The sequence below is a fragment of the Filobasidium floriforme genome (genome assembly GCF_021052385.1).
Source record: "Filobasidium floriforme strain CBS 6241 chromosome Unknown HD553scaffold_10, whole genome shotgun sequence".
NCBI classification, from domain to species: domain Eukaryota; kingdom Fungi; phylum Basidiomycota; class Tremellomycetes; order Filobasidiales; family Filobasidiaceae; genus Filobasidium; species Filobasidium floriforme.
In genome coordinates, this window is record NW_025763631.1 from 902 (window position 1) to 61849 (window position 60948).

A 60948-nucleotide genomic window follows, 5' to 3' on the forward strand; every position below is an offset into this window, starting at 1 on the left:
ATGAAGGTCTCGCGCCGGAAAACTGGCAGGAGCTCCATGCGGCGAACGAGGCGGGGGAGGCGACAGCGGGAGGGGCCGAAGGGGATGGGGACGCTGGGAGTGAGCAGTCCGGGGAAGCGCAGGGATTTGGAGCGTGAGTGGAACCGAATGAGAAATAGCGTTGAACGGAGCGAGTGCTGATCGTGGTGTGTGCGGAGGCAGGCTGGGTCGGGGATGGCAGATGGTGTGGAAGGACGCGAGGGGAAGGGTTTGCAGGGAGCCCGAGAATTACGAAGACCTCGAAGAGAGGTTCAAGCCGGGTTACATGGAAGAGGCGATCCTGAAGTGGGTTCAGCCCGGCGAGACGGTAGAGGAAGCGGCAGCGAGGTGGGGAGTTGAGTGGCGGGTGTTGTGGGCGTGGATCAAAGAGGATCATAGTAAGAACGTCGCGAGGGATGCGGGAATGACGCAGAACTGGGAGTGGCAGACTTAGCCAGTAATAAGAGAGAAGTGCGATAAGAGACGGATACGATGATTATGTGTATACTGTCGTGGGGCCGACTTGCTTGTAAAGGTGAAATAGACATGGGCGAATGTAAAATATGACGGGTTTCGAATCGATAGATACTGGGTAGACATGAGAGTGAAATCGAGAGTTGCAAGTTTGTAAGTGGAAAGTGGTATCCCCGAGTGAGTCTGGACGGCGACTTGGGAAATTACCCCCCTAGTCATAGGGTTACCCGCCAAGTCGGGGGGGAAAGTTACCCGCCAGATCGAGGGGGGTAATTACCCGCAAGTCCAAGGGGGTAAAATTACCCGCCGCGCACGGTCGGATCCTGACGGTTGGATCCCTAGGGCCTCGCGCGCGGGAACGGACCGTCGATTTACTAGCGAAACACGGTCCGTTCCAGATATTATATAGTTAGACTGGCTGGTCCGCTTTTGAGGAGCACCTCCGTACGCTTGGTAAGGACCAGGCTACCGACGCGATCAAGAGCCTCTTCGACTCCCTCCCCACTCCTAACGATACCGTCTTCGACACGGTTGTCCTGGCCTGGCGTTACGTGACCGACCACTCGTCTGGGCTCGAACCTCTTAGGGCTCAGATCGACTACAACGGTAAAGTCCAGCCGTGGCTCAAGTCCAACCCTCTCCGTACCCGTCACATCGAGATCATCCAAACGAACTGGAAGGTAAACCCGTACGAGCTCCTTCCCTCCGACATGACCCCTAAGACCTTCGGCATCACCTTGCTCCAATACCTTGCGACCATGAGTAAACACATCGGTAAAGACGAGGCTCATCTCAAGTTGAAGCAGCAAGTCATTGGGCGACGCACGAGTCCTACCGCTAAGAACAAAGAGAAGACCCTGCAGTTCTGCGACGTCGATATCATTAAGAAGCGAGTCGTCCCTAAGAAATCTCCCGGCTCCCAATCTTCATCGACTGGCACCAAACGTCCCCGCTCCAAGTCCATTGTCGACTCCACCTTGGGCGACAGCGACCATGAAGATGAACGCCCCTCTAAGAGATTGCGTAGCACCACCCCTTCTGAAGCGGCCGGCTCTCAGCACCCTCGTGAAGGATCCCCTATCGACTCCGAAATCGATCCCACCCTGAACAAGGACGATGACGCCACTCAGCCCGGGTCGACTATGAGTAAGTGCATCGCAATGGTTTCCCAAAGATGTCGCTGACTGATCGTCATCTCAACAGCCGACCCCGTCCGTAAGCATGACTGCCCGTGTTGTACTTGCCCCTTGTAAATGTCTCTAAGTGTAACTATGTCTCGTATCTGATAAGGCTCCCAGCCTCAAGCTGGAGCTGCAGGTGAGCTGCGTTATGTACATCTCGTTGGATAGACTTATCGCTAACTACACTGACTTGCAGGACACATCACTCCCAACGTGGAAACACGTAAGTGTGACTCTGCTCGTACGTTCCCGTCACACAATAGCTGACACTCTGTCTTATTATAATAAGTGCTGCAGCCTGGTGATCATTCGAGAGGTGAGCTACTATTGGTCTAGACAATACGTCAGAGCTGGGCTGACTCCTTCTCGATCCTGGCTCCAGTCGCAAGGATCATCGATCACAGAACAGCTGCTGCAGTTGGTACGTGAGACCCTGTCCGTTCCGTGAGATAACTCGCTGATCAATCCTCATTATAATAACCTGGTACGATTTCTGGAGTAGGAGGTGAGCAACGAGAGTAATTAACACTTCGTTTCAACCACACTCATCTACCCTGCTTATTATAATAGGCTCTGGTCAACAACAAGAACAAACAGCCCCGGAACTGGGTGTCGGCCTTGCCCCTGCTGCAGGTGAGTCGTTCAGATGATGAGATCCTCAATACTGTACTCAGCTGACTTGGGCTTCGTCTCAATCCCTTTATTATAATAAGAAATCAATCAACCCGTCAGCAGTAAGCATCTACAATGAAGGTGGTTGCTAATGGCACAAACTGACGTGACGTTCACACACAGAACGTGATCATACCTATAAGAACATCGGGCTTGATGCTGCGCTCCAAGAGATTCACAGGATCTTAAATGGGCCTGAGGGTCCCGATGGTAGCCTGCCTCTGAATCACTCACAGTGCAAGCATCTGGGAAGCAACCTTGATCTGCTCACCTCAATCAACGGACAAGTACTCTGGGAAAGACTCGTCAGCATTGCAGACATGGGTATCCACCATGCTCGTCAGCAATACCCAACTTGGTTCAGAGGTCAAGAGTACAACGTCTTCAAGTACACACCCAGAGAGCAGAAACCTTTTGACTTCAATCACTCGAAGATCATCAGGTGGTACGCTGGTCCCAATGCAGAGGAAACGTGGAGACGTGACGGAACCATTGGGATCAACTCCCTCTTGCCTCACCTGAACCAGGGTGACTGTGGTTACTTTGCAGAGTGCGAGTTTGATCTCTACAAGCATCACTTCAGTCCCCCTGCCGGCAAACCCAAGAAGGGTTGGGCACGTAATCAGCTTCATTCACTGATTCAACAGGTTGTCAGGATGGACCCTGTGCTCTACATGCTCAGTGCAGCATTACGGCCGGATCACTGCCATCGTCTGATGCCGTGTGGCTACATTGCAAAGAATGCATGGGAGTTGGGACAGGACAACTCGTTCCTCCATGTTGACTACGACATCAAGGGGTTTGTGGCTGGACAGAAGCCTGCCAACCTACTCACCCTTGGTGTCTCCATGACGGACGAGGATGAACAGAACTGCACGATGGTAATCAAGGGAACACACAAGAGGACGAAGGAACTCTTTGAGTACATGAAGTCAAGAGAGGTGGCCAACACAGCTAATACCTTCACCACCGACTTCAAATGGTACGATGCTGAAGCCAAGGCCAAATTTGGTACCCCTGTTCCCCAACCTGTCAACAAGTTTGGCGCGAGGTTCAGCAGGCTAGAGACGGTACATGGATCCTCGGGCAAGGCTACCAAGGTTCGACAAACCATCTTGCCATGGTATGTGGCCTATGGGTCAGACTATAATCGCTGCCTTGACGCCCCGACAGGCCATACCTGGACTGAACAACATGGGTTCTTGCGGGACTGCATTGCTCCTGTCATTGAGCCCACTGGCAAGCGCCCTCCCGTAGTTGCTCCACCCACCCGGTTTGCTGCAGCAATTTCCATGATGCCACCTTACCCGGTCGGACAGGCCTTGTTTGGTTACCGGAAATGGGAGGACCCAGAGGTCAGGATCCAACTCGATCAACTGTTCAACAAAGGTAGTGAAATGTCCCACAAAGTTGTCAAAGAGATCCGAGGCAAGATCGTCAAACTCTACCGACAGAAGTATTACGAGATGGTCAAGTTGGAGATCAAGATGTTTGGGAAGGACAGCTTCTATGGGACGGAAGATGGAGCCTTCATTCCTCGGAACACGTCCTGAGATAGCTTCTGATATGTAACATGTTATACGAGAATGGATTGTATTATATCTACATCGGAATATAAAACCCATTAAACTACATGTAGAGATCGACAACGACTTGCATTACATTGAGTAACTTGGGCTGGTCGCTCTTTGTGTCATAGAGCCATTCGGCAAGTTCTTCTTGACTCGTCCACCGTCTTGCTGGTTTGTATCGTTGAAACCAATCTTCACGTTGTTCCATTGCTCCAGGTCGGGTGAATGAAGACAGACGGAAGACGACTCCTTGCATGAAGAACCTGATCGGGCATGGCGACTTGAACGGACTAGCAAAGCAACTGTTCCAAAGGATCAAATCAGCCATAGTCGAGCTGTATCGATTGGAGTGCAGACTTACAGGTAACAGCATACCACTCCCTTGACGCTCCGTGATATCTTGATCTGCTGCATAGGACACTCGCCTGCAAGATGTCCATCTTCTCCACATTTCCGGCACCCGTCTCGAGCGACCAGGACCGGGCAGTCCGCATCTTTTGCTCCATGGAAACAGTCCGCAAAGCCAAAGTCTACGTAGCAATAGCCACATGCTGTGACTGGCCGGAGACGTACTGCTTGCGCGACTTGCCCAATCCATTCCTGGTACATCGATGGGACGGCACGGACATGGTTCTCGGCCATCACCCTTGCTTGCTGAGCGTGGACGATGTGCCGGATGATAGGAGCTGGCGAGTCGCGGTTGGGGTAAGCTGTCTCCCTAAGTCGTACCGGCTGAGGTGGTCGGACTGGTGCTGGCTTCCACGGGGATCCGAGCGAGAAAGTCTGTTCCGGAGTGACGGTCTGGAGGTTGACGACTTTGCCTCCAGTAGACTCGATGCCTGTTGATGTACCGCACGGCTTCGCATCCACATACCGATGTGTCGTTGGTGTTTTGGCAGACACCACCACTCGGTCATGCGGTACGGCAACCGGGACGACGGTGTTCTCCTTCGGCACAAGCACTGTCTGAGTCTCCAACCTATTGATTTGCACGGAGATGTTGACCTGGTTGCCTGCCCCCGCCTGTCTTGTTACGCTCCGGTTCAAACCTGCGCGCGCACCCAAAAAGAGCTTTGGCCGCATACCCTCTGCCTGACTTGCAGCCATGCACACCGAGCAGAGTAGTGTGGCGGCTGTCCCTTCGAGACAGGACGGCACATTGACCTCTTCAAGGTACCGATTGATCTGTTGGCGAAGGCATTTCCCCCGCGTACCAAAGAGCTCTTGTACCCGCTCGTTGGCCTGAGGATCCAAGACGTTAGCCCGAGGATGGTTGGTATCCCTGTTCGGCATCATGTATCCGTACGAGGGAATGAGAAAGACCTTTGCGGGTTGCCCATCCCGACCAGCCCGACCGGCTTGTTGAGCTACGTCGAGCATATTCCACGGTTCTCCAATGAGAATGACCGTCCGTACATGTGCATGATCGATCCCTTGGCCAAATGCTGAAGTAGCAACGACGATAGGAGTGGTGCCGTCAATAAATGAAGCGACGACCTCTTGCTTCTCTGCGTGAGTCATATCAGCAAGAAACATCGCCGTCTTGTAAGACGTGGTGTACCTCTGATCGCTGTTCCTCCTATCCAATGCCTGTGCAAAGGTCTCGATCCAGGCCTTGACCGGGCAGTAGATGATTACTCGGGATTCGGAACCACTGGACTGGATGGAAGTTTCGCAGATCTGACTTGCCTTGTCACAGACGTATTGTTTCCAGCCGCCTTGATGATTCGGATAGCCTTCAATAGGATCACCACGTCGAGGTGGCAGCTCTTGGCAGTACTGCAAGTTGGGTCGATCTGCCGATGTCCTGACTCGGAGTGTACATCCTGCATCCGATCCAACTTCATGTAGCAGAGGGGCTTCCCATGTCGGAGGTAACGTTGCCGTCAACAAAACCCAAGGAATCACCAGGTTTGCCGATGATCGGAACCGCATGACTCCATCAAACTGAGTGCGGAAGTTGCCTTGGGATCGTAGTACGTGTGCTTCATCCAGCACAAACCTTGATAGCCGATCGACCTTGTAGAGTCCGTCAATCAGAGCCCTGAACTTGTTCGAATGGATCGCTTCGACCGGTACCACAAGCACCTGAGGTGCACTGCTCAGTGCCGTCTCTGTCGTCCACCACTCACACCGGAGACCAAGTTTGGTGCCTTTTGTGACAATGTCCGTGCCGAGCTGAGAGAACAGTGATATGTAGACCATTGTCATGCCACCCTCAAGTGCTGCCGGTATCCACATCAGCATCGACTTGCCCGATCCTGTTGGGTAGATGGCAAGAACATCACACTGGCGAGTGAGGATAGAGTCGATGGTGCGCATCATGCTTGGATGACGGAACGAGGCATCCTTCTTGTCGAGCAGAACCTGCAATGCGTATCGGATCTGACAGCGGCTTCTTTCCAAATAGACTTGATGCAGGGCACCCTGAGCGTCGACATCAAGTTGCCCCTGCTGATCGACAAAGATCTGACTTGACGTCAACCCATCCATGATCCGGTCGAGTCGATCCTGCATAGCATTGACAGTTGCTTCGAACCGTTGTCCCACCGCAGCATTGAGAGCTCCCTCATCTGCTGCTGGCGCTCCAATCGTGTCCACTGCCCTTCGCTTGCCCTTGATCAGAGCAAAGTCGCGCATGCCGATCCATTCGTGCCAGGCTGAACATACTGACGACGCACTAAGCAGATCGTCACCAAGGCCATTCACCGGCTCAAGGTTGTTACCGCCGTAATGCTTCTTGTCAATGCTGAGTGAGTGATGTGCTGCCTTGGCAAAGAACTCCTTGACGGCAGGATCCATACTGAGCTTCGCTCCGATGAACTTGTTATGGATCTGGATGCAGAGATGACGATAGTCAGAGATCCCGATGGGCAGCTTGCCGTGTTGGTGCATCGCCGTGCCAAAGGCAGACCGTAACTCTTGAGGAGTGAACAGCCCGGTATAGCTCGCAAACAGATGGGTTCGCATGAGCTTTGCCTTGCTTGCAGCTTCCGTGCCGGTCAGCATCTTGGCAAGCGCAATCATCATCGGCCGAACCTTGACAAGGTACACCAAGAGGAGATCGGCAACTCGTTTAGCCGGGAACCGGGGATGAGGTGATCCTTGACCTTTCGTTGCAGTTGTCTTGGTGTAGCGGAACAACAAGAACAGCTGATACGGGTCGTGATAGATGCTGCGTGGGGTGTCACCCAAGTTGACTAGACGAAGAGTATTGTACTCAGCCGCTCTTGCCGGAAGACCACTCGTCAGGTGAAGACAGGTGAACAACAGCCCCAAGAACTGATGATCGGCTTTGAGAACCTTCCGTATCTCGCTCTGATTCCACGTTGTAGAGTTGATGAGCAAGCGTGCTTGAAGATGAGCATTCTTGCTTATCGCTTCAGGCAACGCCCTTCCTTGCGAGGCGATACCGTTTGCAGGGTCATTGATGAATGAATACCCTGTCACCGTGCTTCTCATGTCGTCTTTGACAAGTTTTGGCATCTCAACACTGAGTCGCATCCCCCAACATAGATGCTCCGCCAACTCGTGCTCTGCCCGGGTGACGATATGATGGAACGCCTCGGACAAGATCTCTCGGTTGACAACGGTATTGTTCACCGAGAGGAACGGAGTGCCAGCGTGTATACCCCAAGTGACACGAGGTGGCAGGTCCATGATCGCCCGGAGTGCATGTCCCAAAGCCAGCCGGATCCGACGATAAGAGAATCCCTCGACTGTCTCGGTGCAGCATGGCTTGAGATCATCAACAGTGGCCTCGCCAGGAATCTTCTCCTCGTCACTCCGCTGCATGATGTGAACCGCCATGTTCCACAAGGTCAGCCGGCAAGCGTATTGCACTTGGGCATATAGACCAGAGAACATGTGAGCTGGCAAGATCATTCGGCCAGAGTGCGCTCGCAAGATATCGAGACGATCCTCATCATCGATCCCGGTCTGATCGTCACCTGGCAAGCCAGTCTCTTCATCGTCATCGCGACCCTCTGCTTCAGCTCGGCACGTGTCTTGCAACATGACTTCCTCGTCAGCCAGATCGGCAACATCCCTGATGTTCTGGAGTTGTTTGACGTCAAGAGGCTGAGTCGTGACTGCCATGAGGAACCAGAAGACGGGATCCTGTTGCTCATCGTTGATGCGGTACTCTGTCGTGAAGAGCGCTTCTAGCCATCCTTGCAGATGGTCTTCCAGAGTTGTGTCCTCATCCTCCATGCCACCGTCAAGTTGCCAGTTGGCAAACTCGACCAGCCGTTGATGAGTTCGGGCAATGGTAGGGTAGGGTGCATCATCGACCATGCCAACATTGCTGAACCGTTCATTTGCCCATCGCAAAGTAACAATGAGAAGACGTTGCATCCCACGAGCATATTTGGGAACAGACTCTTGAAGAGGTCGGAACCGGTCTCGTGCCGTGTTGGTTGCAGTGTCACTGATTCAGGTATTGGAGAGACATAAGAGACTTTGCTCGTACATAATCCTGAAATGATGCAAGACTCACCGTTGCAAGTCGGAGCGGAAAGGGTGATACTTGTACTTGTCCAGCGAGCGGTACATTTGCTCAAATACCTTGGGAGCAATCTTGTGGACGACTTGCATCCAGACGGGATCGGTCGGCAGTACATCTCGCCTCCCAAGATTGGCAAGGTATGGTAGTCCCACCGTCTCCATGACATCTGCCCAATCCACGCTCCGATGGAATTCAGAGAGATGTCGTGCACCTTGTCCGGTGATGACCAGATCTGGCTCGATATTGTTCATCAGGTTGTAGACCTGGTCGAGAGCACCCGATATATCCCCTCCAGCATGTCCGTCTTGGTTGGTTGCAACCCTTGGCTTGATAGGATCGCGTACCGGGACAAGACGGTGAAGACCTTCATTGCTCTTGCGGAGGGATCCGATGGTTTGAACCGTGACTTGCACCGGCTTTGCATTCCTGTCGCCATGGTCGTGCACATGCGTAACCATCCTCCTGTAATTTGTCCGGATCTTTCCACATGCTCCGCACGCCCAAGCTGGCAGGCAAGGCAGAAGCTCAACTGCTGACATTGGAGCGTCCCAAGTTGCTGCCATATAACTATTACGGGCCATCCAGTCGATTGTCGGATGAAGGTTGACCAGCTCGTCGAATATCTCATCCCGCAACTGAGTATCAACCGACAATTGATGCGAGTTGCGGAAGTGGTTCCCGATGAGCTTCTTGCTCTCTTCTAGCTCAGCCGAGATGGGAATGGCAAGGTCGTGTGATCGGCAGTATAGGATGCCAAGCTCCGAGTTGTATGCAAGGCTGGCCTGGTCGAAGGGGTGACGAGCTACACAGTACCCATCATTCAGTATGGTATCCATATATCAACCGCAAAAGCATCTCGTCTTACTGTGCCAGTCCCCAGTCAGCTCCAAGTACGGCAAGTCAGGCTCGCCAGCATTCTTATCGTCCTTAAATGTTGCCAACCTAACAAGCTCAGCCTGCTCTTTGGCATCGATGCCAATCTTGTTCCGTATAGACGCTTGACGAATCGGACTACTTGACACAGAAGGGTCAAGGATCAACTCCTCGATTGCAGCAGGCTTGGGTGCTGAGCCATCCCGAATGAAGGATTGTATGACCTCCTCGTTCGTCTCATTCTCAAACTCGTTGCTTGACTCATCCTCCAAATCCTCTTCGTCACTCCGGCTGTCATTGATAAAGGAGTCGTTCTCATCATAGCGGTCCTCTTCTGGGTGACCAGCTTCCCCATTGTCATCGGACCCTTCTCCACTGAGCACAGCTTCGTTGTCGATGAATTGGTCGACAAGTCGGCGTGGCTGAACTGGAGGTGAGGAGGACCACTCTGGTGTTGGTGATGCAGACGAGACCACCGTCCGTCGGGGTTGAGGCCGAGTCCGTCTCTGCTGAAGACGCTCTCGCTGAGCACGAAGCTTGGCCAAGCCAGTTGTCTTGGCCGAGACCTTGACCGGTGACGACTGCAATTTGTGAACACGCGAACATCAACCACTGTGAATGTGCAAGTTGTACACTCAGAACTCACTGTCTGGGTCATTGACAAGTCATCGTCATCGTTGTTGTTGCCATCATCATCATCATCGTCATCATCCTCGTCAGATGCATCGTCGTCACCTTGCCTGGCAGCATGTCCCTCATCTCTGGTCTCTTCCACCTCGTAATCACCAGCGTCTTCATCCGAATCGTCCTGACCAGATGCCCTCTGACCGTTTGGTGCACTATCGTCTCGCTGAGAGCCACCATCCTGGTCTCGTTCAGAATTGTCATCCTGGTCCCGTTTAAAGCCGTCATCCTTGTCCCGTGTTCCGGACGATTGTGGAGATGGGAGTCTCTGTCGCTTGGGCGTGGGAGATAGAGTAGAGAGGGGAGACGAGAAACTGATCCTCTGAATATCTTCACGGGCACGTTTCTGCCGAGCCGCAACGGTGGGCTCAACCTGTCTTTGTCGAGCATCTGGTGTCTCTGTTGAAGCCGGGACTGCATAGTAGACAATCAGTGACGTGCTCACCGACTTCAATTCCATGATCACTTACACGCTCGCAAGCTATCTGCACTGAGAGGACCTGGGAGATGAAGAGACGACGCGTCAGAATCAAGTCGCAATAAGACGGAGACTCTATTCTCTATCTCGACTCACTTGCAATCAAGCCCGACGAGCCATTCTGAGCCTTGACTTTGGCACGGATGACGTCACAGAACCGCAAGTGGTTACGGAAGGCTTTGGTCAATATAGTACCATCAAAGCCGCATCCGCAATAGTAAGGACTGGTCGCATCTCCTGGAACCTCCCGGTCGAACGTAAGCTCTGCAAGGATGACCAATGCCGGGTCAGTGACAAACGAGGTGATCATTCAGGCTGGCAACATACTATTGTACGTGACCGGACTAGTCTGATGCTGCACACGAAGATGCTTGACAGCATTGGCACTGTCCTTGAACGCGATGGCCCGGCAGAGCGAGCACTTGGCCTGACCGTAGGTGGTGATGATATGGGGGGCAGTAGACATGGTGCGATAGAGTGCGTGGTTACAAGAGGGTGTAAGCGAGTAAGGTAAAGGTTGACTGGTTCGTATGTGGACTTACCGACTACATCCTGATGTCCTGGCCGGGTGCGATATGTGCAGGGGCTATACTATATAGATCGTAACAAAGCAAAGAAAGGATATGCTCTTCTTGGCCTGACCAGGCAATACGAGACTGCCGTCCACGTCATAGGTGGCAGGATGCTTGACGCGACTGGTCAAGACGTGTTTAATGAATCACGTGCAGTGTACAAGCATCACGTGAGAGGTAGAACTGTATGACGAATGTGTTGTCTCTGTTTACTTTGTCTGTCTCGCTTCGTGTCTCTGTTTATTTTGTGTGTCTCGCTTCATGTCTCTGTTTACTTTGTTTGTCTCGCGGTCTCGTTGTCTCGTTGTCTCTGTTTACTTTGTGTGTCGCGCGTACCCTTGCGCAGACCCCCTGCGCAAAGCTTGTCTCGCTGTGTCTCGCGAGACAACTGTCCCTAACAAATTACGTGCGCTGCTATAGCGGGGCATGAGGGCATACTATTAGGCCCGCAAGTTCAAGTGAGAAGGCGAGGAGAAGCACGAGTACAAGGGTGAACTTCAAGCGGTTTTGGCGGTATCAGCCGATGCCAAGCGGAAGAAGTACGAGGGGAAGACAAAGACCCCGTTCCGGGCGCTGGTGTTCAGCATCGGCGGTGCTCAAGAAAAAGAGACGCTCAAGGTATTCCAAGAATGGCAAAAGGTCATGTCCGAAACGGCCTTTGGATTCATGGGACGCAGGATCTCCCTCATCCTACTGCGAGCAAGGACCCGGCACTTTGCCACATGAGTAGATACTTGACAGACGGTGTCACTACTGCGTATAGACTAGTTCGGATCGTGGAAATGACTGCTTTTGACTGTGAATGACCGAATTCTCGACTTCTTAGATATTTTCTTTATTATCAAACACTTTCTCTTGTAAATTGAACCTTGAATGCATCCTAGATCTATCATTAAAACCCCTAACCCTGAACGCAAGGTCTAAGTTGGGTCCTATGGCTTTGTTGGTCGTGTCATGATCTTGGACATGAGCTGGATACTTTGCTGTCTGCTTGCAACCTCCTCGTTCTCTCGCAATCATCACTTACCCCTTTGCAAGTCGAGACTCGACATTACCGCAATTTCACTTGAACACAAGTGCTTTGCCTGTCGCAACAAGCTTGGGAAGCACTCTGAACACTGTCCTGACTTGGTACATCATTGTGCGACACTGAGATCGCCATCCTACTATCAGGTCGTGGCCAAATCACGTCAAGTTCGCTTGAATTTGTTGGAAAACACGCCAAGTCAGCAGCTCTTAGGCCCTGGGCAAAAAAACTATATATCACTGTTAACATTGTTACATACCAATTCCACTCTGATCGGTTTCTTACTGGATCTCGAGCCAAACTCTACTCGCCGGGCCGCCCGAAGTCACACAACTTCGATCCGCCTGCACCCTTGCTCAATCATGGATCGACTCCTCGATAACTATTATAATTACAAACGATACTTCGAGTCATGCGAGTCGGGATACGCAGCAAACTTCAATACGTTAGAGCTACTCATGGGGACCTTGCACCTTCATCATCTCGCTAGCATCACCCGCTCGCTCGGCGACTGACATCATGACCAATCGCACATCTCGCTACATCGACGTCGACACGTACCGCATCTACTCGGTCGAAACGATTCCCAACACCACGTCTACATTACCTACCGTCGTCTTGATCGCAGGCATCGGGGCAACGACCGTCACCTGGTCCGCTGTACAACGGCTGATCTCGCCAAATCTCCGCACGTTCAGCTATGATCGACTTGGACTAGGCAAAAGCGATGGGACTGACCTAGCTCGTCCAGCCGCACTGCTCGCCAAAGAGTTGAAAGACACGCTCGTCGCCGGCAACATACCTTCCCCATACCTCTTGGTGGCCCACTCCTATGGCGGTATTATCGCCCGAGAATTTCTTCAGGCCTACGACCACGATGTTGCCGGACTCGTCTACATCGATGCCAACCAGGAGAACACGCACGTACGCCGAGATTGGCCTATTGATGCAACCATGCGATGCATCAAGACCATGTTCACTACGGACGATGCGACGGGTCTAGCCGAGGATCATCGCTTGACGGTGGACGAATGGGGAATGGTCAAGGAGGACGAACGTGTTGCAAGAGAACGTCGAGCATCTGCCAATCCTCCTCGCTCTTCGGAAGGTCTCGCCTACGTGTCTTCACTCGAAGCACTCGGCCTGCATCGTCAACTCTACCGACAAGCTCTCGGTAACCGACCTATCCATATCATCGTTGCCAATCTCGCTCGTGATTTCAAAAGGCTTGCGGACGCTGGCAAGGCTGAAGGTCTCGGTTCAGAAGAAGACCACGAGAGGTTGCGAAAATACTGTGAACGCCTTCCGGCAATCGAGTTGGAACTGGCACGAGAGGTCACCCGGCTATCGTCGACGTATACGCTGGTAGTTGCTGATCATTCGGGCCACCTAGTACCTTATTGGGATCCCGACTTGTGCGTGCGGGAGATCGAGAGATGCATCGAGAACTGGCAATCGTTGGACATGAGCGAGCGGGACTCGTCGATGACCTGGTAAGTCCGTAGCGGAAGTGCCAACCGGATTGTTCACTGAAAAGCCCACCATTATTGCGACGCCATGACAGACGAAGTACATGAATGCGACCGCACCTAGCCGACAGTCCAGATCCCGATCTAACCTACGTGGGAACCTACGTGGGAACCCTCGAGCGAAGAGTCGTACTGCATACCTGCAACATGAGAATTGTAATCACCCGATAGACCGACCATACACCATTGAATCCAGCAAAGACTCCCGGCGCGATCTAGTCACACCAGAATACCCTACGGACAAGCACAGTCGAAAGATTGTGGTTGTTCGCGAGGATCGCTAGACGGACCCGTTAGAGTGCATGTTCGAGACATGCATGCCGAGACCGTTTGATCTTCGGAAGATCGGGAGACCAACAAGCTGTCCCGCATCGAGTCTCGAGAGCTTGCGATCGTAACATCAAGGCGTCCAACGATGCTACGCCGGATCCAGATCATCCACCAGATACTTTCACAAGGTGACGATCCTAGTCCGTAAAATCTGGTTCCGACGGCATGGTCAACTCCCAAGTACTTGAAAAGAGCTGAGAGCAACGGTCATCCATGTCGATGCCAATTGCGTCAGCGCACTTCGGCGTGGTATGCCAATCTACTTTAAAGAGAGATCCATATCTTCCCTACAACTTAGGCGCGTAGTAGGCCGTTTTTGTACAAGCCATACGATGCAACTTGACAGTGGGATTTCGTGTCATCACCCCTTCTAGCGGTGTATCTGCTTCTCGACGTACTCGTTGACTCCAAGATTGACGTGATGCAAGCGCCCATCACCGTTGCTCAGCCCCGGGCCGGGGTAAGCGACGCCAAGAACCACCTCTTGCTCTTTCGGCACCGCATGCGATTCTCATCGAGCTTCGATTCGGCGTTCCGTCGGACAATCGAACTCGCTGGGCTCGCTGTATCGTATCGCTCACTCTGTGGAATCACAGTCCATGGTTCACGAGATCACCTGATCATCAGGCCTCACGCCCTTCGCCCTCTTTGGTACACGCTCTTTGCCATAACTCGCCGAACAACGGGACGTCGTCGGCATCTCGACACAAGCCTCGTCTAGTACACCTTGGCATCGACATGTTCGGCAAGCTGGTAGGACGAGTACGTATATGGCAGGCTACGCTGGTTTCCACAGAGCCGGTGTCCCATCCATTTTCGCTTCGACCGAATCAACACACCACCAAGTCTGTCGACCTCGATCACCATGGCTGATATCGTCACCGGCCCCGTCTCCATCCGTTACAACTTTACATCCTCCAACGTCCCTGGGGCCTACTATGGAGCCCTACCTGAACTCCCCACGGTGACGCTCAGCGTGCCGAATGGGACGGTCAACCTCGAGTTCAACGCTACGGAGGAGGACCTGGAAGGAAGCACTTGGGACCAGATGCAGACGGTCTACTTTAATCATCCGGACCATGAGAGCGTGTTCCCTTTCGAGACGGGCTATCAGTATCAAGAGGTGAGTCGACGGTCGTAGCTACATTTAACTACGGCACGCACGCTAATCCAGTCTTGATCTCGATACCCGACCCCGATGCAGTCTTTCTTCCTAGGCAACTATGCTCTCTACAACATCTCGCTCGGCTCTCAAGCCGAGTTCTCCGCCTCGGCCGGTCCGATCTACATCAACGAGTCCGTCTACATCTTCGCACCTGGCGACAGCATCGTCCTCCAATACATCGAGTTGAGCGCGGACGGGTCGACTCCAACAGGTCGACGGGCGTTCAGCCAGAACATCACCTTGGTCAAGAACGAGACCGAGCCGATCACGACGACCTTGGGTTTGAGTGAACAACGGCCGGGAGGGGCAGAGACGATGAGTGAGACGAGGAGCGTGTTGACGACCACTCGCCTGCCGCCGAGTTCGACGTTCCCTTGGACCGCCCAAGTCTTGCCCATCACAACCACGACGAGCGCGGGGACGAGCGAGAGCTCTTCTGCCGGGGCTAGTGGTGCCGCTGCAACAACGCCAGCGAATACAGGAGACAAGTCGAGGACGGTGTCAAAGTTCTGGCAGTGAGTGTGCCGTCTTGCGTAACTCGACGATGTTGTTACTGATCTATTGATCGCGTCGACGACTTGATAGGGTCAGCGCGGCAGCGATGGTGCTTCTCGGCGTGATGACTTTGTCGTAGATCTCAGTCTTGATCAGTAGTGCGTGTAGGTCTCGATTATCTGTTGTGTTTTCTTTGATACACCCTCTTGCGGTAAACGCTGTACTACATGTCCTCTCAATGTCACGCATAAATCGATCATTGCCAGCACCTGACGAGCAGTTGTTCATCGAGGCGGCTGCAGAGTCGTCCGACTTGAAACACCAAGGAACTGGTCAAATGTCGATTGAGGGAAGCCTGGCAATTACAAAACCTTTTGGTTTCAGATCTACTGTTGTGCTGGAGTCGATCGTCTATGTGCACGTGAACACTCAACGAGGCCACATAAGGATTCTCGAGGTTGCGACGCTGTTATTCGCAACGCGACGTGCTCCGCGAGACTCGACCGTCGAGGCGAATCGTAACGCTTTCAAGTTGCAAGTTGATTGCCGATCACAGGTCGAGACGAGCCGAGGTCAGATGTCCGGATGACTACATTACATGCCAACTTCATAGGGGGGAGCGAGGAAGGGCAATGCCCGGGGATCAAAGCTGGCACTCGCACAACGCAAAGATTGAGCAATCTCGCCATGCCTTCATCCGCCGCGAGCACCCGATACCCAGTGCCCAATCTAGACGAGATCGCAGGTGCAACGGAGCGACAGGACTACCAAGCGACACTCAACACGGTGACCGGGATCTTGGGCAGTCACAACAGCCATGTGAGTTGGTTGGCGATCAACATTGACGGCTCCCGAGCAAAGTTTGATGCGCTATCGATTGTTTTGCAGATCTACCTCGACGATGAGCAGCGTTTGCGAGGTCACTTTGGGGCTGTGACACATACTCCCGCCGTGGCTGCATCGTTCTTGCAGCTCATCGGCGAACTCTACAAGCTGCCACTCGATCCCAGGCTTCGAGAAATCGTGATCTTGGCAACTGGGAGTCATCACAAGGCGGCGTATCCAGCCTATGTACACGCCGAGGCGGCTGCGGACCTGTCCGACTTGGACCCCGACTTCATCGCCCAAATTTCGCGGGGAGAGAAGCCTGAGGACCTGTCGGAAGCCGGTTCGGCAGTGTACGACCTCGCTCTGGCATTGGTGCGAGGAGGCGGACCGCTGTCCGACGAGCTGTTCGAGCGGGTCAAAGAGGTCGTGGGCCAGGAACAGACCTTGTCGGTGATCCATTTCGTGGGCATGTACTCGTATATCAACGTCGTCTGTAATGGTGTCGGGTCCGAGTCCGGGTCCGGATCGTAGGCGGGATTCTCGATCGCAGCGCTTAATCGCATCTATGTGATATCCCAGTCCTCCTAGTCTGTCGGTACAAATCGCGACATCTGCCTGATCTTTTCGCCCTTGTAGTAGAATATAAACGAAAACGGGATCATGGCGATGGCGACGCATCCTAGCAGAGTGCCTACGGCGTCGAGAACAGGCCATCAGCTCGACCGTCGTAGCGATCTCGTGAGGAACAAGACTCACAAGCCCATTGAGGCCGCATGTTGATGAACATTGGTCGAGCCGCCATTACCGCCCCTGTTTAAGACGATCATATCAGCCTCTATCATCGGATCGCCATTTGTTCGACAACCATCGGGCTCACCTCCGGCAAAGCAATACCGGACCATGACGTTGGCGGCGATCGCGCTACTCGCGTGGGCGTGATACGTATCGATTAGCATCTGGTAAGTCGAGATGAAGATGACTGAAGGCGTGGTTGTCAGCTATTGTCGCAGGAGAGACCGCGTTAATGACATCGCTTTGGAACTCACAGACCGTGCTGAACCCAACCCCGAGTCCGCTAGGTAGCGACGCCCAGATGCTGACTATGCGCGGCAAGACACTGTCTTTGATCAGTAGGGTGATCGACGTCTCGTTGCTATACGATGAAACGGCTCACCCCCTGCATATCCCCCGGCCCAACCTTGCCAGAACAACGAGATGGGCAGGACGAACCCTCCGATGATGAGCGGTATCAACCGACGCTCGGGAGGAGGCATCGTCGATCCCCGTTTAGTTTCTCGTGCATAGGCACGAGCTAACGGCATCGACCCTAGAGTGGCGAGTCCGGCGCCGATGAGGATCGGGACGAAACAGAGTCCGACTTGGTAGAGTTCCAACCCGTGAATATCGCCGTAGATGACGGGGAGGGCTTCCAGGTATCCGAAAAAGACAAAGTAGGCGAGCGAAAGGAGCGAGGTGAGGTAGATGATGACGGGTTCGTGAACGAGCATCGTCAGGGCTTTGAGCAAGACGATCCTGTATCGCGAGGCCGACTGAATCAGCCAGCCGAAGTGATAAAAAGCAACGCCGACGACAGACGACTCACTGCAAGAACTTGCCAAACGGCGTCTTTTTCCGCAGAGGTCTCCGAATAGCAGGTCCGGCGGACGTCTCACCCTCTCGCTGCGACCGTTTCCACAACACCCTGCCCTTTTCGAACAATATCACCTCGCCCAACGTCTCTGGACAAAACGCCGACAAGAACAGGGCCAAAACGCATCCGACAATCCCGCACAGGTAGTAGTTCCAGCGCCAATCCCAGAACTGGGAGATGGCAGTTCCTATGACAGGGGCGGCCATAGGACCCATAAAACCTGCACCGGCATAGATGGGAAAGGCGTACCCACGCTCGACGGGATTATAGATGTCGTTCAGGGATCCTCCGGCTACAGCCAAAACGGCGGCTGCGAGTCGAGAACAAGAAGCCGGCATCATCTTGTCAGTCCTCAAATCAAGAACAAGCGAATGAGGTTCGTAGGCTCGGACATGGCTGCTCACCTCCTGATGCCCCGGCAAAGAACCTCGTGACCAAGACCTGCGCAAACGTCCTCGACGCTCCCGTGCCGATGGTGAATACGGACGAGACGAGCAAGGTGACCAGGTAGATGGGCTGTCGACCAAACTTCTCCGAGAGCGGAGCTACGGGAAGTGCACCGAATGCGAACTGCCAGCACGAAAATCGACACGGACAGCAATCAGCTTGTGGATCCAAGATTGAGGTGAGATGTTGGAAACGCAGGTGTAGGTGTATAAATGAAGATACGGAGTCCAAAGTAGCTGGCCGACCCGACTCACCCCGAAGAGAAAGATCGCCGTACTCAACTGAGCCAACTCCAAGCTCACTCCAAACTCGGTCGACAGCGCCTCGGTAGTAGCGGCCGAGATGGACGAGACATAGGTGATGAGGACAGCGATCATGGTGACGTTGGCGAGGACGAAAGCTTTGTAGGCTGGGGACCATCGTTTCGGGTCGGCTTTATCATGATGATATCGAGGTCGAGGAGAAGTTACGAGGTTCGGGTGAAGGTTGGTTGTTATAGATGGCGACAGGGATGAAAGATACGATGAAGAAGGTCGATGTCAGTCATGTTCGGAGCTTGGAGGTACAAGCTGAGAAGAAACAAGGCAAAATCCAACGACGGAATGCAAAAAAACGTTACAGATCGCTAGACTCACCTCCCGGCGTCCCGTCCAGCGAGACGACGACCACCTCCCCTTCCTCAAACCCAAGTCCCAACTCATCCAGCCTGCCCTTGTTCGCCTTTTCCAACTCAGCCGAGCTAGATTCTGGGCTCGATGCGATGCTATCTACCACGAGATCTTGTGGCGAGATGGTATCCAAGCCTCGCCATTGTCGAAGAGGAGCGTAGACCAGGCCCAATAGCCGACGGAAGGTCTTCGACATCCAGAGCCAGACAGGAAATTATAAGTCGCTATTGACGGGTATGGTAGTCTCGATTATGATCTCATTCATGGTTTTGAAGCTGAGAAATTCGATCGATATACATGTATATGCTTTTGCATACCCAAAGTTGCGAGCTCGGCCGAACTTGTAGCGACGGCCGAGGCCAGCCAGGTCTAATCCGATGCATGGTGGCCGTAAAGGGGCGATTAACATCGTCGCCAGTTCCGCATCTGAACAATCGTTCTCAGCTTTTACATGTATACCGGGCCGTTTGTAGCAACTCGATTTTGAACACATACACAACTTTGCGCGAAAAACACATACATCACAAACAAGACCTCGTCTTTGAACTTACACAGACACATCAATATTGATGAGACAACTTTCATTTCAAGTCACACTGTGTCTCTGCTCTCCCACTATCATTTCTGTGTAGTTTGGTGTTGTTAGCAGCTAGATTAGATGATCCTCATGGCATGAGAAGCAAGGTCAATTTGACTGAATTTCACACTCTTTGCACGCGTAAAGATGACATCACGTAACTAAGCCAGTCTCAAATACATCACATATCAATCTTGCATCAGATTGATACCCAATATGGTTGCATTCATTGCTAAATTACATGGAACTGTGAGATATGATCATGGAGGTTTATATCTGTTCAGTTTGAGCAGCTTGCACCAGTGCTGGTGGAGTATTGAGGGCAGGAAGTTGGAAGACTCTTGTTCAAATGAATGATTTCGCAGTGTTCCGCGTGATATATCTGTTTTTCGCGAGTTGCAACAACCGGCGCAGTATATACATGTGTCTCGGATCTTGAATCATGCAAGTGCTTTGTCGTACGAAAATCAAACAAGCACAGCGCAGATCGATTGTTACATCACTCGGCTGCTTCCAATTCGATATGGTATTCATAACCTCCTGAATCCCTCCATGGCCACCTTGCCCAGCCTGCTCCCCTTCACCACTTCCTTCAGCCGTCTCCAATCCCCATCATCACTCAAGCTGAGCTTGATCAGCTTGCCATCCTCCAAGCCAAGAACAAAGAGAAGGAAGAGAACGAACAGCACATTGACTCGACCCCCGATCTCTTGAGCCAACTTGCTCCACCTGCGCAAACTTGCGCTGCTCTTCCCTAACATCGCCCAATCTTGAGTTTCAGCCCGTGGAGAGATTCTTCGCGCTGACAGACCAGTTCGTCCGTCAATCTCTCGTGCTGACAAATGAGGTCCTGAGTAGAAGTCTCGTGCTGACACTTGAGATCCTCCGTACAAGTCTTGTGCTCAAGCGACGAGAATTTAACACGCAGTTCGAATCTCCAGACGCTCGATTACTTGATGTCCTTCATTTGCGAAATCAGCGCATCCTTCTCCAGCAACAACTGCAAGTTCTGCAAGTCATTGTCCCGTAATTGCCCAACCAGCACCATCTCCTTGTTCTGGACCTCCAAGAGATGTGATTGTCTGAGTCTCTCAAGCTGTAGATCCTTTGCAGCCAAATCTGCGGGATGTTCCATATCATGAGCCTGTTCTTCGATGTCCCAAGCCTCTCGTAGGTTGAGTTAGTGCTCTGCTTGTGTTTCGAGAGCCTGGTGATGTGCCTTCCCGAGGCCATCGATAGCCTGGTTGTGGCTCGCTTGCAGCTCAGTGATCTCATTCAGATGGACCCATTTGAGCTCGGTGATCTCCTCGGTACTGTCCTGGATCAGTGTGTACAGCCATAGGTTTCCAACACGAACTGCCAGCGATAGGGAACGCAGCATGAACACGGCACGGTATCGCCTTCAACAACATGGAGAAATTCGCGATAAAAGGAGGTTCCTCTTGTTCCGCCGTAGACCAGCAGTCTGAACAGCTTCGACCTCGCCCCAGGCCGATCAAGCTGTCATTCATGTCAAAGCTATCCAGGATATCTAGGATATAGCGCTATAGCTGAACTCTTCGGACTCAATGCGACCGTTAGTTACCTCTTCCGGAACGAAAATGTCATCGATTGCGTCATCGCCAAGGATCGAGGAGAAGCTAATGTTCGATCTGTTCGATCGATCTCAAACGCCGGGTGAAAGGACCACTCGAACTATATAATCACCTTGCAATAGTCCAGATATCGCCAGATCACCAGTGTCCTATTCGACCTTGTCCAGTTAACGATTCGATATCGAGCACCAAACTCTAGCTTGTCCGAAGATGAAGAACATCCTGCCCTCGATCGCCTTGGCCTTGATCGCCGGTCTGACCGGTTCTCAGGCGGCTGACAACGTCACCACCAGCAACATCACTTCCACCTCTCCCACCTCGTCTTCCGGTCTTGGGTACGGTAACATCACCTCGACCATCCCCTCAAACTCTACCTTCTCGTTCGGCTCCCGTTATGCCATCCTAAACCTGGATCTCATCAACGGGATCGTCGGGTCGTTTAATACCACCCCCGCAGGACAAGGGTTCATCAACAGTACTTCCGAATGGATCGACGCCGTCCAGTCCAAATCCAACACCTCATCCGGATCATACGATCCTCTGACGATCTACACCCGGATCTACTTCTCTACCCCCCAGACGCCCGAACTAGGTTTGGGTGTGCCGTTCTCGAACATCGCTCAGGGGTTCGGGAACATCACCGAGTCGAGCGAGACGGGCGAGTTGTACCCGGCCTTTGCGGAGAAGGTGTTGGACACGGATTTGATCCTGCAGAAGACCAGGTTTTACGCTGGTGAGTCGCCCTGTTCATTCTTTTGCTTCTGTTCATGGGACTCCATATCTCCGACACCTCCGGGGCGCCAGGTTTGAGACGTAAACCGGTCGAAAACGAGCTGACCATCCCTGTTGCTGTGATCTGGGCGATCGATTCGAACAGGCGCTGGGAACGGACTAGAAGAGATCCTCAGGGCGAACAAGATCGATACCGTCGTACTGGTCAGTCTTCATACACTTCCCGCCCGCCGTTCTGCTCCTCGTTTGCGAGCTCGCAGAGAGACGTTGACCTGGATGGTGGTTTTGTCCTATGGCTCGCTGACTCGATTGTTCTTTCTCGTTTTCGTCTTACGTCTTCATGCTCGATACTCATCGTCAACGATATCAACCTCAATTCTGGATGATCGACCTCGAAACCTCGACGTGCTGGGCTCCATCCCGTCGTCTTTCTTTCTATTCCGCATCTCCTCTACATGGGACACACTCACACGCAGAGCGGAGTCCGGACCTCGGGCGTCATCTTGACCACCGCCACCCGCTTGTACGATCTCGACTACAACGTCTACATCATTTCGGACAACGTCATCGAGACCCCGCCTGACAACGGGATCAACCAGTCGATTCTGGAAGAAATCTTCCCCAAATTCGTTGGGATGCAGGTTATATCGCTCGAACAGGCCAAGGGGGCTTTGGAGAGGAGTTAGGTTGCAGGCAATGGTCTAAGGCGATGGCGATGGAGGGCAAGAGAATTCGGCGTGTGTCAATCAGAAGGTTGTACGTCGTTCGTGAGCGAACACACGGTAGCTCTCTTGATATCGAATTTTACATAGATTCCCGCTAGGTCGGACAAGCATTACTGTTGCAAAGACCGGCGCTGCATAGACGGATGAGCTGATCGTTCGGCACCTGTCGACCTCTCCGTCCCAGGGCACTTTGAAGACTGCGATGGCGACGAGCGCTCGCTCTGCTCCCTAATGTTTCTTGGTGAACAGCCGACTCTCCTGTGCTCGGGAACTCTCGCACCTCTACTCGAAACGTCGGACGATGGAATAATAATCATGCGAACACTAACAAAGGGGGCCCATCCCGACGGCGAAACACATACACAAGATAACCAGATGCAGGGGCCGGGACAGGACATCGCCTCTCGCTACTACTGCTTGGGGGCCTGCCTAGCGGCCCACATTCCCTTCATCATCTTGCCAAGAGCGTCGACGACGTCATCTGCAGGTTAATAGATCCCGATCAGCGACACCCGGCAACCGAACGTCCATCGCCCTGGAACTCACCCTCATTGACAGTATTCTTCAAGTCGGCCCACTCGCCAAGACGTTTGGCGTACTGGCGGAGATCGGCAAATTCCTCTCCCTGCAGAGCCTGGGTGATCTTGTCGCCCGTGCCCTCCGGCCAGACCCCTACGTCGTGCTCGGAGAACAAGAACAGTCGGGTCTGTCAAGACGAGATCGGTCGGTTTGGCTACTTAACCGACGACCCAACTTTGACCGAGACTCACGACGAAAGGTCCGAGTTTGATATCGCCCACGCCGAATTCCTCGCCCGAGACCATGAATTCGGGCAGGTATGTGGCGGTCCACTCGCCTAGTCCCTTCAAGACGGCCTCGAGAGCTTCGGGGCTACCACCACCCCATTGCAACTTGCCCCAGTGCGGTGCGACAAGGGTCTCGTATTGCACAGCCGCCAAGTTCGCCTGGGCGCGTTTGACCACGTCGGTATCTGAAGTAAGAACAGAGTTCGGGGAGTCAATCAGGTGAGTTCGAGCTGAGACTCAGAGGTGATGGAACTTGGCTTGCTTACAATCGATGGTAGGAAAGAGGCTGGCGACAAAGTCGACGATGACCCCGGATTCGGGCAGGACGACGACGCCCTTGGGAGGATCCTCGACCGACGAATCTGCGGGGGCTCCATAGCTCAGGGCGGGGACCTGTGCATCATCATAAGGGCTATTTAATCGGCGCGAACGGGCCTGCTTGTCCTTCTTCCGTGAGTACCAAGACGAACCTTGCCGGCAGTGTTGACGTTCTCAGTGTACCACCTGGGTTTCGATCGGAGGTCGATCTCGGAGAGCTCATACGAGGCATCTGCAACCTTGAGAGCGATCCTGGTGCGGTGTGCAAAGGGGCACCTAGACAGCCGGGCAGGGGGGGAGTGTTCAGTTAAGCGCGCGCTCGATTGAGGTCGGTCGCGAGCGCAAAAAAGCCTTACTTGGCGGAGGAGTAGAGGACGATCCTGGCGGAAGACATGGCAAGCGGATTGCAAAGAAACTGACGAAACTGGGTTGACGAACAACGATCCTTGTCATACAGCCTGTATCCTTAGCGAGCGTTATATACAGGATTCGAGCTTGACTATATTTACACACAGAGACCGAGGACGGTTGCTTTGGGTTCGGGGCAGGGCATATGATGACCCTGTGTGGGAAGGATTGTAAACCTGTGAGAAGGATTGATCATGCTTCGTGATCAGACGTGACGAATGCCCGCGATCCGGCGCGCCCCCGCCGACAGACCCGCGCCACAGCCTGTGACTCAGGTCAATGTCGCTTTGCTTTTGCATTCGTCTTGTAAGAACGAACATCCCGACCATGTTTGTAGAATCAGAGAGCTATAAAGCTGCTAGGTTCTGTGAGGACTGGGTGTTCGTTCGATGTACACGATGAGGTCCTTCCGGACCATCTCACACAAGCTATTCCTTCACCTCGTACGCACGTCCGCGCTCATCATAACCGCATACATCCTCTTTCGTCGCCTTTCCACGATGGCGACTGTTTCCAAGAGCACGGTGTCAAGTGTGAGTGCTCATTCTCCACTCTCTGAATAAATGCCATCATCCGATCGGCCCGCTGATCCTCACGCTCGTCTCTCACCATCAAACTCAGATCTCTCCGCAAGACTTTCAGACGTACAACCGTCTCGCCGAGCAAATGTCCTTTTTCCACTCCATCCTCCGTCGAAACTGGCACCTCGTCCTCTCCGGCTGCGCCCCGAGCTCCAAAATGCGCCCTGCCGAACTCGTCCGCCACGCCAGCCAATTCTGCCAACACCTCTCCGCTCACCACGATATCGAAGAATCCCGTTGGTTCCCCGTACTCGGCCGTCGTATGCCGGGGTTCCGTCCGGACGGGTTCGCCAAAGCTCAACACGCCGAGATGCATAAAGGGCTGGACGTGATGCAGGCCTACGTACAAGGGGTGCATCGAGGGGAGCATCCCTTGCGGAGGGAAGAACTGCGCCGGATCATGGACTCGTTCGGGGACCTGTTATGGAATCATATGGACGAGGAGGTTGTCGAGCTAGGAGCGGAGAATATGAGCAAGTTTTGGAGCAAGGACGAGATGGCGAGGTTGCCGTTTTAGTTTTGACCTGGGCAGTTGCTGTATCGATTTCTTGTTGTATTGTGCGAGACTAAGGAGATCTTGCGAGCACAATCTGGGCGTCGTTCGCTTGGCCTAAACCCTTGATTCGACCATGTCGCCGCTGAGGAATACTGAGCGCCTGAGTCAGAAACGGACGATTCGAAACTCACACCTTGCCATAGAATTTCATTATGTGTTCTTGAAAATGCCAACGCATAATACGAGCTACCGATGATGAGGTCGCAAAGCCCCCGCCATTGCAAAACCGAATGTGACGTGTTCGCCTTGTTTCCCTTCTCGCCTATCTTTCCGGCAACCTTCCGTCCAAACATTTCCCCCGACCGCATTCCTAATCAGAATCCGACCCTGCTATGAGATCCTGTTGCTTCCTTCGCATGAGGTCCGTCCAGTTGTGTCCTCACCTGCTCACGAGTACATGTCGTAGGGGACCTTGCCCCAAAGTCCAGACTTCCCCCAGACGTACAGCGTGTTCGACCATAGCCTCCAATCGTGATGAGATTCGAAGACCCAGTTGGTCAAGGTGAACAAGTTGTTTAGAGCCAGTCGCTACGTAAACAGACGAAGATGACCATTTAGTCAATGATCGCCCCCGCGAAGATTCCATGGGGACACGCCACTCACGGTCTGGAAGTTCCTAACGTTCTCAAAGGCGATATCGTAGAACCCTCCAGCGCTCAAGATCCCCACCTCTCGCAAGGCCGTCTTGTTCCAGATGGGGTCGGTAGGCAAGGGCGAGGGGATGTTGGACATGACGGCGAAATGGCTAAAGTCTTCGGTCGCGTTGAACAGCATGTTCAGCGTCAACCCTCCCCCTAGTGAAAGTCCTCCGAACGCTCTCCTATCCGGCGTGGTTTCCGCTTGCCGATTGGTTTCGACGTACGGGACGAGGTAGTCCAAGTAAGACCGCCTAACCAGATCGTAGAACCGGTTCAAGCCGACCGTATCGAATCCAAGCTCTCCCGTCTCGTTACTAGCCGTTCCAGGGATCGTAAAGTTGAACCCATAAAACGTAGGCGTGACGACGATCGTCGGCTCAAGGTCCCCAGCAGCGATGAGGTTATCCAGGATATCATGCGCTCGACCTTGACTAAACCAGTCCCCCGCGCCTCCTCCTCCTCCGTGAGAGAGATAGAGAACGGGATACTTTTGAGACGAGTTCTGCCCGTACCCGCTAGGCAAGTAGATGCCAGCGGTATGGATGTCCGCCGAGGGCACGGTCGATCCGGGGCTCGGGTAGTTGAAGAACGAGATGTTTCCACGTCTCGAACCGTCGCTCAAGGGTAGTACGTAATCATAATCCCTGATCTGGAATCGTCCATCGAATGGGACGACGACCGTGCTCGTCAGCTGATCCCCATACGCCGGACTGATCGGTGGGTTGTGTCGATCCAGCACCCCCGGCGCCGTACAGTTGTTAACCGGTCTGAACGTCAGAGGGTCGACAGACGGATCACAGTCGACGTAAAAGTTGTAATTCCACGCGCCCGACTGCATGGGGACACTCTTGATCCACGTCTTGGTGACAGCGTCGTAATCCATCTCGTACGTGATGGGCGGAAAGACCATAAACTTGTCCGCGGTGAACTGGTCGGGAGTAAAGTTGTCGTACTGCGATTGACTCGAGTGGAGATGGTCCGAGATCTGCAACAAACCATTGAGGTAGACTTTGGTGGCAACTGGATCAGTCGGCAGGGGGTCGTAGCGAAAGTCGACGACATAGCCGGTAGGACCTTGGTCGGTCTTGCGAACCGTGGTCCACGCGGATACCGCGACGGCGCTGCCCAAAGAGGCGATGATCGGTAACAGCAGCATGATGGAAGAGTATAGGAGTCGCTGTCTGATCGCTGGTCGAGACTTGGTTGCTCGTCTTGAAATGAATCTCAACCGACCCACTTCTTGCCCTAGTTTTATATGTGAAACTCGTCGAAATGCGGGACCGGGTCTGCCGTGTTTCGGCAGGCGCGCGTAGGGTAGAGCGGGGCTCCCGTCCACCTTGGCCACCTTTCTGCCAAAGGCTGTCATTCCCCGAAGAATATGGCGATGAGCCTTGGGCTATCGGCCTTGGGGCATGTGAATACGATCCTCGATACTGAATGCGTCCCGCCGTACTTTCTTTGCGTCTACATCACCAGACCGACGTTCTTGGCAATCCCATCTCACCCTGCCATCCAAGCTCTCGGGAAAGCGCTATGACGAAACGATGTGAGGTGAAAGGTTTTGGTCGATCGAAGTTTCACGACGAACGACCACTGAAATGCAGCCCAGCAGCTCTGAATGTACAACTCGGTCGTCTCCTCGCGTCGCGACATGTCAACAGCGGGGTCATGCATCTAACAAGACACGATGCAATACATACAACCACGACTTTACATGACACTCGTTTATATCTCCCTTCTCCTGCATCCCGTCCTCCGTAGACCACGATTGACCGGGTGAGATACCGCTAGTGGTGCTTGGCGCCGAAAGATCAGACGTGGAACGACTCTCCACAACCATATCTCGAAATGTTCGGTCCCCAAGTGTGGATTTCGCGATGTCCGGCGAGCGGACAAGATGTATCCGTCACACCGATTGTTCACGTGGACTGGGTCAGCCGAGAATGAGCCTTGCCCAGGGATTCTTAGATCGTCAGCAAGGGACGACAAAGGGCGTCAAGAACCGAGGTTGTCCGAGCCCCGGTCCCGAGCTAGGCAGCGAGCGGTCAATCTGCTCAAGCCAGGTTCCTCGGATACGTCGGAAAGATCGGCTCGGGAAGGGAAAGCGTAGCCATGATCATCAACCTGCCGGGTTCATGTGTCGATCAGTCGAGTTCACGTCGCAGTCATTGCCCGGTCGTCGCGACTGACCAGAATGCAACGTCGTCCATGGCCGGGTTCTGTGATCGCGCAGGAGATTTGGGTTGATCAGCTCGCCCAAAATGCCCCTCGACCGGCGGCGCACGCCACACTTACCGCTGGTCCACTTCCGATCACAGTAGCACAAGCCGAGGATCCCATTGTTGATTTCTTGGACAAGGTCTCGAACGCCCCGGCGACACACGCACAAGGCGTATCCAAGTCGGTTCCAACGAGTTGCGACACGCGCTGAAAGACCTGTTGGGACAAAGCATCCAGTCGCGATCGTTCGTATTCGCGGCACTTCGGATAGATCTGCAAAGCGACGCCGAACGGTCCAGTGTCAGTCACTACAGGTCCCCAATGCCCACGCATCCCTCGTCGCACACACACGCACCTCTTGCAACATAATGGCACCCTGACAAATCAACAAAGCCCTCGAGTCGCACCAATACCGCAAGGAGCCCGACTCTATCATGGCATCCAGGTAGCCGTACGCCGATTCGACCTGGACGATGACCTTTTGAATAGACCCGTCGTCTTCGCCCAGAGTCATCTTGTACCGATACCAAACGATGTGAACGTGCAGAAAAGCCAGGACGACGCTATTGAGTTGAAACTCGACCGGGTCGAGGTGTCGAGTGGGGTCGTCCTGTGCCAAACTGCACCATTTAGATCGAATCCTGGCCAACGTTGATTCCGCCATGCCGAGAATAGACAGGCCAAAGGACCACATCAGAGGATCCGCCGAATGAGCTCGAGCCGTAGAGAGCATACGGGCAAGAGGAATCCAACTGGGAGGTGGCGCGGGCGATGTGTTGGCCAAAGACCGGGCGCGACATCATGACTCTATCGACTCACTCGTACTGAAGTCCCAACTGATAATCGCCGGCGATCAACTGATGACGATGCCGCCTCAACCAAAGATCGATGTTGAAGACGGCATCTTCCTGAATCATGCTCGGCATATTATCCTTGAACAAGCTGTGGGTCGTAAATGCAATCAGGCCTCGGACTCCTCACGCAGAATCATTGTCGCCGACTCACCCGGTCCTACAGATGGAATCTTGGTTAGAATCAACATGTGCTCGACCGATTATCGATATCCACTACGGTACTCACGCTGCCTCCATGCCTGTGATACGGCAACGCGTACGTATACGGTTTAGAGTGGTGCCCAGGGGAACTCGATCATGTCTACCTCGTCCGACTCACAAGTCAGTACTGGGAAGACGCAACATCAAAGAGGTGGATACGATCAGCGGCTGAGAAGCGAAAGAGACAAGGTCACTGTCGAACGCCATGGAAGGACCCGGCGAGACTCACACAACCACGTCCGTTCAGCGTCCTGTATGGATATTGAGCAGGGGGGAAGCGAATATCTAATCAGTGGGCGATCCGACGACATTGATATCGGACTCTATACCCTCGACGACGAGCGACACCGACCAAGGAAGCCCCCGAATCGTCCATGACCCAGTTCTTCGTATCATGTAGGCGTAACTGCTGAGCCATACGGACGGCGTTGCCCAGGTCCAGCCATTCGGTAGTGTCTGAAGTATACTTCCAGTGGACCAACACGCACAGCGCCTGGACCGTTTCCAGTGTAGCATGGCCCCGGGCGACGTGTCGATAGACCAACGTTCGAGCGTGAGATTGCAGAGATCTTGCCAGACTGGGAAGGAAGAACCGGGACGATGCGAAGATGATGGCGGCAAAGAGACCGGTCGAGCGGGTCCTGACAGAGGTCATGGTATGGTCTGTCCGACAAGACGCTCGACGAGACCCATACGTACGTCAGACATGACGATGACGACGGAGGCCATGATAGAGCGCTCACAAGTCGCATCGAACAATGCGATGATCGGGTTTAAATTGTGCATGAACCTATCGCCCGCGTTTCAAGAGGAGCGGACCGATTCGTCCCGGTCAGCCATCGAATTCTCTCTGTGTTCCTCTCTCCTGCCTCCAAGCCGACCACAATGCACCGCACTGCATCGCACCGCACTGCATCGCACCGCACTGCATCGCACCGCACTGTACTGACGATGAATAGAGCGCCAACGCCTCGGCCTCTGACAGGAATCCCATCTCGACCAAATCTTCAGCAGGAAACCCATGCCCACTTCCCAGTCCCGATCCTGGTCCCTTTCCCATAGCCCGGCCTCCTTCCATGTCGGCCGCAGCCGATCGATCACCTCCCTTAGAAGAAAGCTCGTCTGGGTGCTCGACCCGTGGTGCGTCCCAATCGATCGCGCCGTGAGAGTCTGTCGTCTCGTCCCGCTGCGACCTCGGTCCTGGATCCGACCCCGATCTCGATCCCGATCCCGAACTTGGCGGTGGGAACCCGTTCGGTGGATCATCAAGATCCCGATCGATAGGTGAGACGTCGACGTGATTCCAGCTCGTCGAGGGGGGGCCCGTCGAGTAGTTTTTGCTCGTGAGATCGACTCGCCGAGGATGTCCTTCCAGTGCTTGTGACTGTGACGGTGACTGTGATTGCGATTGCGGTTGCGCCTGGGGAGACAGGGGCACCTCGACCGTAGGAGGGAATGGGAATATCGGCACCTGCGCCGAGTTCGAGTGCAAAGGACTGCCTACGACCCTCATCCGGGCGGTAAGGTCTAAATCCCGATCGACGGACGGTGACGAGCGGGTTAAGGACGACCCCCGAAAAGAGACGATGGACGCCAAAGGCATGTGTAAAAGAGAGAGAGAGAGAGAGAGAGAGAGAGAGAGAGAGTCGTTGGTCGTCAGACTATCAAGACCGTGTTGTCTGGGTCCGTGCCACCACCACCGTCATCCTAGTTTAGGCTCTGGTTTTCCGTATTCTTTCGACTTACCAGCGTTCCCGTTCACCTCGCCCTGATCTCTAGCTCTAGCGTCCGTATCGCTGGCCACGTCCATCTCGGACCGATCGACCGGGACTTGATCGTCCAGCCGTCTGTGTTGGGGGGGGGGGGAAAGAAGACCTTCGTCCCATCGAATCGAAGCTCGACCGGGAAAAAAGATTCCTTACAGACCACCACAAACTCACCTAGTAGACCCAGAGGCCCTCGACCTGGAGCTCACACCGCCCGTGCTCGTTATCCCTATCGCGGCCCCTGGGATGGTGTCCCTCCGACCGGATCTGGAGTCGGATTTGGACTTTGTCCTTGTCCTCGCCTTCCGGTCCAAGTAGACGCACTTTAGGTCTTGTCTGATGCATCGGGCACAATCTTGAGAGCCAGGTCGGTCTGCGGGGAAGCATTTGGACTTGTGGACGTTTCGCACCACCGATTGCAAGAGAGAAGAGAAGAGGTGGTGGGGGACGGGAGCCAGAGCGGTCGAGAGTGAGTGGGCGTGTGGCCTTTCCGAGGATCGTTGCCCGAGCGACTCGATCGGAGTGGATCGCTCAATGCTCACCTTGATGGTCCTACAGTTGGCACAGCTACGAAACAGTAGTAGTAGTTGCAGTCGAGTGACGAGATGATCAAGTCTGAGATCAGAACAGTCGATCTTGAGAGAGAGAGAGAGAGAGAGAGATAAAGAGAGAGCGAGATGACTTGCGCCTTGCTAGCTCGAGATCCGGGCATGTTACCGTGAGCCATGGGCCGATCCGTCTGTCCTCGTTCTTCACTCGGAAAAGCTTCGGTCCCCCGAGGGTGGGTGGTCAAGGTCGAGTGTAATCGGTTACGAGCTGGATGTGACCCCTAACGACGTCGAGTCTAACGACCGCGGTCCGATCATACAGTGGACGTGCTTCATCAGCCGGGGATGGCAGACAGGATGACCCCCATCTTTCTGGACACACACACACACGCTGTCTGTGCTTACAAACCGAATCGGTACCTGCAGCCAACCAGCCGGTGACGACGTCAGCCATGAGTGCAGTAAAAGAAGGATAACAGACTAGCCACAAGCTGAAGGAGGTCACGGGATGAATCAAAGTACTCTCTGGATCAAACGAGCCAAAAATGCCGCGGCAATTCGGTGTCAATTCGTGTGTGGGGACATCCCTTATCGATCGATTTGTTCATAGTATTAGGTCATTTTATTATTATTATCGCATGACAAGCGACAAGCCGTCAAAGTAGCTGGCTGACTAGCAGCTCAGCAGATGGAATGTATCGCCGCGGCTCGTTCTCTCGTCGACATCGGCGCTGCTCTCGACGTCGTGTGGTTTGTATATATATATATATATATATATATATATATATATAAGCCGTGTGTCGCTCTTTGGTCATCCTGTGAAACCAGAGCATCCTCCGCACACTTGCACTCGCACTCACACCCACCCACCCCCCTTCCCCCCCCACACACACACACTGACACACATCCGCTCACACATCAATGTCGTCCCCCTCGCCTTGCATCCTCGTCGTCGGAGCTACCGGAAACACCGGGGTCGGCGTCGTCCACACCCTGGTCGACTCGATCCGATCGTCCTCTCGATTCGCCAACCACCGGATCGTCGGTCTCACCCGGGACGCCCAGTCCCAGGGCGCGCTCTCGCTCTCCGCCCTGCCCGGGGTGACGATGATGGAAAAGGATTGGAAGCTGATCGACTCGAAATGGCTCGCCGACGAAAAGGTCGAACGCCTGTTCATCGCTTCTCACAGAGGCGTCAGTCATTTCACCGACGAGTCCCTCTTCCTCAACCAGGCTCTCGAGGCCCGGGTGGAGTACGTCGTCAGGATCAGTACGACCAGGCGAAATATCGGACCTACCACGCCGGTGTTCTACGCTCGTAACCACTGGGCGATCGAGACGATGTTGGAACAGCCCGAGTTCGATTCGATGGGGTGGACCTCGTTGCAGCCCAACGGGTTCATCTCGCTCGTCACCCCAGCTCTCCAAGGCTGGTTGAAAGCTTTCCGAGAGACCGGGGACGATGACCAAGAACTCAAGCTCATGATCGATGGGGACCACGAGACCGCCCTGATCGACCCCGTCGAGATCGGTAACATTGCCGGCAAGCTCCTCCTGCTCGACGACGTCTCTCCTCACCGATCCCGCAAGTACAACCTCGTCGGGCCGACCGACGCCACCGGAAAACAGGCTGTCGCTCTCCTCGAACAGTTCGCCAAGACCTCGGTAAAGAACGTCGTGTACAGGGACGTCTCCTGGATAGAATACGCCAAAGCCGCGGGGACGCCAGAGAACGTCCTCTCCTCGCTGATGCTGGCGCCCCGGGCTGGCTACTTGGGAGCTTGTTCCACCAAGAACTCGCCTACGAGCCCGGAAATCATCGAATTGTGCCCTCTGAAGAACGGTGGATTGGAAATGTGGCGAGAGGCTTTGGCGGGGATGTAACAAAAAGTCGTAGGACGGAGGGTCGTTCCCCATCTGAACGATAACGTGTTTGTCGATACGATGTCAAGAGTCGGGACGACCGTAAACATCGGGACGACTTGCGAGGGTGGACCGGGTGGACAATGCATGCCTGTCTAGAAATGTAGCTACTCTAGTAGATATGTGGAGCATAGACTGTCGTCGTAACGCACATACTGCAGAGGGTTACCCACGTCACGTGACTCGCCGAGCGGGTGGTCAGCCCCAGCGCCCCCGATACCTAAGCGCGCGCAGTCGAGGTTGTTCTCTCGTCAAACTACTTGGAAACGTCACTATTGGCACTGCTGAGTGATGACATGGATACCTATTACTGGTTGCTTCGCTAGCGGTCTTTACGGGAAACAACCGGAGAGACACCCCCCCGATGACGTGTCCACGGGGTATCCACTATAGCTCGCGTCACTTTTCCTTTCCCTCCCTGGAGCAACCAAAATGCCGCGGCATTATCAGCATCGTCATCCCGCTGCATCCGTACAGCAGTGTACTCGTACACACGGTCGTCACTTTCTCTGATCCGAGCGAGTCCCAAGCCCCCCGTTGATAAGAAGCATAACGAGCGAGGCGCTCACGATGCGATCCCCGAGTCGATCGGGATCCTCGTCAACCCCACTTGCCTGCACTTATATCGCAATGAGCTTTCCTACTTTGCAAACGACCGGCACCGACGCGCTGAACGACATCGTACGGGAACCCATATCTCGAGGGTCTATACCCGCCACGTTCATCGGCGCAACCAACGCAAGGGAGACCATCCACTTCGGCTCTGCTGGCGACAAGGTGTATGGCAAGGCCGAAGCTGGGCAGGTCGACGAGAATACCAGTGAGTGACAGCGCTTAGGTAGAGGTCGTGGGGGGGTAAAAGGTCGCCGCAGGGGCTGAGCCGAGCGATCACGTATCATCCTCTAGTCGTCCAGCTATTCTCGGCTACCAAGGCTGTAACTACGGTGAGCGAGCGATTTGATAGTCATCATCTGCTTCTTGCCATCCAGAAATCTCACATAGATATCCTGTTTTGACTCTTTCTCTCTCCCCCAGGTCGCCTGTGTGATCCTGTCGGACCGTGGGATCTTGTCCTTGGACGACCCCGCGCTGATCAAGCAACACCTTCCCGAACTCACCGACTTGGAGATCTTCAAAGGGTACGACGAGGATGGGAACCCGATGCATGTGAAAAGACGGAACCGGGAGATCACGTTGCGCATGTTGCTTTCTCATACATCGGGTGAGTAGCCCCGAGGAACCCCATACCTTCATAGAGCATTCGTCGCGCTGGTATGAACGCCGTCTGACACTCGCCGGGTCTCGATCCGCAGGCATGTCGTACGCCATCTACTCTGATCTCACCCGCCAATGGGTAAACGAAAGGGGTAACCCTCGTATCCTTGGAGGAGGAGGCAAACGCGCGACCATGCAGTCGCTCGACTTTCCTCTCGTCTACGAACCGGGCACGGGTTGGAGTTACAGTCCCGGTCTCGACTGGGCTGGAGTGCTCGTCGAGCGCGTCACCGGTCAGGATCTCGAATCGTTCTTCCGGGAAAACATCTTTGTGCCGCTAAGGATGACGAGCACCACCTTTTTCCCCACGGACGAGGTCAAGTCTCGTCTGATGTCCATGACCAAAGGTCTTCCCGATCGCTCGATCGAGTGTTTCCCAGTCAACTTCGAGTCTCACAACATGCCCAGGGAAGGCGATCCTTCCAAAGTCGGTCCTCTCCTCGCCGGAGGTGCAGGCTTGTACAGCACCGCACGAGACTTTCTCGCCTTGCTCAGAGCCATCCTGGCGAGCGGTATTCAGGGCAAGTTCCGGCCTGAGCACGCCATCATCTCCAAAGCCGGCCATGACGAGATGTTCAGGGACGTCTGCGCGTCCGAACAGACCCCCGGCGACCCTTACTCTGGGAAACAAAAGTTGTTGGAGATCATGGACAGTACCGGATACCACGACAAGGCGCTGCTCGGCGACAAGTCCGGTTCCCACGTCGGACACGCCATCGGTCTCTGCTTGAACTTGGCCGACTCTTCCAACGGACGAAAGGCCGGCAGCGGATGTTGGGATGGAGTCGCCAAGACCCCCTTCTGGATCGATCCCACCACCGGTGTGTTGGATATCGAGTTGATCACCGTTGTATAGTTTGCATGAGGATAAAATATACAAGAGGGGATCATGAAATCAGACCAGAATGGTCTGCTATATATATTATTCTGGTAGGTGGCAAGGTGCTGCGGTTTGCGGTTTGCGGTCTGCGGTTTGCGGTCGCAAGTTGCGGTTTGCGGTCGCAACTTGCGGTTGTGGTCGCAACTTGCGACAGTGGTCGCAGATTGCTAAGCGAGTCGCAGATTGCTAAGCGAGAACAAAAGGAAAGGTGCGAAGAGTGGATGTGCTTTATTGTTCCATGCGGTCTATTGTTCTGGGAGAACAATAGACGTGCGGGAGAACAATAGGATTCGACACGGTGTAGCTGTGCGTGAAAGACTTTTTCATTTCACGTTTCGACGCGTCCACCTAAGATCGCTGGTGCCATCCCTCATATCTGCACCGCGATACGCTTACACGATACGATATCATGCCTCTTCACACAGGGTCTGTGCTTTACCAACATCTTCCAGGGATTACCTTCTCCCTTTGTGGACACCTTTGTCAAGTTTGAGCGGACTTTGTACGATCATCTGCAGTAGATCAGATCGAGTGGAGATGTAGCGCGCGCCCCCCACCCGGGCGCTACAGTACTAGTAGATTGCAAGCATATTCGAGAAGACGACGTCTTGATCAAACGATCGGCAATCATCTCGACACAATGTACGATATACGACTCAAGAGAAATTGGCAGTTCGTCTCACGTCGAATAAGCCGGAATATACAACGGTCATTCTCCACGTGCCGCCCGGATAGCCCGCTCGCTTCCCGGAGCCGCCTCTCCTGCGAGCATGGTATCGAGGAGCAACTTTCCCACGGTCTTTCTGCTCTCGAGATCCTGGTGAGCTTTGGGAGCCTGGTCTAGCGGATAGAGGCTGTGTATCTTGGGGGTCCACTTGTTCTCGATCATCATGCCAAACAGACGAGACGCGTAATCCTCAAACTCTTCCCTGGTGGTGACGTAGTTGAAGACGGTCGGCCTTGCGAGCGTAATGTTCTTGGCCGAGAGGACGCTGTACAGGAGACGACAGGACCCCTCGCAATCATTGTCAGTGTTCGTATCACTCACCCGACTCGCACCGCCCCTACGACGCCGCTGCTCACCTCAGTGGGATATTGGGAACCGCGCCCGACGTCGCGCCAAACGAAACGATGGAACCCTTGCGACGGACGACTGCGAGACTCATATCCCATGTGGCCCGTCCGACTCCGTCATAAACGAGGTCGATACCTCCACTGGCGACTCCTGTCAGCTTGGCGACGTCTGCTATCAGGTCAAACCCCTCCCCGGACCGATCTAGCACGTGATCTGCGCCCGCGGCTTCGACCTCGGCCCATTTCGCTGCGCCAGAGACGATGCCGATGACCTTGACGCCAAAGTGTTTCAGCAATCGACACAGCCAAAGGCCTACACCTCCGCCAGCAGCGTGTACGAGTGCCCAATCTCCCTTCTTTGGGTGGCTACTCTCGGTGACGAGCGTGAGAGCGGTCAAACCCTGGAACAGGGACGCCACTGCCACCGTCGGTGGCACGGCGTCGGGAATCTTGTAGGTCGTCTCTGCGGGTACGGCAGAGTGTGTCGCATACCCACCACTGCCCATCCAGACGACTCGATCTCCGATCTGGATGTCGTGGTAGGTGACATCGGGACCCGATGGACCCAGGGCTAGGACGGTCCCCTCGCCCTCTTTGCCCAAGACTTCAGGCTTTGGCGAAGGATAAGCTCCGGTTCGAGCGTATCTATCGATTCATGTGTAGGCGCACGTGGACGTGAATCGGCGGATATGTGTGTGTGTGTGGGTGTGGGTGTGTGGGGTCGGGTCGGGTTGGTGCGAATATGTGGGTGTCTTCAGCCGCGTGCGAGCCTGCACACCGCATGTTCTCATTCGACTCACACGTCGATATAGTTGACTCCCACGTAGTCGTTCTTGATCAGGACCTGTCCAGACTTTAGTGTAGGGATAGGGAGATTGGTGTACTCGAGGACTTCTGTCCCACCAGTCGTTCGGCACAAGATCCCCTTCATCGTGCTCGCCGCGGCGGTCGATTTCCACCTGACGGTATCGACCGAGATTCTGCTGACATTCGGGGCGGCCTTGACTCGCGAACTGAGATGGACGCTGGTGAAGAAGCATACGAGCCGAATCAGAGGAGGACATGTGGGGGAAACACAGGGAGCGAAGGCGCCCACCACCGTCCAAAGATCCTCGGCAAAAGTTGCGGAGTTCGAGCACCGTTCATGGTTTTCCTGGAGGGGCAGCGGGGCGTTGGTTGTGACTGATTAGCGCGGGTTGTATGTAAATGTGTATGTATGTCGTCGGACCCTACCCCGCGCATACGATGTAATTCCAGAACTACGACCGCATGATTCCCCTCGGATCGGACTATATACGATTCACACCACACCATCACACACACTTCCGGATGCGAGTGTAGAGGCTGAAGCGGGCTTAACGGCAGACGGCCCGACATATCCTAACGAGTTAATGCCGCGGCCCGAGTTGTACATCCCATCCGATCGGCATCAAGATCCACGCCCCATGGCAAAGCCCACGGGACACAGGACAACGGGGAGCGAGCCGTTTGCTTGACCCTTGATTGCCTTTGCGGCCGAGGTAGCCCGTCTCCTCTTGACCTGCTGTCGCCTCGATCGCATCCCGCAACTGCTCGGAGCCCGTATCGATTCAAAAGCGGGTCCCAGAACAGACCATTCCATGTGTGGGAGGCCAAGCAACTTTGAAGCTCGGAAGGGGAAGAAACCGCAGAGAACGAACGATCCAGGAGACGGTCGAAAACACAGAGCCCAGAGCAAAGCCACTGACTGGCCTGTCCACCGAGGCGTTCAGTCGTGAATCTCCATATCATCACACAAAAGTACCAAGAATGCATCACATGCGATTTCGGTACGACACGGATATCATTCTCTCCATGTCTTTGCATCGTGATATCCGAGATGCCCCCCATCGCAAGGTCTTCTTATGGGCGTCTGCTATGCCGAATCAATGGATGCCTCGGATGACCCCACCAATGCGTTAAACGTGAAACGATTCTCCACACCCACAAGCGTCCTTGACGTTCGGGCTATCGAGACGCACATCCACAACCCACGATCAGCGCCCGTCCAAACCAAATCACCTTTCTATGCAGACGTTCAACACGAGACTCACTTTTTGAAGACGAACCTCGCGCTCATCCGATCTTCCACCCAATCCATCTCACTCCCCACCACGCTGAACAACGCCCTCGAGTCGATCAAGACTTTCACTCCGTCCTGTTCCACGATCTCGTCGAACCGATTGACCGCATCGAGGGGGAGGTAAGAAAGGTGGTAGGCGAGCCCCGCACAGCCTCGGTTGCGGACGGAGATACGGAGGAGTTGGGGCGCAGCGGAATCCTGCGTGGAGGCTGAAGCTGATGAAGAGGCCGCGGGGTCGGCGAGTTCGGCGAGACGGGAGATGGCCGAGGGGGTCTGTCGAATTCGATCGGATGAAAGAGGGGGACAGAAACGATAATCAGCTCTTCGCCCCTATTCCCCAACATTCATGGTCTTCGGGCGAGGAAAAAGAAAGAGAAAAGATCCGATAACTCACGAGCGTGATAGCGTTCTTCTTCCCCTTCAGCCCGATCGTCCTGCCCGCCTTCCTCGCTGGGGTGCCCGTCGTGCCCGTCGTCGTCCCGGTCGAAGTTGAGGTCTTCGTAGAAGGTATCTCCGTCGAGGTGAAATTGGATTTGGAGGAAGCGGAAGGATTGGCGGAAGAAGACGGGGTGGAAGTGGAAGAAGACGAGGTGGAAGTGGCGGAACGTGTCGAACTCGAGCGTGGGATAGTAGGTTGGTCGATCTCTACGTATCCATTTTCACTTTCACTTGCACTGGCGCTGGCGGTGTTGCTCAGGTTTCGGTTTCGGTTTGGGGTTGATGTCGATGTCGATGTTGATGCCGATGTTGTCGTTGATGAGGTCTTGGAAGCTGAAGACGGGGCCGAGGTTGAGGCTGACGCCAAAGTCGTATTTGACGATGCCGACCCTCCCATCCTGATCTGCATCTTCTCCAAAGCCATCCTATTCAACGCCTCATCGCTCAACCCCGCATCCCCATCCTCCCCCTTTTCTTCCCCTCGTCCTTGCCCAATCGTCGTCGTCGTCGACTTTTCCTCGTCCCTCTTCCTCCCCTTCATACCCTTAGCCTTAGCCTTCCCTACGGTCAGCCCCCACGCATCCCCCATCCCAAACCCCACCTCTCCCCCTGCCCCTACCCCTCCCCCTGACCCTGCGCCGAAGCCCGTCCCACTCCCATCGCCACCCTTATCCAGATCCTTTTGAAGCGCCCTCTGCAATTCTTCCCCGGGTGTGCTCTTCGCATGCGTCAGAGTTAAAGTCGATTGACGGGGAGTCTGTCCTGCCGACGCTGACGTTGAGGTCGAGGTGTTTGTAGATGTAGGTACGACGAGAGGAACCTCGACATCGTGTCCTCGGGAGCTGGCCCGAGCAGTCTGAGTAGCGGTCGAATGAGATGATCTCCAGCTCGACGTTGATGTTGAAGAAGATAAAGGTGAGGGTACTCTCGCTCTCGCTCGTGGATAGGCGGTCAACAGCCTGATCGAAGAATGCGTCGAAGTGGTGGACCGGTGTAAAGATGAAAGGCGGGTGGCGAGCATCGTCGTTTGCTTGGGAGTTATCACTGACATGGTTCGTCTAAGATGAGACGTTTGATTTGTCTATATGGTGGTGGATGTAGTTGTAGTAGTTATAGTTGCGTAGTTCTCAATGGACGACCCGTGGTTGGTCATCGATCGCCACTTTCCCCCCAAGTCAAAGGTCGACGGGTCGCTTATCAACTTATTTCACCAAAAATGGGGAAATGAGAGAATGACGTGTCAATTACCTTCTCGTATCGTATCGTATCGTCGTTACGAAACAGTGCGCGCCGAATATACGAAACCCCGATCAGATGCAAACGCTCGTCGAATATCATCATCGTCATCACGGCACCTCTTGCTAGTATACAATCTCCTACTCGATCCATCTTTGCCCATCTATCCATCTATCTATCTATATATCTAATCTATACGAACCCGCGCGGGCCAGGCTCAGAAAGGCGACTCTTCCTGTGCCTGCATCAAGTTCCTATACTTGCGCAGACGCAGCAAGTTTCGCTGCAACATGGCGATCGTCATCTGCCCTACCGAGGGTACGTAGATGGAGGCCTGCGAGCGCGATTTCAAATTCAGCCGGACGACTCGAACAGAGCTAACCCCCCGATCGACGCCTCACCTTGTCCCTGACGTCGGCCTCAAAGTTCTTGTCCCCAGCCACGTTGACGCAGATACAACCGTCCTTGAGCCACTCGGTCTTGACCTTGTAATCCTTGTGCGGGACGGCCGAGATGACGACGTCGCTCACGCGGAGGGCGTCCTGCAACGTGTAATCGGCCGGCAGGGGGGTCATGATGTGGTGAGGATTGTACCGCGAAGTATGAGATTCCGAGGTCGAGGGTCGTTTCGAAAACTCGACGATGGCTAGCAGGGCGCAGGGCGTCAGCCCAAGTCGCGCAGAGTGGAATCGAAACGCACGCTGCGGGGAACTCACAATCAATGTCGACGCTCAACACCCTAGCCCCGTCGTTGGCCAACAACGCCGCCAGAGGCCTCCCTACGACCTCGCTCCGGTTGATGACGGTGATGACCTTGCCCCTCGCCCTGTCGCCCCATTCGAGCAGCTTGTTGTAGACGCCGACGAACTCGAGCACCTTGACGATGGCCAACGGGGTGCAGGGCAAGATCGACTTGACCGTACCCGGAGGAGCCGGGTCCTCCGTGGCGTTCGTGTTGACGGTCGAGGTAGGCAGGTGCGAAGCCGGGATCGGTCGGAGCGTCGACGGGGAGATGTGGCGGATGCTGCGGGCCGTGTGTGCGTGCATATTAGCTACAACCTCAAAAGCTGATCCACGGACGAACCCCGGGACTGACTTGTGGTATAGGTTGAACAAAAACTGATGGTGCAACCCCTCGACGTCCTTCAACGGCGAGACGCATTGCTGCAAATACTGATCCCTCGACCCTCCATGGATCGGGTAATAGACCTGCACGCGAACGACAACACTTTCTTCAGCCCCCGCCCCTTCAAACCCGCAATGTAAAGAGAACACCCCCGCCTTTAAGACGAGTCAGAGTCGGGAGTTGGAGTGAGGGGCTGGACTGACCATGATCCCATCCACCCCATCCTCCTCATTAGCCTCCAAGATGGCCTCCTCGACACCGATCTCGACTCCAGGCTGGTCCCCCTGATCTTTCCTGGCCGCGCCGACGAGTCGGAGTTCGTACTGGATCCCTAGCGAGGTGCAGGACTTGCGGGTGAACTATCGGTGGTCGGTGTCGAGTTTCAAGGGGGGCGTTGGAACGTGAGAGTTGGGAATGGAAGGCGGAGTGGGGGTGGTTTGTGCCAGTAAATTAGGCGGGAGAGGATCGATGTTGAGAAGTCGGGTGGGTGTAAGATTCCGTCGTGATTTGACCACAAGTCCCGAGGGTCCGAAGATCCGAATAACGATAGCAAGAGAGAGACAGACACAGCAATAAAAGGAAGGGCACATCATCAGCTTCCTTGAGCGACCATGACGACCGTTATCCTCCCTCTCTTCTCTCCGCTCCCCTCTCGTAGGTCTACCAAATTTCCATCTCCCCACATCCCCACCGGCACACCTCCCCTACATCCCTGCCTGACGACGACAAGAGAACGAAAACCCCAAACCCGAAACTCACCTCGGCATAACTCGCAGCATCCTCCTTGTCGGTAGCCAAGATCCCTACCAACTTCGGTATCCTTCCCCTTCCTGCCTCTCTTTGTCCCTCGCTGAGCTCGGTAAATTCAGGTTGGGACAACGTGTTCAACAACTCCGTCTTGACGGACGTATGCACTTTAGAAGCGGGGACTAGGATCCCTTGGCCGGGTGTTTTAGTGGGGGGTTTCTTCGCTGCCAGTGCCGGTGCTGTAGTCGCTGCTGCAGTCGGGGTGGAAGAAGTAGCCGGGGGGTTCGGGGTGGGCGTCGAGGTTGAGGTGGAGGTTGAAGTGGACATGTTGTGCGAATGCGAATGAGAGTGAGAATGAAGGTGTGGTTGTACGTGCGATGGTTGCTGGAGGTGGTGGAGATGAAGATGGGTGTTGAGATGATGCTGATGTTGATGTTGGTGGTGGTTCGGAATTGAACTCGACCGACTAGCACTACTACTACTGGTAGTTGCGATCTGTCCTGGTCCTCCTTTCGTTTGCGATTGCGATCGCGTTTGCGTTTGCGGCTCCAAAGACAACGACGAAGACGAAGAGGCTCCTGCTTCTTGTTCCGGGTAACAATGCTCGCAATGCGTCAACGAATAAAACGGGCTCCTAAAGACCTGAGTGGAATCCGAATAAGCCCTGGTGTGTTGGTTTAAGATGTGCGGTCTCCGTAGATCGATGGACCTCTGTTGAACCGAAATCGACGGGCGTACGACTGAGAAGAACGTTGATTGTGATGATGACGATGAGGGAGGTCGTTGTTGCGAGGATATCAAAGTCGAAGTCGAAGTGGTCGAGGTCGAGGTGGTCGACATCCTCTTGAAATTTCTCTTAATCCCGTTCCTCCGCGCGTAGGGACTTGATCGGGTCAGGCTGTTGAAGAACATGGAGGGTGTAGCCCTCATCGTAGACGTTGGGATGGACGACATCCCCCGGCCGCTCTTCTTGGTTGTTATATATCTATAGCTCAGAAGCTCAGGGTAGCTTAGATCTAGATAAAGACGAACGTGACGATGGTACTGGCTGGTGGATACAGAGTTGTATCGATAGAAAGGGTGACCCGAGTGGATATTGGATCTTGGATAGCCTGGACTGGGCTCGTATGCTCGAAATTTCTAATCCTCGCGCGTGAAAGGGCAAAGGCCGAGGGTACGTGGATGGACACTTGGGATGGCGGCGACGACGATCCGGTCAGAACATCGAACAATCGATCATCGGCCAGGGACAGGCAAAGAGAGGTCACGTAGGTAGACGAGGAAGCCACTGTAGTCTAGGTGGACATCCTTTCGTCGCGGTCGTGGATATCACTCTATGTGCAAGGACTTGCACGGCAGGTCGATTCGTGGGTCGTGATTCGTGGATCGTAGATCGTAGAACAACCCACCCCGCCCAAACCAGACCGAGCCGAGACGAGACGACACCCATCCAGCCCCAACAACCTTTACAGCTTGAAGAACGTTCGAGGTCAAAGGTATATCCACCGACCCTATTACTACTGTACTCTTCGACTCTTCTCGACGATCGATCAAAGGTAGGTCGCCCCAAAAGTCAACAACCCAAAAAAGCGGACATCTCCGTCTCCCTGGCGGTTGGGAGCTTTACGTAATCCTCAGGCGATGTCCGCTTTTCGCTCCCAGTACAGACGTTATCATGTCCGTCTTCAATCAGAAACGTGATCATGTCCGTGCGTGTGCGTTGCGTCACGCTTCGTCAGCCCTACAGGCTAGTTAGTAGCTAGCAGACGAGGAGACGACAAGCTCGACGAGGTCCTTTTGATCGATTCGACCTCGCAAAAGCAAACCTATCCACACTCTGATCACCTTCTACACCTACTCGTATCATCACAGTACAGTATTAGATTCATCCGATCATCACACTATCAGACCAGCTCATCTCCTTTTAGAGATCCATCCACCTGCAACCGACCAGCCAACCTTACGAGAACAGAGACGATACACGATGGGTTCCCCGATGGAGATGAACGGAGGGAGCGTGATCGCCATGACAGGGAAAGATTGCGTGGCCATCGCTTCGGATCTGAGGTTGGGGCAGCAGGCGGTCGGGTTGAGTGCGGATTTCGAGAAGGTGCGTTTTCTTTTCCCGTTTCTTGTTCTCGTTTATCGGTGTGCCTGCAGCTTTGAGCTCGAAGACCGAGATCTCGGATCGAAATCAAGATCAAATCAAGATCAGGACCATCAGGATCGAACTCGCGCATCCATATTCCATACCCACACCCACATCCACACCTATACCCAAACCCATACCTCGTTGCCTCGGATCGATGAGCCGAGAAACGAGCACGAGTTGGGTCAGATCGGACTTTCACACCCTCGCGCACGGACGGACCGGGGGAACCTTCCACGCTAGGGTTACAGACGCTCGGATGTACGATGGTCAAGAGGGTTGTCGGGACCGGGGTCAGAAAGTGGGGTTAGGATCTGGGATCAATGGGGTCGAAGGGTCAGAAGCATGGCGAGACGGACCGAGACGAAGTGGGATGACCATGGCCCATGGGTCGCTATGGAACAACCCTGGAAAGTCGGAACGTACGACAGGTGATGGTGATAGGTGATGACGAGGATGACGGTGATGGTGATGGTGATGGCATATAGACGGTGGCAATTAGCAAAGGAGACGGGAGCCGCCTTGCACTAAGATAGGAGGTTATAAGCGTGAACATCGGGTGACCGGGAAAAGACACAGAACAGAAAGGGTCGCGACACATTTTCCCATCTGATCGACAACAACTCGGGCTCGAGGGCTCGGACTGGGAGTCAGATGTCGGTCTGGGTATTTCAACTTCAATTTCGATCTCGGTCTCGGTCTGGTGGATCTCGAGTCTCCAACCACATCCCTCCGCTCTCTTTTTATTTGCCCGTCGACCTGTCTACACCTTCTCGAGACTTCGCTACCTCGTGGGCAGAAAGACTTTGCCCTCTTGTCCTGAAATCAAACGTATGGAAAGAGCCTTACTGACGTCTGTCGTATCTCTCTCTCGCTCTATCACTGCACCTGTGCAATCCGGTATTCTTCATCGACGTCGATCTTGATCTTGCCGCGCGGATCTTCGCCAATCGCCATCTCGCACACCAACCCTCGTCGGTCACATGATCGTCCCCACCCCCACCCGCTCACTCCGCACTCGCCGCTCGCTATCGCTATCGCTCACGCCCGCGCAGGTCTTCCCCATCAACAACCAACTCTACGTCGGTCTTCCCGGGTTCGCCACCGATACCTATACCCTACGTGAACACCTCCGGTTCCGGGTCAACATGTACAGGATGAAGGAGGAGAGGGAGATTACGCCCAAGACGTTTGCGCACCTGTTGAGCAGCACGTTGTACGAGAAGAGGTAGGTTCGCAGGCGGTCAAGCTGACAGAGGTGGTCACAGGAGGGAGAGAAGGCAAATGCTGACACGATCGATGGTTACTGTTCTGTCGGGTGGACATTAGGTTCGGCCCGTACTTTATCGAACCGGTCATCGCTGGTATTCCGGCACCGTCGGCCATCGACCCGGACCCGAAACCTTTCATCTGCAACATGGATACGTGAGTCATCCGAGTCTCCTCTTGTTGCACCATCGGTCTTGTCGAAAGCTGACGGTGCCACGATGGACCTGGTTAGCATCGGCTGTATCACCACGCCCAAGGATTTCGTCGTAGCGGGTACGGCGACGGACAAGCTGTACGGTGTAGCTGAAGGGTTGTGGGAGCCTGATCTCGTGAGCATCCGATCGTCCTCGCCTTCTTTTGCCTGTTCAACCTTTGTTGACATTTGCCGTGAGGTGTATGCCTCGATTACCCATCTCGATAGGAACCGGAAGACCTTTTCGAGACCATCTCGCAAACTCTGCTCGCCGCCGTCGATCGGGACTGTATCTCGGGTTGGGGAGCCGTCGTACATGTTATGTGAGTTGGGTGTACATTGCCGTTCTGAATTCGCGACAGAACGGCCCTGCTAAACGTCGGGCTCGCGTGCGCGTCGACAGCACCAAGGACAAGATCATCACCCGTCACCTCAAGGGAAGGATGGACTGAGTGAAGGCCGTGGTCGGGATTATGCGAGCTTGGGTGCTTCTTTACGACGATCGACAAAGATTCTGTTCTGTGGCATGTCTGATGATGTGTTTGTTTTTATCTTACGAATGTCTCGAGCGCGTTGTCGTCTGCACTTGATAGACCTGAAAGCAGTGATGGTACTGTTGCGGTGGTCTTGCAGCTTCTGTATTGCCAGTCCCCGGCCAAGGTCTGGGCATCATCGATCGCTCGATATACAACCGCCTATATTTGCGTCGAAGTCCCCGGTTTGATCGACCAAAAGAACGCGCTGGCTCTACCCGCCCGTCTCCTCGGCCACAGCCCACATGTAATACACCCCCAACGACCTATACGGCGCCCATCTCTGCGTCAATACCTCCATCTCCCCGGGCGTCAGGTAGACGTTGCCCCTGATTGCGTCCGCATCAAAATATCAGTCCTCTGATTCCAGCCGTCAGACAAACCTCGACGGTAACTCACTTGGCCTTCTTCCTATAAGGCCTGGCAGCCGACCTGCCGGGTCTTGGGGTAATAAGGTCGCGGGACTGGGGAAAGGTAACGGTAGGCATAGCGATGTAATAACGGATGTCTAACTACTACAAGGTACTAGTTAGACGTCTACGAGAACGTCTCCTAAAAGGTCTCTGAGAGGGTCTCCGAACGAGACCCCGAGGCGACGCGCACCGTAGGTCGCGCGTCACGTGACGCCTATAATAGGATCCCCCTCCTAGATGCGAGCTCCGAACGCATCAAGCATCGCCGTACTCTTGGCGGCCCGGTACCGGCAACTCAGGGTGTCGCTTATGGAATTCCAGCACCAGGGTGTCGTTGTGGTGGAAATCCGAGGGGCTAACCCACTCGTTGTGCTCGTCCCCGTACCCCTCAAAGCGCACGTAGTACTGGGTCCTACGCCCGGCGCGCGTTGAACGCAACTCCTTGGAGTGTACGATTTCCGATACCACCCACCCCAAATCCCCGGTGTCCAGCACCTCTGGCTCAGGGGGTGGGTCCACTGCTCTCCCAGGAAGCTCGTTCGGCTTGTACGGGATGAGCAGCGAGACATGAAACACCGGGTGGATTCTACGCATCCCCGGTGTCAATTCCAAACGTCGCGCCATGCGACCTTCTCCTACGACCTCCGTGATCTTGAACGGGCCGTAGGTCTTCCACTCCAACTTCTTGTTCGGCCTCACGGTATTGACGTGAGCCGACGACAACATCACCATGTCGCCAACATTGTACCCCTCGTCCGGTACCGCCGTACGTTTCCGATTCGCGTACTTCGCCATATCCTCCCTGGCCTGTCTCAGCGCGACATTAACAGACTCCCAGATGTTGTTCATCCGCTCTCTGTACTCCTGTATCGACTCCACAGCCGAATCCTTGGCGATAGGCATGGGGAGTTCGACGGCGTGCTCCCGCCCTTCCGATGCCATGAACGGCGACATGCCGATCGCCGAGTGCTTCGAATTGTTGTAGGCGAACTCCGCCATGGGCAACAAATCGGTCCAGTTGTCCTGCTGGTAATTGACATACGTCCGCAGGTACTGTTCGAGCGTCGAGTTACTGCGCTCCGTCTGACCATCCGTCTGGGGATGGAAGGCGGTCGAATAACTAGGCTCGACACCGGACAACTCACAGAACTCCCTCCAAAATCTCGACGTGAACAGCGTTCCCCTGTCCGAGATGATCTGCCGGGGAAACCCGTGCAATCGTACCCACTCCTGCAGGAACATCTGTGCCAACACCTTGGCGTCGTTGTCCTTCCGACAAGGCACGAAATGTGCCCGCTTGCTGAAGCGGTCGACGATCACCAGGATCGCGTTTGAACCCCTCGACTCAGGTAGGTCCGTGATATGGTCCCACGTGATCGACTGGTAGGGCTCCGTCTCCGCTTTCAGGGGAGCCAGCTCACCGACTGGTTTGGCCCTCGGCCTCCGATTCCTCTGGCACTTGTCGCAACTAGCCACGTACTGGCTAATCCACGCCTTCATACCCGGCCAGTAGAAATCTCTACTCACCAGGTCCTCCGTCTTGTCCCGCCCGTAGTGTCCGGCGGTCTTCCCATCATGGAGCCTCTTCAAGAGCTCCGTCTTCAAGCTTCCCGCATCGGGAACGTACACCAGCCCGTCGTACATGAGCGCGCCTCCCGGGCTCAGACTGTACCGACTATTCGTCAAGGTTCCCTCCTTGACGCCCTTGATCAGGTCTCTCGCGACCGGATCTTCTTGTCCCGCAGGGATCAACGCTTTCAAGAACCAATCCCCTATGACGGGGATCGTTCCGCACAACCGCAACGGGGGTTGTACCGTTGCTGCGCTGACCACCAGCGCGTCTGCATTAACGGGGCGCAACAGGGTCTCTGCCTGCTTGGGCTCCGTCTCCTCCATCAACTCCTCTCTCCGGCTGAGCGCGTCAGCCTTCCCGTTCTCTGTCCCCGGCTTGTACTCCAACGTGTACGAGATTTGGTTCAGCAACTGAGACCATCTCGCTTGTCGGTGGGACAACATCTTGTCCTTCTTGAAGTACTCCAAGTTCTTGTGATCCGTAAGGATCCTCACCGGGAACTTCCCGTCCAGGTAATATTAGGCTTGCCTGCAAGCCTGAGATAGTATCACACGGGACTAGAAGGTAAGGGTAAGGTAATGAATGTAATAACGGATGTAGTACAACTAGTACTACATTACAGTAAACACATAGGGGGTGTTCTAGATATACTCCGTACGGGAACTCCCCTCGGAGGTCCCTGTAAAACTACCCGACGCGGGTGTGCGATACGCGTACCGCGGATGCTATAACAGGATCCCCCCCCTAGGCCGAGATTCCAGATCGGCCAGCGCCGGTCGTGTTTCACGTAGGCGCCTTTGTTCTCTCCTTTTGCCCTTCCCACCGGTAAGCGTTCGTCGCTTACACACGTCTACCTGTTTCACAGGGTACCCGAATTTCGGGCCCGATGGGGCGCGTCTCGTTTGTTGTTCTTTTCTTTGTCCTGGCGCGGACATCCGTATGGGCGCATGTCCGACTCATTGTTTGGGAGGTGTAAACAAAGGAGACCGTCGTTGATGTTGCCGTCTATACCGCTGTTGTTGTACGATACCCTCTCTCCATATGCCCATATCCATAGCGATAGTATTGTTCTAGTTGCTCTCTTTGCTAGTATCGCAACTCTTCTTTTGTTTGGGCCGCCGTAGCAGCAGGGATGTAGGGTATAAAGGGGTTCGCGTTCGCGTTTGCGAGGTGGGGAGTAAGTCGTAGGTGTCCTTTCGCTATTACTCACTTTCCCCTCCTACGCTATCTATCCCCCATCTACCTTTCTATTCCATTCGACATGCCTCCCACTCCCAAGACTTCCAAGAACCACGGCGATAAGCCGTACTCTCCGTCGACTCCGAAAGGGACGTCGAAGCTCGAGCAAGATCGGGGCAGGGGTTTCGTATACCCCAAGACCAAGTCCGCCGACGAGAGTGAGTGGTATTCGTCTGGGTGGGGTCCGCTGTGGCTAATATGTCGGTCGCTCCTTCAGAGGGGCAAGTTCGGTCCGAAGAACTTGCTCGCACGGCCTTCTTGGCCGATAGTCCTTCCATCCCTTCCCTCAAGAAGTTGTGGAAGGAGGGAAACGTCGCGGGGTTCGACGGTTTGATGGTATGTATTGTTCTTTTCTTTTATTCTCTCCGGTGGGGTTGTCGTATGCTGATTCCAATCGTGCGTACGTAGGCTCAGTACCGTGGTGGCTGGAAGTGGTGCTGCCTCAACTGTTTCGGTCACGAGGACCGCTTCCACCTCTCCGCCGAAAACTCGGTTCCCGGTTACGTCGAGGATGGGGTCAAAGGGTGGTACAACGTGATGGAGTTCGAAGGCATCTTCTTTTGCCGCCACCCTCTACCGGACGCGGGGAAATCCTCTGGACAGGGGAGTTCCTGCTTCCCTTGCCGGGGAACGAACATCAAGTGCGCCCCTTTGCCGTCCACCTTCATGACGGTTTTCGATCCGGCCTACGGTATCCGCACCCGGTACCAGGCGGCGTGTGAGGTCCTTACGATCCCCAACGTCCCCAATCCGGTTGCCATCGCCGTCGCGGACGAATTTCAGAGGATCATGAAGCTCATGGTAAGCAGTCGCTCCGATTTGAACCCCCGGCGGGAATCTGCCTCGGAGCTAACGTTCGCCTTTCGCGTAGGTTCTTCCCCTTCTCTCGAACAAGACCGATTGTCTTGTAGAGACCCGATGCTACCCCGCCTGGCTCGCTGTCAAGGACAAGTACCGCAAGAGGTACTTCCTGTCGTGGTGCCGAAAGCACCCGTACGTCGCCAACGAAAACGGGACCGTCACCATCCCCGATCGTGACGCGTGGGACGAGGACAAGTCCTATCGGGACTTCCTCTTCGAAGGTCATGGTGAGGATGTTGGAGAACCCCCCGTCGCTGCTGACGGACCGGTCGGCGAGGAGTACGACGCCGACGTCCTCCGCACCCCTACGCCTTCCCCTCCTCCGTCCCCGACGCCGAATCCCGCCGCCGGCAAGAAGAAGAAGAAGAAGGTCGTCCCCGCTTCGGAAGGCGACGAGTGAGGGGTTTCCGGGTCTTTTGGAGTTTCGTCGTGTTTGTACTCTCCGGATTGTTTTTTACGTCGGGGTCTCTTTTTTCTCTTGTATTTTGATATACCATAATAGAGTCCCGACTTCGTCTTCTTCTCTCTATGTGCGTTTACTCCTCGCGAGGGACTTGTGCGTTTTACTCCTCGCCAGGGACTTGTGCGTTTACTCCTCGCGAGGGACTCGTTTCAGGTTGTGTTCTTCAGTAGTATGCGTTTACTCCTCGCGAGGGACATGTTTCGTATTGTACTTCTTGTACAGTTACCTTTTGATGGCGTATACTTTGGTGAGTGTATCTCTCGTAGTCACTGTGAAGTCGGGTGCTTGAAAAAGTGAATGGTGATAAAACATCCCCGCCGGGCCTGCCGTGGGGGTACAACAAATGATGAGCCAATAACAACACAACCGTACGTCTAATCAGTCGGGGTCCAGAGCAAAGGCTGCTCTCCGTTCTGTCTCGCGAGCTCGGCTTCCCAACCTCCCTCCGGGACGGTCTCGACGGGTTGCACCCGGGCACCAGAGACGTTCATCCGCCCGTTGTTCCTACCCTTGAACCAAGCAGGGGCAGGGACCCTCTGATTGGGACAGTTGACGGCTACATGGCCGTGTTGGAAACACCGGTAGCAGGGGTCGTTCCGCCTCATCCTGCCCGCGTCGAGTTCCATGGGGGCAGCGGTGGAAGCGTTGGCGGCGGGGGTAGGAGTCGCAACGGTAGTATTGACCACAACGGGGTTGCGGGGAGCGGAGTGGTTGCTCGCTTGTCGGTTACCGCCCGAGTGGTAGCGGTTTCCCGAGGACGCATGCCTTCTGGCATCCGCCTGATCTTCGTACCGGCGGCATTCCATTTGGAATTCCGCCAAGGTCATTGTTTCTTGGCCCGGCATAGGGACGATGGCGTCTTTGAACGCTTGGTTCAGGTTGGCCCTGAACAGCATCCGGCGAGAGTATTCGCAGACGTTGGGGAGGAGGGCCAAGAGGTCGTTGTACTCGGTGATGTACGTCGCGAGGCTCTTGGTGCCTTGCCTTAAGTGAACTAATTCGGCCTCAGTTGCCGCGATGTTTCGTCCTCCACCATAAGTGGAGATGAGCAGTTGCTCGAACTGCTCCCAGGTAGCCGGCACTCGACCCGTGGAGTACTCCCGGGCCCAATCGGCGGCCTGTCCTTCCATGTACGACTCCGCGTACATCATCTTCAGGCGGTCGGTAACGTAGACGCCCGGTTTGACCTCGAATTCCCGGTTGCATTGGTCCAGGAACCCTCGGACCTTCTCCTTCTTGCTGCCATCGAACTTGTCCGGCGTTCCGAACTTAAACAGTTTGGCCCGGGCCTCGTCCGACGACGACCGCGACTCCCTTGCCCTCGCCAACTCCAGCACCTGGACTTGCATGTTGGCCATCAATTGAAAGAGGGCATTCAAGTCCGGCGCGGCGGCAACGGGGGCTGGGGTGGCTGCGGGATTGCTCGCAGGAGGGGTTAGTACCACTTGTGGGGGGACCGTTCCCATGTTGTTGGCCGGCGTGGCCTGCGTTTGAGGTTGCTGGTTGGCAAACACCCGCAATTCGTTTGCGGTGGTCTCCGTTCCGGAGTCCGTGGTTCGCAACCACAAAAACCTTCCCTCCCCATCTACCTGCTGGCTTTGTCCATCCTCGGACAGCACAGGCGAGATCCCTGGCGGGATTCCTTGGGGGGTCCCATCGGGGCGAAAACACTGGGTGAAGGAAGTGTTCATCGCGTAGGGGTTTCTAGTCGGGGTGAAGTTTGTAGATCCGTTATTCTATTAGGCTTGCCTGCAAGCCTGAGATAGTATCACACGGGACTAGAAGGTAAGGGTAAGGTAATGAATGTAATAACGGATGTAGTACAACTAGTACTACATTACAGTAAACACATAGGGGGTGTTCTAGATATACTCCGTACGGGAACTCCCCTCGGAGGTCCCTGTAAAACTACCCGACGCGGGTGTGCGATACGCGTACCGCGGATGCTATAACAGGTAATGCCGCCATATCTGGCAGCAGTACACGATGGCGAGCAGCTCGCGATCGTGTACGTCGTAGTTTCGTTGAGCCGGCGTAAGGCTCTTCGACATGAACGCCACGGGATGCAGTTTCCCGTCGTCCCCTACCTGCGACATCACCGCTCCCATCGCACCTGACGATGCGTCCGTCTCCAGTACCACCTGGCGCTCCTCGTCGTAGTGAGCGAGGATGGGCGCCTCGGTGAACGCCTTCTTCAACTCCTTGAAGGCAGCATCCGCTGACTCCGGCCAGTGGTACTTCACCCCTTTCTTCGTCAAGGCCGTCATGCCTTGAATCTTCTTGGAGTAGTTCTGTATGAACCGGCGATAGTAATTTGCGAACCCCAAGAACGACTGCAGGCCTCGAATATTTCGAGGCGCCGCCCACTCCAACACCGACTTCACCTTCGACGGGTTCATGCTGACCCCCGTAGGGGCAATATCATACCCCAAGAACTCCGTCGCCGTCGTGTCGAACTCACACTTCTCTGCCTTTGCGTACAGGCCATTCGCCTGTAGCCTCCTCAGCACTTCCCGTACGTGCTTGTCGTGTGTCTCCTGATCGGCGGAGTAAATCAATATGTCGTCTAAGTAGACGACCACACACACGTCTAACATGTCCTGGAAGACCTGGTTCATCCAGCGCTGGAACGTCGCCGGCGCGTTTGTCAAACCGAATGGCATGACGAGACATTCGAACAGACCATAGCGTGTCGTGAACGCGGTCTTCCAAACATCCTCTTCTTTGACCCTCAGGAGATTGTACGCTCCCCTCAGGTCCATCTTCGTATATACCTTCGATCCCCGTAGGCAATCTAAGGTCTCCGAGATAAGCGGCAGGGGGGTCCTGTCCTTCTCGGTAATTTCGTTGAGGCGGCGGTAATCAATACACAGCCTCAATTCGCCCCCTTTCTTCGGTACGAACAGTACCGGACTCGAACACGAGGATTTCGAGGGTCGAATAAACCCTTTCGCCTGGTTCTCCGCCAACCACGCCTTGAGAGCGTCCGTCTCCTTCTGCGAATGGTTGTACAACTTCCCATACGTGGGAGTTGTTCCAGGTTTCAGCTCGATCGCATGGTCGATCGAACGCTTCGGAGGCAGCGAGTCTGCCTTTGTCTTGGAGAACGCTCCCAGATACTCGTGGTACTTCTTCGGCACCACGTCCCGCAACTTCTCCATGTACTCGGGAGGATCGAGTTCATTTTGAATCGAGTCGGTGGGCTTGACGTCCCAGTCCCACAGGTCCGGCCTGCGGGCCCGCTCCTCATCCTCCCTCGTCATCTGCATTTGAGCCACCACGAGGTTCTCCGTGATCGGCTCCTTCATCCTCGACAGCGGATCGATATTCCGCGTCTCTATCTCCACCTCGTCGGGGGAGCATACTACCTCTACCTTCTTGACGTATCCTTTCTTCAAACAGTCGTCCGCAAAGGTGACTGTATTTGTATCCCACTGGATGTGTGGGCTATGGTGTCGTAACCGTGTAATCCCGAGGACCGCCGCGTACCCACACAAATCCGTCAAGAAGAACTCCGCCTTCTCTTGGTGCAATCCTGTCCGCACAATAGCATGTGCCTTCTGGGTGATCTGACCACCCACTATCTCTCTTCCGTCGATGACCGTGACGGTCCTAGGGTTCTCTAGGTCTATCACATCAAAGTTATGGATCCTCGCAAACGTCCGATCCATGAACATACCCGTGGCCCCCGAATCTACCATCATCACTGCCTGCACAGGAATCCCCTGCGGGTAGAACACTCCTACCAGAGTGAGGTGGCTCTCCGGACCACTAGGGTTACCGCTAGCACCAATGTGCAGCGGGATCCCATCACTACCCCCTTTCACGTTCCCAGCCGGGGTCCTTTGGTGATCCGTTATTCTATAAGGCCTGGCAGCCGACTGTTACGGGATCATCACGTGAGTCGACTACCGACACACAGGCTCGATCTACGGACATCAGCATACACCTAAGTCCGGCTCGACGAGGCGAATCCGATTCCCTCGGAGCAGATTCGGTCGCCCCTACCATTCGCCTTCACCATTCACCGAAACAACAAACCTTCCCGACACATATCACAAACAGGTACAGGGACCTCGAGGTACACGACACTCTACTCAGGACCTCGACAACCTTACTCGACGTACCTAGGGACAAATGAGAACTCAAACTCGCCTCCTCTACCGAATCCGGCTGCTCTCGACAGGATTCGTCTGTTCGCCATCTCGTTCTTCCAGTTTCGCCATCTCTCGCCATTCTTTTCTCTTGGGTCTTTTCAGTGTTCGCCAGCCCCGTCTACGTACTCGTCTCCGTATAAATAGCTAGAGGAACTTGACCGAATTCGATAGAGGACGCTCTGTAATAGTTAGAGGTCAAGTTCCGATATCACATTCAATACACGCCTATCTGACTTGTTACAACATCTTCAAGACGTGTTGCGGAGAGGTTACAAACTCAAGGACATCGCTAAGTATCTACGTTTCATCGATTTACCTTAGACCGAATCCGGTACCTCACACCGAGTGATCACCTTCCTTATCCATATATCTCTGGATTCGTACCCCTTATCCGAATCCGCTTCATCTAAGCGGACTTGCGACATTCTCCCGACTACCTGCGATTCACCTATAAGCACCCTACGCCTTACGACTTAGGACCTATCTCGATAAGCGACTTCCGCCGTAACAGCATATCGGAACTTCTTTTATCGCACCTGGTTAGGACAATGTCAGTCTATTCCGAAAACCACGACCTGCCCCCAGAGGAGGAACAGCGGTTCTCTCGAGCCAGGACCGGTTCAATCGAAACGAATCCGGCTCCTAGGGAAACGGACTCTGAACGTATTGGTCGTCTCGAAGAACAAATCCTGGAACTCATGCAGACGATCAGGAAACAAAGAGACGAACTCGCTACACGAGAAGAGATTCCGGCTCCCCTCCCTCGACGGCAGTTCAACATCTACCCATCCCACCCTCCATCTCTAGCGGGAACTACTATCGACCCTAGAGAACTTCACCGACCTTCGGTAGCTCGGTCCCGGGATCCCTATACTCCTATGAGGGACGTTCCCCTTCGGGAGAACGAAGCGGATCTGCTTGCCAAACGGACCAAGGAACCGAAACCGGCTGACCCACCCACGTTCAAGGGAGACGCCAAGGAGTTAGACGAATTCATCGTTAAACTCAACATGGTCTTCCGACAATTACCTGGACGCTACCCCACTGGAGGATCCAAGATCGATTTCGCTATCGGATTTCTTGGAGGACGAGCTTTTAAAACGGTTTCGTCTTATCTCCAGTTGGATGAAGCGGACCAACCCCTTTTCCTACACGACTACGATGCCTTCAAGAGGTTCTTGAAGCATAACTTCGGGGGCTCCAACGAGAAAGCTGCAGCCCAAGCCGCTTTAGACAAGTTGGTTCAAACCGGATCCGCTTCGTCGTACTTCTCCGAATTCACCCAGTACAGTCCCTTGTGTGGCTTTAACGATGAAGCTCTTATCGCTGCAGCAAAGAAAGGACTGAAGGCCAAGGTGGTGGAACGTCTCGGTATCCTGAACAAACGGATGGAGTTCGCAGACTTCAACGAGTTCAGGAATGAGGCCGTCGACGCGGACAATAGGCTTCACGATGATGGGGTTCTCAACCGAGAGGACGAGAAGCGGAACGCTCGCAAGGATAGCAGGAAGGAACCGAATCCGGCTCGATCCGAGCGAGTTGTCACCGAACGGACCAAAACCTATGAGAAGGAGGTCGTCAAACCCAGAGGTTCGACTCCTTACCAGAAAGGTCCTATTACCGATGAAGAAAGGAAGAGGCGCCGCGACCTCGACCTTTGTACTTATTGCGGGAAGGCCGGACACTACGCTTCAGCCTGTCCTGTTCTTGCCGGCAGAAATGGAGGGAGTACTCCTAATGTCGAACGAGCTAGAAATGCGACAATCGAAGCAGTTCCGGCTCCCACCTGGGCAAACAAAGCGAATCGAACCGAATGGATCAAGTTTCGCTTCCAGGGGCAAGACCCTCTGATTACGGTGGACTTCCATGCAGGAGCATCTTCTTTTACGACCGATGCCCTGATCGACAGTGGAGCCAGCTGTAATTTCATTCGTCCCTCTGCGGAGGTACTCCAACACGTTGAGGCGATCCCTTATGATCAGCCGAAGCGACTCCGGTTGGTTGATAACCAACCTAACCCGAATCAGCGAGGAGAGATCACTCATTACGTGAGTCTGATTTTATATGTCGGAGGACATATTGGTCCCTACTCCCTCGACTTCGACATTGCGGAAATTGCGGCCCCGGATATCATCCTGGGAGTCCCATTCGTCAAGGGTCTTCGTACCATCACGGATTGGGACACTTGCGAGATCAGTTTGATCAAGCCGGATTCGCCTCTCAAGGGAACGAATCTGGAATATTTGGAGCGAAACCGGTTCCTCCGAAGACAAGACCCGGAAGTTGTCGACACAGATGTCGATCCTCGAGCGCTGCGGGAATTGGGTCTGGAACACGACGACGAAGAGGATTACGACATCGCATCGGAAGAGATGCGCCAAGTGATTCCAGTTGAGTTTCATGATTACTTAGACGTATTCAGGAAGAGCGATTACACCAGCCTTCCTCCCCACAGGTCGTACGATCACGTTGTGGAACTGCTACCAAACGTGGAGTTGAAACGACTTAAGCCTTACCCGCTCTCTGCTGCGGCAGACAAGTGGCTCAAGAATTGGATAGACGAATCGAGGCGGATTGGGCACATTGAACCGAGTTCGCATTGGTTTGGTTCCCCGGTCTTCCTCGTACCAAAGAAGACTCCTGGAGAATTCAGGATGGTTACCGATTTCCGAGCATTGAATAATGCGACAAAGAAGAACGCGTACCCGCTTCCGAAGATCAACACCACCTTAGAACGAGTTAGCAGAGCTCGCTTCTTCTCCAAATTCGATATGCCAACTTCATATCAGTTACTTCGAATGCAGGAAGAAGACGAGGACTGGACTACAATCCTAACTCGCTACGGGTCATTCAAATCTCGAGTCATGCGAGAGGGCATGACCAACGCGGGAGCCAGTTTCCAATTCTTCATGAACGATGTGTTCAATCCCCTACTGGACCAAGGTGTTACTGTATACATCGACGACATTCTGGTGTATACGGAAACGAGGGAGGAACATATTCGGCTCATCAAGGAGGTTTTTAACCGGATCCGCTCCTTTTCGCTTTATTTGAAGCCGAAGAAATGCGAGTTCTTCAAGTCTTCAATCGAGTTCCTCGGCTACATCATCAAGGATGGGCAAATCGCTATGGCTCAAGACAAATTGGAATGCATCCGAACTTGGCCCAAACCGACGTGTATCAAGGAAATTCAACGATTTCTTGGATTTACCAACTATTACCGACGATTTATCAAAGGATACGCTGGGTTAACACTTCCACTCGTGAAGTTAACCAAGAAGTCCGAGCCGTGGATCTGGGACGAGAAGCAGGATGGCGCGTTTGCTACACTACTTTCGTCTTTCGCAAGCGAACCCGTTTTAATTCAAGCAGATTCGGACGAAACCTGCTATCTTGAAACGGATGCATCAGACTACGCCATCGCTGCCGTCCTTAGCCAGCGCTACAAGGACGAACAGTTGCACCCGGTGGGATTCTTTTCAAGGAAGTTGAACCCGGCAGAAATCAATTATACCGTCCACGACAAAGAGTTACTTGCGATCGTTGAAGGATTCAACCACTGGAAGCCGATTCTGCTTGGGATGGCGAAACCGATCGAAATCCTCACCGACCACAAGAACCTCGAGTATTTCGCCACCAACAAGCAGCTTAATCGCCGACAGATTCGATGGGCTGAAACATTGGCGGATTTCAACTTCTCGATTCGGTACCGACCCGGAACCAAGGGAGGTAAACCGGATTCGCTTACACGACGACCGGATTACCACCCAGGTAGGGGAGGTATTAACTCGTTCGAACACAATCAGCCCAACTTCACCACGCTCTTGCCTAAAACCTTGTGGCTCGACAACATCAGGGATTCTGAACTTTACCGAAGGGCTGAAGAGCAGGATCTGGCTGCGATGAACGAGTATATCCGCGGGATGGAAGCGAATCCAGAAAAAGGGGGAGATGGAGATCTCATCGACCGCATCATCAGCAAGGTAAAGACAATCGCGCTGACTGATGAATTCGCTTCCATGGCATTCAGAGCAATCTGGAAACAGGACGGAACGGATCTGGTTACCGGAAGCGAACCCGCTTCGGACGAGCAAGTCTGGTCCTGGACCCAGAACGGAATTCTCAAGTACAAGGACGCCATTTACGTTCCCGACTGCGAGAAGATCAAGCTCTGTGTACTGAAAGCACGACACGACGCCTCACTGGCTGGACATCCCGGGAGAGAAAGAACTATCGAACTTATCTCAAGGGATTACTACTGGAACGATTTAAGCAACTTCGTAAAGGCCTATGTTGCATCTTGCGAGGTTTGCCAACGGGACCGTACGAATCGACACAAGCCTTACGGCTTATTGAAGTCACTTTCAGTTCCATTTAAACCGAATTCGGATCTTTCCATGGATCATGTGGAAGAGCTACCAAATTCGGAAGGATTTAACTCGATACTGGTAATCACCGACCGATTCACCAAGCGAGTCAAATTCGTCCCTACCACGACAACCTCTACAGCTAAGGACTTAGCCAAGATCTTCCTCAAAGAGGTCTTTACGCAGTATGGGTTGCCCGACAGGATCGTTTCGGATCGGGGAAGCAAATTCACTTCGAAATTCTGGAAAGAATTTACCGCGCTTCTCGATATCTCGAGCGACCTGACTACAGCCTACCACCCTCAGAGTGATGGAGCCACTGAACGGGTCAACCAGTCCCTCGAGGGATTCCTTCGGCACTATAGCAGTTATCACCAGGACAACTGGGCAAATCTGCTTCCCTTAGCCGAATTCGTTTGCAACAACGCGAAGCATAGCGCTACAGGTATCTCTCCTTTCATGGCAACCTTCGGCTACGAACCACGATTCGACGTCAGTCTCGACAAACACAGGGCTGAATCCCTCGTCGCAAGGATCGAAGCCAGGGATATGAAAGAGGTTTGGGAGCAGATGCGAGTACAGATGACCGCAGCTAACGAAAGAGCTGCCAAGTACTTCGACCAGAAACACCAAAGTCCTCCCGAATTCACAGTAGGATCGAAGGTCTATGTTTCATCGAAATACATCGCAACCAAACGACCTACCAAGAAGCTGGATCACAAGCGATACGGTCCCTACGAAATCATTGAAGCGATTTCGTCTCATGCGTACCGGATCCGCTTGCCAGGCCACACTCAAGGTTCACAACGTCTTCCACATCGACATGTTGGAACCACATTGCGAGAATCCATTTGATGGACGAGTACAGACTCCTGGACCAATTGTCGAATCTCCGCACGATGACGAGTATGAGGTCGAAGAGATTATCGACAGCAGGATCAGGAGACGCCAATTCGCGTACTTAATCAAATGGAAAGGATATTCGGGACCTGAAGGACAAGATTGGGTACCCCTCGAAGACCTCAACAACACAGCAGAGGCACAAGAGGAGTTCCACGTTCGGTTCCCGACTAAGCCAAAGCCTCCGGGTTGGGAAGCGTAGCTTTCCCGAATCCGCTTCATTGAACCGATCCCGGCTGGACCGAGATACGGATAAACATATGTTCTGAACTCTTCTGGATCTCGTCTTGGACTTCTCGCTCGCATAGGATTCATCGTATCAAACGACTCGGATTG

General features: G+C 54.1%; 16 protein-coding genes across 16 annotated transcripts in view; 8 read left to right on the top strand and 8 right to left on the bottom strand.

Moving 5' to 3' along the window:
* HD553DRAFT_323726 (uncharacterized protein) overlaps window positions 1-2382 on the top strand; it is a gene marked incomplete at both ends in the record, with an annotated part of 2915 nt that extends 533 nt beyond the window's left edge. The window contains 12 exons of the mRNA XM_046181419.1: window positions 1-133; window positions 202-346; window positions 604-669; window positions 906-1638; window positions 1696-1707; window positions 1783-1809; window positions 1870-1896; window positions 1963-1989; window positions 2056-2094; window positions 2176-2178; window positions 2244-2306; window positions 2348-2382. The exon at window positions 1-133 is cut by the window's left edge and continues 5 nt beyond it. Coding sequence (XP_046036742.1) covers window positions 1-133; window positions 202-346; window positions 604-669; window positions 906-1638; window positions 1696-1707; window positions 1783-1809; window positions 1870-1896; window positions 1963-1989; window positions 2056-2094; window positions 2176-2178; window positions 2244-2306; window positions 2348-2382 — 1310 coding nt within the window. The remainder of the gene's footprint in view (window positions 134-201; window positions 347-603; window positions 670-905; window positions 1639-1695; window positions 1708-1782; window positions 1810-1869; window positions 1897-1962; window positions 1990-2055; window positions 2095-2175; window positions 2179-2243; window positions 2307-2347) is intronic.
* Window positions 2383-12333: 9951 nt separating this feature from the next.
* Window positions 12334-13721, top strand: HD553DRAFT_22277 (Alpha/Beta hydrolase protein). Its single transcript, XM_046177249.1, has 2 exons — window positions 12334-13550; window positions 13622-13721. Coding segments are annotated over exons 1-2 (975 nt in total). The 5' UTR covers window positions 12334-12576; the 3' UTR covers window positions 13623-13721.
* Window positions 13722-14781: 1060 nt separating this feature from the next.
* On the top strand, window positions 14782-16935 carry HD553DRAFT_323728 (uncharacterized protein; the record flags this gene model as incomplete). Its single annotated transcript, XM_046181420.1, has 5 exons — window positions 14782-15039; window positions 15121-15596; window positions 15745-16148; window positions 16190-16395; window positions 16465-16935. The coding sequence occupies 5 exons, from the start codon at window positions 14782-14784 to the stop codon at window positions 16933-16935; spliced, it is 1815 nt and encodes a 604-aa protein (XP_046036744.1).
* A 53-nt stretch (window positions 16936-16988) lies between these two features.
* HD553DRAFT_341754 (major facilitator superfamily domain-containing protein) lies at window positions 16989-19366 on the bottom strand (the record flags this gene model as incomplete). The annotated part of the gene is made up of 9 exons (XM_046182667.1): window positions 16989-17095; window positions 17161-17214; window positions 17282-17383; window positions 17451-17504; window positions 17579-17937; window positions 18008-18365; window positions 18460-18625; window positions 18757-18935; window positions 19138-19366. 9 exons carry the CDS (start codon window positions 19364-19366, stop codon window positions 16989-16991), a joined length of 1608 nt encoding a protein of 535 aa, XP_046036745.1.
* A 2039-nt stretch (window positions 19367-21405) lies between these two features.
* HD553DRAFT_22407 (Isochorismatase-like protein) lies at window positions 21406-22835 on the top strand. The gene is made up of 3 exons (XM_046177258.1): window positions 21406-22075; window positions 22220-22278; window positions 22551-22835. The coding sequence occupies exons 1-3, from the start codon at window positions 21553-21555 to the stop codon at window positions 22758-22760; spliced, it is 792 nt and encodes a 263-aa protein (XP_046036746.1). The 5' UTR covers window positions 21406-21552; the 3' UTR covers window positions 22761-22835.
* Window positions 22836-22946: 111 nt separating this feature from the next.
* HD553DRAFT_349802 (uncharacterized protein) lies at window positions 22947-24498 on the bottom strand. The gene is made up of 6 exons (XM_046183485.1): window positions 24280-24498; window positions 24076-24199; window positions 23872-23998; window positions 23570-23790; window positions 23346-23505; window positions 22947-23280 (listed from the first exon to the last, which is right to left on the bottom strand). The coding sequence occupies exons 1-6, from the start codon at window positions 24315-24317 to the stop codon at window positions 23210-23212; spliced, it is 741 nt and encodes a 246-aa protein (XP_046036747.1). The 5' UTR covers window positions 24318-24498; the 3' UTR covers window positions 22947-23209.
* A 235-nt stretch (window positions 24499-24733) lies between these two features.
* On the top strand, window positions 24734-25484 carry HD553DRAFT_295625 (uncharacterized protein). The gene is made up of 2 exons (XM_046178492.1): window positions 24734-24864; window positions 24953-25484. The coding sequence occupies exons 1-2, from the start codon at window positions 24832-24834 to the stop codon at window positions 25427-25429; spliced, it is 510 nt and encodes a 169-aa protein (XP_046036748.1). The 5' UTR covers window positions 24734-24831; the 3' UTR covers window positions 25430-25484.
* Window positions 25485-25678: 194 nt separating this feature from the next.
* Window positions 25679-27262, bottom strand: HD553DRAFT_295629 (Alpha/Beta hydrolase protein; the record flags this gene model as incomplete). The annotated part of the gene is made up of 3 exons (XM_046178493.1): window positions 25679-25778; window positions 25852-25996; window positions 26072-27262. 2 exons carry the CDS (start codon window positions 27260-27262, stop codon window positions 25856-25858), a joined length of 1332 nt encoding a protein of 443 aa, XP_046036749.1. The 3' UTR covers window positions 25679-25778; window positions 25852-25855.
* Window positions 27263-28160: 898 nt separating this feature from the next.
* On the bottom strand, window positions 28161-31191 carry HD553DRAFT_341759 (uncharacterized protein; the record flags this gene model as incomplete). Its single annotated transcript, XM_046182668.1, has 13 exons — window positions 28161-28230; window positions 28297-28325; window positions 28402-28599; window positions 28682-29078; window positions 29146-29268; window positions 29332-29337; window positions 29407-29419; window positions 29500-29508; window positions 29611-29632; window positions 29734-30044; window positions 30125-30171; window positions 30332-30908; window positions 31128-31191. The coding sequence occupies 13 exons, from the start codon at window positions 31189-31191 to the stop codon at window positions 28161-28163; spliced, it is 1866 nt and encodes a 621-aa protein (XP_046036750.1).
* Window positions 31192-32491: 1300 nt separating this feature from the next.
* Window positions 32492-33759, top strand: HD553DRAFT_310700 (uncharacterized protein). The gene has a single exon (XM_046179861.1). The coding sequence runs from the start codon at window positions 32617-32619 to the stop codon at window positions 33577-33579; it is 963 nt and encodes a 320-aa protein (XP_046036751.1). The 5' UTR covers window positions 32492-32616; the 3' UTR covers window positions 33580-33759.
* Window positions 33760-34248: 489 nt separating this feature from the next.
* Window positions 34249-35759, top strand: HD553DRAFT_354984 (beta-lactamase/transpeptidase-like protein; the record flags this gene model as incomplete). Its single annotated transcript, XM_046183811.1, has 4 exons — window positions 34249-34438; window positions 34525-34562; window positions 34654-34840; window positions 34932-35759. 4 exons carry the CDS (start codon window positions 34249-34251, stop codon window positions 35747-35749), a joined length of 1233 nt encoding a protein of 410 aa, XP_046036752.1. The 3' UTR covers window positions 35750-35759.
* Window positions 35760-36394: 635 nt separating this feature from the next.
* On the bottom strand, window positions 36395-38103 carry HD553DRAFT_310701 (putative quinone oxidoreductase). Its single transcript, XM_046179862.1, has 5 exons — window positions 38081-38103; window positions 37944-38000; window positions 37648-37872; window positions 36857-37492; window positions 36395-36765 (listed from the first exon to the last, which is right to left on the bottom strand). Exons 2-5 carry the CDS (start codon window positions 37991-37993, stop codon window positions 36483-36485), a joined length of 1194 nt encoding a protein of 397 aa, XP_046036753.1. The 5' UTR covers window positions 37994-38000; window positions 38081-38103; the 3' UTR covers window positions 36395-36482.
* Window positions 38104-38784: 681 nt separating this feature from the next.
* On the bottom strand, window positions 38785-39783 carry HD553DRAFT_271756 (uncharacterized protein; the record flags this gene model as incomplete). The annotated part of the gene is made up of 3 exons (XM_046177728.1): window positions 38785-38833; window positions 38920-39221; window positions 39343-39783. The coding sequence occupies 3 exons, from the start codon at window positions 39781-39783 to the stop codon at window positions 38785-38787; spliced, it is 792 nt and encodes a 263-aa protein (XP_046036754.1).
* A 1043-nt stretch (window positions 39784-40826) lies between these two features.
* On the bottom strand, window positions 40827-43125 carry HD553DRAFT_22671 (methylenetetrahydrofolate dehydrogenase). Its single transcript, XM_046177278.1, has 6 exons — window positions 42508-43125; window positions 41952-42107; window positions 41719-41831; window positions 41339-41646; window positions 41024-41268; window positions 40827-40956 (listed from the first exon to the last, which is right to left on the bottom strand). The coding sequence occupies exons 1-6, from the start codon at window positions 42820-42822 to the stop codon at window positions 40840-40842; spliced, it is 1254 nt and encodes a 417-aa protein (XP_046036755.1). The 5' UTR covers window positions 42823-43125; the 3' UTR covers window positions 40827-40839.
* Window positions 43126-44290: 1165 nt separating this feature from the next.
* On the top strand, window positions 44291-46938 carry HD553DRAFT_310706 (nucleophile aminohydrolase). Its single transcript, XM_046179863.1, has 7 exons — window positions 44291-44366; window positions 44424-44605; window positions 45700-45872; window positions 45974-46069; window positions 46146-46242; window positions 46335-46429; window positions 46510-46938. The coding sequence occupies exons 2-7, from the start codon at window positions 44480-44482 to the stop codon at window positions 46556-46558; spliced, it is 636 nt and encodes a 211-aa protein (XP_046036756.1). The 5' UTR covers window positions 44291-44366; window positions 44424-44479; the 3' UTR covers window positions 46559-46938.
* HD553DRAFT_341767 (uncharacterized protein) lies at window positions 46854-47127 on the bottom strand (the record flags this gene model as incomplete). Its single annotated transcript, XM_046182669.1, has 2 exons — window positions 46854-46968; window positions 47039-47127. 2 exons carry the CDS (start codon window positions 47125-47127, stop codon window positions 46854-46856), a joined length of 204 nt encoding a protein of 67 aa, XP_046036757.1.
* Window positions 47128-60948: the final 13821 nt, after the last annotated feature.

Bases quoted from the DNA above. Each gene is read 5' to 3' on its own strand.
- HD553DRAFT_22277 (XM_046177249.1), top strand. From the start codon at position 12,577: ATGACCAATCGCACATCTCGCTACATCGACGTCGACACGTACCGCATC.
- HD553DRAFT_22407 (XM_046177258.1), top strand. From the start codon at position 21,553: ATGAAGAACATCCTGCCCTCGATCGCCTTGGCCTTGATCGCCGGTCTG. The intron at 22,076-22,219 runs GTGAGTCGCCCT...CGATTCGAACAG, and splicing joins GAAGACCAGGTTTTACGCTG to GCGCTGGGAACGGACTAGAA. The intron at 22,279-22,550 runs GTCAGTCTTCAT...ACTCACACGCAG, and splicing joins AGATCGATACCGTCGTACTG to AGCGGAGTCCGGACCTCGGG.
- HD553DRAFT_349802 (XM_046183485.1), bottom strand. From the start codon at position 24,317: ATGTCTTCCGCCAGGATCGTCCTCTACTCCTCCGCCAA. The intron at 23,791-23,871 runs GTAAGCAAGCCA...TTCTTACTTCAG, and splicing joins CCTCTTTCCTACCATCGATT to ATACCGACGTGGTCAAACGC. The intron at 23,506-23,569 runs GTGAGTCTCGGT...TCGTCTTGACAG, and splicing joins TCAAACTCGGACCTTTCGTC to ACCCGACTGTTCTTGTTCTC.
- HD553DRAFT_295625 (XM_046178492.1), top strand. From the start codon at position 24,832: ATGGCGACTGTTTCCAAGAGCACGGTGTCAAGT. The intron at 24,865-24,952 runs GTGAGTGCTCAT...CATCAAACTCAG, and splicing joins CCAAGAGCACGGTGTCAAGT to ATCTCTCCGCAAGACTTTCA.
- HD553DRAFT_310700 (XM_046179861.1), top strand. From the start codon at position 32,617: ATGTCGTCCCCCTCGCCTTGCATCCTCGTCGTCGGAGCTACCGGAAAC.
- HD553DRAFT_310701 (XM_046179862.1), bottom strand. From the start codon at position 37,993: ATGAACGGTGCTCGAACTCCGCAACTTTTGCCGAGGATCTTTGGACGG. The intron at 37,493-37,647 runs GTGAGTCGAATG...ATGAATCGATAG, and splicing joins GGAGTCAACTATATCGACGT to ATACGCTCGAACCGGAGCTT. The intron at 36,766-36,856 runs GTGAGCAGCGGC...TCTCCTGTACAG, and splicing joins GTTCCCAATATCCCACTGAG to CGTCCTCTCGGCCAAGAACA.
- HD553DRAFT_22671 (XM_046177278.1), bottom strand. From the start codon at position 42,822: ATGTCCACTTCAACCTCCACCTCAACCTCGACGCCCACCCCGAACCCC. The intron at 41,647-41,718 runs GTCAGTCCCGGG...CACGGCCCGCAG, and splicing joins TTGTTCAACCTATACCACAA to CATCCGCCACATCTCCCCGT. The intron at 40,957-41,023 runs GTGAGGCGTCGA...TCGCGCTCGCAG, and splicing joins AGGCCGACGTCAGGGACAAG to GCCTCCATCTACGTACCCTC.
- HD553DRAFT_310706 (XM_046179863.1), top strand. From the start codon at position 44,480: ATGGGTTCCCCGATGGAGATGAACGGAGGGAGCGTGATCGCCATGACA. The intron at 46,243-46,334 runs GTGAGCATCCGA...CCATCTCGATAG, and splicing joins GGTTGTGGGAGCCTGATCTC to GAACCGGAAGACCTTTTCGA. The intron at 46,430-46,509 runs GTGAGTTGGGTG...GCGCGTCGACAG, and splicing joins GGAGCCGTCGTACATGTTAT to CACCAAGGACAAGATCATCA.